This window comes from Sprattus sprattus (genome assembly GCF_963457725.1).
Source record: "Sprattus sprattus genome assembly, chromosome: 12".
NCBI classification, from domain to species: domain Eukaryota; kingdom Metazoa; phylum Chordata; class Actinopteri; order Clupeiformes; family Clupeidae; genus Sprattus; species Sprattus sprattus.
The window spans coordinates 29,111,185-29,183,273 of NC_137910.1; the positions used below are offsets into that span (position 1 = coordinate 29,111,185).

General features: G+C 43.0%; 2 protein-coding genes across 2 annotated transcripts; both read right to left on the reverse strand.

The window, feature by feature from the left end:
• Positions 1-20,584: 20,584 nt before the first annotated feature.
• pparda (peroxisome proliferator-activated receptor delta a) lies at positions 20,585-45,742 on the reverse strand. Its single transcript, XM_080848882.1, has 8 exons — positions 45,410-45,742; positions 34,295-34,696; positions 30,066-30,211; positions 28,445-28,583; positions 26,513-26,715; positions 25,738-25,944; positions 25,201-25,444; positions 20,585-23,641 (listed from the first exon to the last, which is right to left on the reverse strand). Exons 2-8 carry the CDS (start codon positions 34,632-34,634, stop codon positions 23,394-23,396), a joined length of 1,527 nt encoding a protein of 508 aa, XP_080705008.1. The 5' UTR covers positions 34,635-34,696; positions 45,410-45,742; the 3' UTR covers positions 20,585-23,393.
• Positions 45,743-55,079: 9,337 nt separating this feature from the next.
• Positions 55,080-71,262, reverse strand: def6b (DEF6 guanine nucleotide exchange factor b; the record flags this gene model as incomplete). Its single annotated transcript, XM_080848881.1, has 11 exons — positions 55,080-55,297; positions 55,685-55,775; positions 56,131-56,329; positions 58,485-58,651; positions 59,212-59,510; positions 59,901-60,009; positions 60,177-60,323; positions 60,584-60,808; positions 61,184-61,369; positions 69,533-69,673; positions 71,167-71,262. 11 exons carry the CDS (start codon positions 71,260-71,262, stop codon positions 55,080-55,082), a joined length of 1,878 nt encoding a protein of 625 aa, XP_080705007.1.
• Positions 71,263-72,089: the final 827 nt, after the last annotated feature.

A 72,089-nucleotide genomic window follows, 5' to 3' on the forward strand; every position in this document is an offset into this window, starting at 1 on the left:
CATTGTGCCAGAAGAGAGAAGAGTGGCATCTACACACTCATTTCCAGACTATCTGAGCATTAGAAAACGAACTCTTCCGCGTCCTCAAAGGGAAAAGTGAACTGTGGCATAAAAGAGGAGGCTTACCTGTGCTTCCATCATGCTCTGTGGTTACCAGGGGTAACAGGGTGAAGTCCAGCCATTCCCTGGCATGAGAAACCGCATTCTATTCAGTACACCCCACTCCTGCACACACTCGCATAGATGAATAAGAGCACAGCTTGGCCCAATACTGAACAGAGATTAGCATGTATGCATGGAGAAATGTATAGAAGTCAGGCATTAATCACAGCCGTTGAGCAGAGCAGCGGTCTGCTATGCAGCAGAGAAGAGCTCTTTTCTCTGGTGTCCGTCCATGAATAAGTCATACCTTAGTGGGGCGGCATCAGTGGAGACGGCTACTCTGGCAGGCATGGGTGGCTGGGGAGGGGCCACCAGACAAAAGACTCCCTGGCACAAGTTGAAGTATCAACAGTATCCCACCTGCTTAGGACGAGGAGCTCCTGGGTGGCGGGAAAACACAGAAGGGGGCAGAGGAAATGAGTGCAGACTGAGTCTCCATAAACTTTAGATAGGCTACCATTGAGTTACACAGAAAGGCACTAGCTAGCTTTTTATTAAGGTCTTTTAAACTTCATGAATCAATAAATGAATAATAAATGCACAAAATCGAATTCACTAGTTTTAGAAAACTTTACACTACATTACATCTAGGCCTGCAGGATGAACCAGGATTTTCAATGTAAATCCAGCATCCTAAGAACCCCACTGCAGTCAATCCAAGTCTACTCCACCAAGAGACAGAGACAAACTTAGGGGAGAAACAGGGACAGGGTTTAAGTGAGTCTGAGATTGAGGCCAGACAATAGAATGTGGAGTTGTTCTGAGCGAGCCTAAAGAAAACAGAAGCTTGCATGAGGGACTCTGTGTACAGCAGGGAAAAGGTAATACAGAGCAATAATACAGTGGGGAAGTGCCAATTTCGCCTCGCTAGAGATTAAATGTGATGTATTTGTCAATCCCTGACTAAAAGAAAAAAAATTGCCGTAAAAAACAAGTATGTGTTACAAGACTTGAAGGAAACTTTTTCTCTGTTGTGTCTTTGGAACAAGTATGCATTTCCCATGTGGTGTCTAGCAGTATGGCAGAAGAGAGTATGGGAGAGGCACACTCATGCTTTTCTTATATAATCCTCTTGATCTCCTAATTTCCTGCACCCCCTCTTCACAGAACATTTACAAAGCAAAACTGCATAAGGGTTTTATGGGCCGAGACACTTCAACATGCTTGACACGCACACTCTGATATATGTTGTAATTGATATACAATGAAATGAATGCAAAACAAAACAAAAAACAGCACAATGCACATAAAGATAATTTGTACCCACTTATACGGTCCATTAGACCAAAATATTCAGGGAAACAGTTTTTTATCTACAAAATCCAAAGGTTTGGTTCAAAGGCAGATTAAACACATTCAAATCAGAACACCTACAGCATTCAAACTGCAATGAATGTAGGAGAAACACTTACCTACTCGGCTATCATTTACACACTTAAATGGTAAAAACTTCTTCTCTCCTCTACATAAACTTGCTTCTAAGACCCAGTATTTGTGGCTCGGCATCACAGCAGTCTGATACTGTACAGTCATAGCCCCATTTGTGCTCTACAAACAGCTGTCTGATTTCCCACCAGCTGGGTGTTCTCTGAGAGACACCATTACTTATTCTGCAATGGGCAGACGGGCTGCTCTCGAGCGAGAGAACACGGTCCAAGAGCATGTTGATATAGAAAAGGAGTAGGCAGAAGGGTATGAAGTAAAAGAAAAGGAACACAGAAAGTAACCAAGCCCACACACTCTACAGATGGGCGTTTACTTCAAGTAAAAAATACACGTACACACGATCATTAAAAATGCTAGGCCAAGCTGTGGACTGATGCAGTTACAAAGAGAGTCTAAATTGCAGAGCGATAAACAGCAAAGTAAGCCCTGTTCTGTGACCTTTGGGATGCTATCTGATTTCAAAATATGTCGAATATTATGGATGAATGTCCATTATATCATTCACAGGCAAATTAATTGTGAAAGTGTGTAAAGTGATACTCTTTCATTTGAGGCTGACCTGAGCAGTGCAATGCCTTTGAAAGGATTAGTATGTAGTACTCGTATCGATTTATACTCTCAGGTGAAATTAACGCTTCTTCTGTAGGTAATAACATGGACCTCCCTGACAGGAAATAGCTTTAGGCAGAGGCTAACATTTATGCAAGTGAAAGTATGTAAGAAGTAAAAACTCAAGTTCTCCTACCCTTACTTGTGTGGATCCCTGCGCTGCCTGTTCACCCCACAGTAGCGTACTTAAGACGAAGAGTCAGCCATAATCCTATTAGGCTTCATAATCATAGCCCCCACCCAGCTGCCTTCCTGCCTGCTTCTCCAGGGGGATCTCACCAACACAAAACAGGCACAACTGACAGCAATGACCATAGGAATATCCCTGCCAATGTTAAAACAGACACTTCAAGAATTAAATCACTGCAATTTAGACTTTGGCACATTTACTTTGCCTCCTGATTCTATAATAGTACAGTGTCCTGATCTCTTGCCACTAACTGTGGCAAGTCTGTTGTTGGCGCCAAAAGGAAAAGAAACATATCTTAACTTACTGTAACTGACCTATGGCAAGACGGGAAAGATCACTGCAGAGTGATATTTTAAGCCCACATTGTCAGAGTACCATCTTCATGATGCCATTATGCCAGAAAACAGCAGGTCATTTCCATTGTAAAATAATTAATCAAATAATTGTAAAAAAAAAAATAATAAAAATGAAAAACTGCTGGCACAGAGCTGTTGAAGTTAGGCCTAAACCAGTCTGAACAGAGGGTCAGACAAGTAGAAGCAGGCTACTGAGTCAACGTAGCAGTATTTTTTGTCTGAGGCAATGAATGAATTACACAGCCTGAACAAAAGAACTGTGGTGGGGAGACCTGAATGAATAAATGAAATAATGAATGAGCGAAAAAAGGAATTATGTAGCATGCAAGTTTTTCTGCCAGAACTTACACTTAAACGGCTTATATGGGATCCTGACTTGCTGTCGGCTGGCAAGCCCAGTTGTTTCATACTTCCCACAGCAGCAGACTGTTTCTCTATCATCTGAACACCCCTACCTCCTCTTCCTTTGCAGAAAAATAAGGGTGGGGGTGTCTGAGGGCTTTATGAAGAATAAAATATCTAGGTTCCCATTAATCTGTCTCCATCACTGACAATGTGTTGTGTACATTGCATGCATATTGGACCTGGATTCATCATAGACGGCAATCCTTTCCATTGACTGACTTCAGGCTTTTTATTGTGCAGAATAGAATATACTAACACAGAAAGGAAGGAATGACAGACGAGATAACAAAGACACTGACGGTGCACAGATAACTCTATCTAACACAAGGGCTAACACACACACACACACACACACACACACACACACACACACACACACACACACACACACACACACACACACACACACACACACACACACACACACAAACACACACACACACACACACACACACACACACACACACACACACACACACACACACACACACACACACACACACACACACACACACACACACACACACAGCATTTATACCATACCACACACAAAAGGCGGGAAATTCGATTTCAGAAATTAAACCACTATTCCTGAAAGAAAGTGTGCCCGTGACGGCCTTCGCTTTGCCGTCCTAAACTGTGCTGATTTCGCTACAGTGACTCGCTAACCCCAGGAAGCAAAAGGAAACGAGGAAGTAAAATAAGTTTTTTTGTATCAAATGAAAGGTTTTTACAACAAACAGCCCTGTAAATCGACTGGGTTATATAAAAACCTTTTTTTTGGAACGAGTTTTAGTTGTATTTGTTGTAATGATCGGGAAAATAGTTGAAAGCGTGTTTGAAAGTTATTGTAGCCTAATTGTCAGTATAAAGTCTGAGTCTGACTACTTGCTAGATCATTGTTTATAATAGTATTGTGTTATCTGTGCATTATATTACAGTAACTTGTTTTAAAACAAGGTGAGATAGTGAATTACTTTTAAATGTACAGGATACTTGTAGCTGAAAACTATATTAAAAATAATATATTTGATCAGTGCACTTGCAAAACAGGATTACAAAAACATAGGCTATGACCATTGCATATACAGTAGTATTACTGTTTAGAAGTTACTTTAAAATGGTTATAAGATACCATTGACAAGGCAGGCCTATGTATAAGATTGAAAAAAAAAACCTAACCTTTAATAACCAGGACTACATCATGAAAGCACAGGTTTTACTTCACTTTAAATCATATCTTCTGCAGACATGCACCCTCTTAAACTGTCTATATTTAGGTTTCCTCCGGTAGGAGGTAACCTATTGTTATTGTAGGCTTTCCTATTATTATTATTACGTTGCTGCAATGGAAGTCAATGGCAGCCCCTAGAGCCATATGGTAACTTTTTGTGAAATTTGGCACACTCATTAAGGACAGTCCCTTCTTCATTCACACCAAGTTTCATGGCTCTCATTACACCACTCTAGCGCCACCAACAGGACTTTGGACTTTTGTAACACACACAACTTTTGAACCGTATGACCGATTTTCAAAAATGAGGTACCCTTGGATTCCCTGGATCAAGACGAATTTAACCCACCCCATGACGTCCATTTCCGGTTATATAGATTTTCCGCTATTTCTGGTTTTATCAAAAACCTTTGAAAGCCTACTCCTCCTACAATTTTTGGCAAATCTTTTTCAAAATCACCAGAGATGATCTTCAGACCTAGCCTCACAAAAGTTACTTCTTAGAATTTTGATCCTCACAACCGTTTGTCCGGTACAGCCACTCAAATTCAGCAGAAAAGCGGCCAAACAGGAAGTGAGGTCATATGTCAGCAAATATTTGAGTGAAATTTACGCCACATGGTGTGTTTAATTCGTCTTGATCCAGGGAATCCAATGGTACCTCATTTTTGAAACTCGGTGATGCGGTTCAAAAGTTGCGTGTGTTAACACAAGTCCAACTTTGACACGTTGGTGGCGCTAGAGTGGTATAATGAGAGACATGAAACTTTGTATGAATAAAGAAGGGACTGTCCTTAATAATTGTGCCGAATTTCACAAAAAGTTACCATATGGTTTGTCCGGTACAGCCACTCAAATTCAGCAGAAAAGCAGCCAAACAGGAAGTGTCTCAAATCTCAGCTAATCTTTGAGATATCAACACCAAACTGGTATGTCACTTGGAAGACACTACAACATGTTCCCATGTGCAAAGGCAACTTCATATCTTGAAAAATGATTGATATAAAGCAAATTGGATACATTGTTAATGCTAAAATAATGCTTTACACATCTGCAGGTCAAAAAGTTAAACTCTGATTCAATCACAAGTTCATATGAAGACACTTGAGAGTGTTTAGTACACAAATCTGAAAAAAAGTTGACTGTATGATGAAAAGTAGATTTTTGGTGAATATTTGAAACATGCATGCTTGACTACTTGCTAGGGTGGTTCTCTATAGAATGTCTCTCTGTCTCCTCATCCGCGCGGCTCCTAAATCTCACACACTCAGTCTCCCCTTAACACACGCGCAGGCTTTGTTTTACGCACACACATTCTCACAGACACACAGCTTGGTGTCACACACATACATTCTCACAGACACACAGGGTAAGCGCACACACACAACCTCCACTCAGTCTAAACTTCAGGGCAAAAGCATTGTAAATGTTGGATTTGAAATGTAATATCCCATTGGCAAGTCTGCAGCATGGATTTTTCTATACAGTGACAAATTGTCACAAAATTACATTTTTCCCTGGTTCGCAATGTTTGGAGGAGGAAACCGCCATCGCTGCTTGCAGCTATATTTTTTATTGGTCCACTTGTGTTAACAGTGTAGGCTTATATTTTTTATATTCTCCTATTTTTGATTCAGTATAGGTCCAATGTAGTCAAATTATACCTAATTATACCTATTATGAAGTCTCTGTTGAAATTCAAGAGGAAATTATGGATTAATAGTGGTTCCATGTCTTCTATTGACCAGCCTCAGATTATATACCTGATGTGTCTCTGGTGGTGGTTAAATACAATTTAGTGTATGTATACTCTTCACTAACTGTTGTATATCACCCCTATTACATCTCCACATTGTTCTAAGTAGCTTCACACTACGTCTTTGACCTTTGGTCTTTCATAGGGCCAATAAACAGCTTTAGTATACTCAGTCCAAAAATTGGATGTAACACTTTCTTTTACTTTACCCTTTGAGAGAGAATAACTTGCAGTGCTATCCTATTGCAATTAAGGAACTGTTTTTTTTCCTTTATATTTTTTATGTTCAGTGTTCTTGAAAGGAGCAACATTAAGTACATTACGCTCCCCTCTGCCATACAGTTTAGATAGATGGATACTTTATTAATCCCAAGGGAAATTTAGGTCATCCAGTAGTTTATACACAAATTCCCTCCCCTTCCCCTTCTGCGTGGCGTTATAAAGCTGAATGGCCCTGATGACAAAGGACTTCCTCAGCCTGTCCGATGAGCATGACATCGACAGCAGTCTGCCACTGAATATGCTCCTCTGTCCGTTGAGAGTACTGTGTCGTGGTTGGTGGACATTGTCCAAGATGGTCAGCAACCTACTCCTATTCTCCGCCAATGTTGTGAGACAGTCCAGTTCAGTGCCAACAACAGCTCCTGCCTTCCTCACCAGCCTGTCCAGTCGCCCTGCATCCCTCTTCTTTATGCTGCCACCCTAGCATACCACAGCATAAAAAAGGACGCTGGCAACAACAGGCTGGTAAAACATGCGCAGGAGTTTGTTGCAGACATTGAAGGACCTCAACCTCCACAAGAAGTAGAGCCGGCTCTGACCCTTCTTGTAGATTGCATCAGCGTTGGCTGACCAGTCCAGTATTTGTAGGTGTTAGCCACCATCACACTACCCCGCAAACAGGGAACGTCCCCAGGACGTTAACAGGACATTCGCAAGGTCCCCAATCATCCCCAATTGGTCCCCGGCACAACGTTCGCTAGAGGACGTTACCAGAAAGTTTTTGACGTTCGTAGCAAGTCTACGTTTGGTCCTTCTGTGACGTTCGCATGAGTCTTAAATCGGACTTTTAGGGAACATTATAATTTGGTCTCTCAGCACACGTCCCCAGGACGTCCTTCAAAAACGTCCCTGTTACCTTATCCTGCAGGTCCTCTGCGTGACGTTCGCATGAGCCTTAAAACGGACTATTAGGGAACGTTCTTATTTGGTCTCTCAGCATACGTCCCCAGGACATCTTTTAAAAACGTCCCCGTTACCTTTACCTGCAGGTCCCCTGCGTGACGTTCGCATGAGCCTTAAAACGGACTATTAGGGAACCTTATAATTTGGTCAGCACACGTCCCCAGGACGTCCTTTAAAAACGTCCCCGTTACCTTTACCTGCAGGTCCTCTGCGTGACGTTCGCATGAGCCTTAAAACGGACTATTAGGGAACGTTCTTATTTGGTCTCTCAGCATACGTCCCCAGGACATCCTTTAACAACGTCCCTGTAACCTTTACCTGTGGTCCTCTGCGGGACGTTCGCATTCGGTCCTTCCAAAACGTCCCCTTGACGTCCTCTGATGGTCCTCTCTGAACCAGAGGTTCCGCTAGAGAAAAATGTTTTTCATTTTCGAGACATTTTAATGATAAGCCGGCCAAATATCTATTTCTGCTTCTAAATTAGCCTATTGAAGAAAACTGACGGCCTGCATAGCTTAAATAATAACATAATCAGGTAGTTTAGAATGCAACATGTTTATTTTCCTAAGTTTGGGCTACAATGGGAAACAAAAACATTAATGTCTGATGCGCGTCAATAAGTGGCCTTTAATCGCAACCTGCTGTGGCGTTAAAATGAGCGCCGCAGCATGGTCATTGCTCTGTTTAATGAGAGCAGAGATTCTTAAATTATTCAACCCTCTTGTGAATCCTTTGCGTCGCCATTTCGCATTGCTAACAGAACATTTTACTGTGACTATCAATTACCTCGCACCTGAGCCAAGAGAACTTGTCACTCCATAACGACATAAACGCCCGACATTTCAGCTTTTTCTCTGGTGATGCTGTTCGAACATCTAGGGCTTCAGGTATTCAGTGTTTGGAAAGTTCGCTTTCTACATGAAGTAGCTCAGTTCATTGTTCATCAACTAAGTTCACAGCTCCAATTTTCAATATGCTGCGAGTGCGAGCTATAGCCTAATTTTTCCAAGTCTCTGTCTGCAATACCGCTCTCGGATACGCAACTTCGGCGCTAACGCACAGGCATAGACAGTATAATAAAATTAACCCTTTGTTGCCAGCACCTAAAATGACCGATTTAGGGTGCTTTCAATTAAAGCAGTGGTGTAAGAACAGTTTGTAACATATATTAATGTGTGATACATCATTTTAAAGCTAAAAGTATGGAGTACAACACAGCACACAGTTTTTTCATTTTTAAAATATATTTGTTTATTAAAAATAGCATTTATGCAAATGTTGTATTAATTATGCGCATAAATTATGTACAATTTCTCATCTGAAGAGCAAAGTATACATTTTTATTAAAAAATTTCAACGTCAAATCAAAGCATAATCAATCAGCCATATCACTCTAAAATTTCAGCTTGATCTGAGCAAAACCTCAAATGTTACAGCCCAATATCTGGCGTCCTCCACATTATGTACATTTCAAAATTCCAGTATAATTCAGTGTGATCAAATATGGGAGATTGCATCACCCCACACATAGATTTGAACCAGGGTCTACAGGGTGCCAACATGCACTCTGACTGCCATACCAATGAGCCAGGCTCCATAGTGTGGCAGTCAGAGCACTATACTCATCTGTAGTGCAGCACTCCGTCACACTGCCCTCCACTTCGGGAAGTGCACCCTTGCGCTTCATGTACATAGGCATTCCTCGCGCATCCACCAAGAGTACTTCTACCATCAAGAGTGCCCCCCCCACCCCCATACACACACAGACATGTGCTTTACCCATCTACGGGGCCCCTAACACAGGTGTCAACCTACCTGGGGGTCCCTCATACAGTTTTACGGCCACGCCTCAGATGACCTCACGGGAAGCCATCCCACATCTGACATAATTTGTAGCAAACAGAGAGCATAGTCAACTCACCTGGCCTGGCTACAGGGTGCCAAACATTCACCCTCAAAGCCCTTATGGCCATGTTACATGTAGTAGACCCCAGTGCTTAGGATGGAAATGATAAGCTCAGAGAAGTCAGAACTTTCCTTGACCATTTCAAAGAGCGCTGCAAAGCTCTGCATCAGCCCTTTCAAAATGTGTCCATTGTAAGAGAAAGCCCAGATCTGGAATTTGTCAATATATTAAAAGGTCCAACTATCCTGGCTTGTAGGCCTCTTGGCCCTTTCCCTCTTGGTCTCACACCTCTCCCTCTCGCTGGTCTTGGGTTGGCTGGCGGATTTTCAGGAGCACCATCATCGCTTCTCTCCTCGTGGCTAATATTCCATTACCTAAGCTGAAAATCAAGTCAGATCAGAAAAAGGAACAGTTAATTTTTCTATTCTTCATTTACACACACACACACACACACACACACACACATATATATACACAAGTTATTATTAATTATTGTACAGGGCTGAAATAACAAGCACACAAAACCTTGAGGTCTCAAATCAACAACGAAATATTGACAGAACTACACTAAAACCATAAGTAAGTCACATTTTTTTCATGAATTAGGTAAGAAAAACATATTGAAAGGAAAATAAATACTGCTTTATCTTTTCTCCCAAGGGTTAGTCCCTGCTTGCTTATGCCTTTCAAATGCTAAAATGTAAACCCAGTAACATGTTGTTTGCTATTAGTACAAGGTGCGTTTGCGTCAGCGGTACTTTGCGGTAAACGAAACATGTGAATGTTCGCCCTCACAAATGTCTTATAAATCTAGCCAAATTGATAGCCGAACACAATACTAAATACAAAGGTTTGATAAAGTTAATTATTTACTCCGAGAAACAAATGAGGAAAGCTAGCATGCATTTCAGTGACTACCTGTTTGGTGTGTGTATGATGAAACGTACCTTGTGATAGAAACGCAGTCGGAGTACTTTTCTCCGGCGGTTTCTCCTTCCAATTCTCGGTAAAAGTTCAAACTTTTTCTCCACTAGAAATCCATCCAGGACCACTGTGTACATTAGTTTCTTGGCCACTCATCATTCATTAGAAATGCTGCTTCTTCTTGTGCTGAAAATTGCTGTTTCTCTCTGAGGTGTCGCATACTCGCGGATGCCATGTTTGTTTTTTCTAACCTCATTCACGTCACTCGCGTAGCTTGATTTGACGAGCTCTGTGGGACTAGCCAATCAATAAAATGGATTTTAAAAGCATGCAATATGATTGGATGGGTCTTGAGGTTTTGTAAAAAAATTTTTTTTTGCAAAAATATGTTATTTTCCGTTGTCATGGCACCAAAACGTCATCGTTCGAATAAGAACGATATTAACACGGGGCGGCACCAAGGGGTTAAACACGTTGCAACACTGCAGGTATTATAGGTTCATCCTCGTCAGAAGGTTTACCCTCATCAGTTGTGTTTGGCCTCTGAAAAAAAAGCTTTTAAGGCTAGTCTGCTTGGCCATGTTGGATCCTTCTCACTCAGTTCGCTCCTCGTTTGAAACCGAGGGTTTGCGCTTTATTTAAAATGCAGCATATGCGTGTTGTTAAATAACTTTCTAACGGCAGATTAACCTGTTCCTTTAAAACATAATAAGGGCAGTGCACGTTTGCTTTATAGGCCTAAATATTAGGATTGTTGTCAAATCCAGATTGTGTTTGCGAGACGGGATTTGAAAGAAATTCCAATCAGACAATTTGACCAGTGAGCTCACGTTCTGTTGCAGCATCTTTGAAGGCCTGTGGAAAGCTCAATGTTAAAGCTATAGACACTTGATAGACCTTTCTTGTGTATGCATTGTATTGGAATCATGCAGACATTACATTTATAGCACAGATCAGTAGAGAAGCATTCATATTTATTTTATTTCATCATTCTTAGTTTGGCTAGTTATTCTGCCTCCCTGCCATGGATGTTAATTAAAAAAGGAATCATTAAGGAAAACCCTCAATGCGTAGTGACTGAGATCGCTACAATATGCTTTTCCTCAAACCCTCGGAAAAAAAGACTAAGTTTGTTGGCTGTCTCACACTGTGATAAACGTGTTAAAGTGACACAATAGTAATCAGACAGTGTTAGTACAATAGGTAGCGATCTGGTTTAGTAATAGGAAGGTTTACGGTTCAATTCCCATGCCCGCAATCAAGTTTGTAATCGTGTGTGTCTATGCATATCATATAAAATGTGTAATATAAATGAACTTGAACTTGTGTGTGTGTGCGCCCTGTAAGCAAAATTACGGCTCCGCGATCTATTATTATTTTATTTTCTTCATTTAGCTCAGCAAAAATGGTCGTGCCTGCTATGTCCGCGCTGCATCCTTGAATAACGTACCCAGGACCTATAGAAACACGTTCCCCAGACGTAACCACAATGCCCTCGGGAGGTGCTTGCAACGTCCTGCATAACGTCCCCAGGACCTATAGAAAACGTTTCCCAGTTGTCACCGCAACGTCCTCAGGACGGTCTTGGAACGTCGTGCAAAACGTCCTAAAGTTGTCACGGGAACCATACACATTTACGTTTTTAGAACGTTCAGAGAGACCATTACAGGACGTCTAGGGGACGTCATTTTGCTTACAGGGTACTGACCCCCTTGATGGAGACTGGTAGCAGAGGCGCCTGAGACCTCCTAAAGTCCACCACCATCTCCTTGGTGCTTAGTGGTTGTGCCTGCACCACTGCATAAAGTTGTCCACCAGGCTCCTGTACTCATCCTCCTGTCCATCCCTGATACATCCCACAACAGCAGAGTCATCAGAGAACTTCTGGATGTGGCATGACTGTGTTGTAGGTGAAGTCCGATGTGTACAGGGTGCGGGGAGAGCACAGTCCCCTGTGGAGCGCCGGTGCTGCACAGCACAGTCTCAAAAACTGTGGCCTCTCCGTCAGGTAGTCAGAGATCCAGGATACCAGGTGGACGTTCACACCAGTCTGCACAAGCTTGTCACTGAGTCGGAGGGGCTGGATGGTGTTAAAGGCACTGGATATATCAAAGAACATGATTCTCACAGCACCTTTCCCCTTGTCCAGATAAGAGTGTGCCCTGTGCATTAGGTAGGCAAGGCATCCTCCACGCCCACCTTCTCCTGGTAGGCAAACTGCAGCGGGTCAAGGCGTACCTGGGGTCTGAGGATGGGAAGCAGCAGTCATGTGTCATGTAAGAGCGACTGGTCTGATGTTTTCCACAGAGCATGAAGAGATGCTGCAGACTCCATCAGGGCCGGCTGCTTTTCTGGGACGCAGTCTCCTCAGCTGTGACCTCCTCAGCTGGGCCCTGATCTCATGTTGTTCTCCTGCAGCTTCTGCTCCACCTTCCTTCTGTATGACTCCTTTGCCTCTTTCAGCATGATTTTGAGCTCTCCCTGTACGCGCATCCGCTCTTCCTGGTCCCCCTCTTTGAATGCTCTCTTTTTCATGTTGAGGAGATGTTTGACATTGCAGGTAATCCAGGGCTTGTTGTTAGGGAAGCAGCGCACCGTTTTAGTGGGAGCGACAATGTCCATGCAGAAGTTCAGGTAGTCAGTAGTGCAGTTTTTCCCATCTTACTGAATTAAATGTTTTGCCCCCTGCACTCTGTAATAAACTCCACACCTCTCTCCACTCTCCCATCACACTCTATTTCTTTACACATCTCTCTCCTCACAATCTTTAGTTTCCTCAAAGTGTGATATGTGTCATATGGCCCTGCCATTGAAGATAATGCATTTTCGCCCGTCTGATCGCCTATGTTTAGAGTATTGTGGAGCATTCAGGGACGTAAATCTCAACTACTTCACACATTTTATTTAATGTTTGGAATGTCCTGAACATATTCCACCCCCCTTTTATTGAGAACCAATCTTTAGTTTCTTCAGCAAAGTGGAATATGTGCCACAAGGCCCTGCCATTGAAGTTAATGCATTTTCGCCTGTCTGATCGCCTATGATTAGAGTATTGTGGAGCATTCAGGGACGTAAATCTCAACTACTTCACACATTTTATTTAATGTTTAGAGTGTCCTGAACATATTCCACCCCACTTTTATTGAGACACAATCTTTAGTTTCTTCAGCAAATTATGATATGTGTCACATGGCCCTGCCATTGAAAATAATGCATTTTCGCCTATGTGTAGGCCTATGTTTAAAGTTTTTTGGAGCATTCAGGGACGTAAATTTCAACTACTTCACACATTTTATTTAATGTTTAGAGTGTCCTGAACATATTCCATCCCAGCTTTATTGAGACACAATCTTTAGTTTCTTCAGCAAAGTGTGAAACGTGTCACATTGCCCTGCCATTGAAGGTAATGCATTTACGCCTGTCTGATCGCCTATGTTTAAAGCAGGGTGAAGCATTCAGGGACGTGATTCACATCTACATCACACATTTTATTTAATGTTTGGAGTGTCCTGAACATATTCCACCTCACTTTCATTGAGAAACAATCTTTAGTTTCATCAGCATAGTGTGATATGTGTCATATGGTCCTGCAATTGAAAATAATGCATTTACGCCTGTCTGATCGCCTATGTTTAAAGCATGGTGAAGCATTCAAGGACGTAATTCACATCTACATCACACATTTTATTTAATGTTTGGAGTGTTTGAACATAATCCACCCCACTTTCATTGAGACACAATCTATAGTTTCATCAGCATAGTGTGATACGTTTGTCTGGGAATTCCCTGCCCCTTCACTGCATTCCATTTGCTCAGTTAGTCTGGCCAACTACTCATTAGCGATCCACTTCACTCACGTAATTGGACACGCCTTTAACCAATCAGACCAACGATACTATACAACGATACAACGATCGGTAATAAAGCAAACACATATTTTTTCTGTATGAATTGTTCCAGGGCAAGTTTCTGTTCTGTTTTCAAAGAAAACTTGCCTTATCGAAGTTTTGCGGTGCTTCGGCGGCCACCATGTCCAATGTTTAAAAACTCTCCGTGCAGTAGATTTTGTAACGTAGCCGTGGTAAGTTTAAATCCGCCAATGGCGCGCCAGGTAGCCAAAAGCCAGTTTGTGATTGGCTCCAAGGATTCTGGAAATCTTGAAATGAACGGCTATCCGAAGTTGGCCAGACCCACTGCAGAGGCAAAATCAATTTGGCCGGAAGAAGTGGGGCGGGACTTCCCAGACTAGTGATATGTGTCATATGGTCCTGCAATTGAAAATAATGCATTTTCGCCTATGTGTAGGCCTATGTTTAAAGTTTTGTGGAGCATTCAGGGACGTAAATTTCGGGAGACACAATCTTTAGTTTCTTCAGAAAAGTGTGATACGTGTCACATGGCAATACCCTGGCATTGGAGATAATCCTTTTTCACCTTTGTGATCTGTGTGTCAAGTGTTCTTTCACAGTGAATGACCAGAATAATTACTGTTAAACATATGTTACCCTTTCTTTACAGTGTACTGAACATGTTCAACCAACTTTAATGGAGGTATAATCCTTTTATCAGCAGATTGTGGTGTGTTTTACTGTTTCTTACTATAATAATTGCAATATTGCCTGTTTAGTCAGTGTTCCATATATTTAAACAAGAAATTAATATTTTGTAACATCAGTGAATCGTTTTTAACCCATTTTGATGTTCCTATGAAATTAATATTTCTGACAGTTAAAGAAACACGGTGCTAATAAGAGATTATTTTGAAAAATCGTAACCGGAAGTTGCTCGAGCTCATTTGACTATAGCACAAACAGATCACAACAAAAAAACAAATTAAATTACTACTTGTAATTAAGTACCGCAACATCAAATGTGTTTCCTGTTTGCCGAGTGGATGCATGTACGGCCCCGGCAAACAGATCACAACAAAAAACAAATTAAATTACTTTGTAATTTAGTACCGCAACATCAAATGTGTTTCCTGTTTGCCGAGTGGATGCATGTACGGCCCCGGCAAACAGATCACAACAAAAAACTAATTAAATTACTACTTGTAATTTAGTACCGCAACATCAAATGTGTTTCCTGTTTGCCGAGTGGATGCATGTACGGCCCCGGCAAACAGATCACAACAAAAAACAAAATGCTCAATGCCAGAAAAACTAAACATATCTAAGTACCGCAATATGCAACAGGCAAACCGACACACAGGTGACATGTCCCTGGTTGGTGAAATTATTCATCTGTGTGTTTGTTTGTGCTGATTCCCGACTGACAGACCTGCAGACTGATTCGTCATTTCCTGTTTGTTAGATGGATCAGGAGGAGCCTCCTGGGCCTGATCACTCCCCTCCTCAGCCCGCCCCGAAACGCCCCTGCAGACCGGCTCCAGAGCAACACCAGCATCGCCCACGCCGCCCTGCTCCCCATCCTGGGCCCTCAACACAGTCATCATCCCCTCAACGACTTCTCCCGCTGGATGTGACGACCACCACTCTGGTCATCGGCAGCTCCATGGTCCGAGATGTCCACACCCCCCCTTCAACAAGCGGCCCCTGCAAGGTCCACTGCCTCCCCGGAGCCAGGCGTGTTCCAATCGCTGATGGAAGTGGAACTATCCCTCCCCACCCCCACCACTCTGCACGTAGTCTCTTTACCTGGTCTACCTAGAGAAACCCTCGGCCAACCGCACCCACCGCCACTTCATTGCCGTACACCTACTCTACCCAATACCCTATGCTAGCATTTATATACAATATACATTATTGCCTCCACCGAAATGTTTCTCTGTCCCTACATCCCTTACCCCTGTAACAGTAACCCTATTGGCACAGTAATCTGGTCTTGTCTGTATCATGTATTTACCACCAGATGTATGTATACATATGTCCAGTGACCAAATGCTGGCTGTGTATTGCCCCTGTTGCTTCCTTTCCCCTTCTGCCACACAACCCTTCCCCTTCCCCCCTTCCCCCCGTCCCACCTTCCTGTCTCCACCCGGCCGACCTCAAGCAGATGGGTCCCCCCTTATGTGCCGTGGTTCTGCTTAAGGTTTCTTCTTGCCTAACAGGGAGTTTTTCCTTGCCCCTGTTGCCGTGTGCATGCACTAATGGGGTTCAGGCTCTGGGCTCTGTTAAGCGCCGAGAGGCAATTGTATTGTTATGGCGCTATACAAATAAAATCGAATTGAATTGAATTGAATTATAGTTGCTCACAGAACGCTGCTAGCCGCGGCGAAAATCGTCGCGGCCATCTTGGGAGAGCCCTCAGTGACGTCATTTGCGCCTGTCACAAACGCAAGTTGCGGGAGCAGCTGGGTTTTTTTCTGAACAATCTTGGGATAACAGGCAATATTAACGTTAATTTACTGTTTCTTTTTTAATTTACTGTTTATTGTTGAATAACTATAAAAAACTTACTGACTGCCAGTTTCTCACTGTTTGATTTGAAGGCTATTTCTCTCCTCTATGGTCAAAACACAGTAAGAAGCACTATTCCGGTAGTTCAGTTATCCACTCAGTATTTTCAAGATGCACAAGCTGTGGGTGCAAGACTGTAGATTAAGTAGCGATAATTCAAAGTAACATGGAGACAAATCTTTTGGGGGATACTTCACGTAGATAAACCCTTGAATATAGAAATGACTCCGTGAAATCGGTTGCGAAGTGGAAAAGGTTATCGTGATTTTTGTTCAGAAAAAACCCCAGCTGCTCCCGGCAACTTGCGTTTGTGACAGGCGCAAATGACGTCACTGAGGGCTCTGCCAAGACGGACGCGACGATTTTCGTCGCGGCAATGGGCTGAAGGCGTCGACCTATATATGTCTATGTTCGGAAGGGCTTTACCTGGAAAAACATAGCGGTTAAAATTAATTTGAAATTAAAAGTAGAGTGATACATTTTCAAGTAATTTGATTAATTTACAGCCAAGTTGATTAAAACATTTGCGATATAATGAAACATGAGCCATTTCAACGTTTCCATTCATTGGCCATCATTCACAACCCCAAATGGACATTTATCATAAAAGAAAGTAGCCCCGAGGGTTGCAAAAATGAAATGTTAAAAATGGAGGTGGTGAAAATGCATGTGAATTGAAAAATAGAGTGGCGCAAATGGATGTGAATAGAAAAATAGAGTGATAGGCCTACACTGCCAACTGATTTGATATACTAAAGTCTACCATTCACCATGCACAATAAGCTACCCAACTGACATTTATGGTTTACAACAAGACATTTTTAGTTACTTATGCCCCTCAGGGTAAGTGTCGTAATTTTGTAGCCAATCGTGGACTTCTGTGTCAAAGCAAAGCGATTTTCTCTATGGGAGAATAACATAGGGACATAAAACATACCCTACACAATTTTTTAGTCTGATAGGAGTGAATAATGTGATATTCGATGTTGTAAAGAGGGTAAACTAACACTTTTGCTACATGGGAGCAAATCAAAACTATTATGGTGACTGTGGTGACTCACATGATCCATTCAAAGTCAGACGACCAAAGTAACCAAAACGGGAGTGTGTCAGCATGTTGCATGCTTTGTTATGGACAAATAGCTCCCTATGTTATTCTCCCATAGAGAAAATCGCTTTGCTCTGACACAGTCCACGATGGACTACAAAATTACAACACTTCCTCTAAGTGGCGGAAGTAACACAAATTGCTTGCTGTAAGTGTAAACGATAAATGTCAGTTGGGTATTGTGAATGATAAATGCCAGACAGTAGTTTATCATTCTATTTTTCACATCCATTTTTAACCCTCTGATTTTCAATTCACCTGCATTTACATCACCTCAATTTTTATCATTTAATTTTTGTAACTTCAACGCTTGGGGTTAGGCTACTTTCCTTGAATGATAAATAGCCAGTTTGAGTTGTGAAAGATGAACAACCCTACATCAACTCTACATTAATCAAATCACTTGATAATTCAGCACTCTATTTTTGACCTCAATGTGTACCTCAGTTTTTCAATTAACGTGCATTTTCATCAACTCAATTTTTATCAATACATTTTTTGTTACTTTCACCCTTGTGCCAAGAGACGGTTGTGCTCAAAAGTGTTCCGTACCTCAACTGGTAAGGTAAGATGCCAAAGCTATGAGTTCAACACTTTTTAATTCTGAAAAAAATAATCTACTACATTAATAAATGTACACCAAAAAGGGTCTTCTCATGTTATTATTTAAATTAGACAAAGTATGAAATCTATTTGAGAGACAGTACGTAAATGACATAGCCTGACGATGTCATACTCATAATTCTAGTCAGAATATGAGTCTGAGACTGAACCATTGGGCTGTGATTATGGGGTGTGTTTCAACGAACCAGGAAGGAAAATGCCTATTCGCTGAATTGGATACCTAGAACCAATCAGAGCAACGTAGTATTAGGCCTACCATCTGATAGATTAAACTTTTACCTGATCCCTTAGGAAGGACGGCAAAAACATCTTTTCAATCGACAAATGCCTTGATGGCGTTTCTCTGTTCCTCTTTCAAAATGAATGCGCTGTCAATATCTGTTGAGATATCCCTGCTCACGCTACTTAATTAGCACTCAAGGCTAGAAGCTACCATTTGTTTCAATGTTTTTTTTGTCTACGCGTTAGCATAATCAATAATGGTCTAGAGTGCTTCAGTTAAGAGCTACTATCCTCGGCAACATTCGTGTTGCACATACACAACTAACCGAGTCAATGTAGACATAAAAAAGTCGTGTAGATAGCTTAAATCATATCAAATATGTCCCACTAAGCTCCCGAGATGGCGCCATCTTTGTTCGATGTATATTCTATCTATCATCAGGTCATCTGTCCATCAACATATAAAGCCCGCCCTTACAATTTGATTGGTTTAGATTGCTTTCTCAACTTTTTCGAAACGTTTAATCCCTCCCAACTAGCTCGACTCCAGACTGAATCTCCCAGACCAAAAATGTTGTGGGCGGAGTTCAGGCTGGTATTCAGGCTATAAATGACATGGAATTTACACACATTTCTTGATAAAGTTACAATCAAACTTTTAAAGCCTAATTTATTGTCATTTCAAGCAGCTTCCACATAGGCTACAGCAGCCATTTCCTAGATGTCAGATTGATTTGGTTCTACCAGATCAGGGTCACATCCACCCAGTGTGTCAGCTGCAGGCAGGGTTAATGTTTTTCCATAAATTTCTCATGCACACGTGTAAACCTTCCCCTGGACACCGGTACACAGTGTGTCGTCTCATAAACTCAAAAATAGTCTGGTTGAATAACATTTATTGTCCATCCTTGTTGTGAAAGCTAATGACTATTTCCTTTCGGATGTCCTGACTCTTATGTTGACTTCAGGAAGATTGCTGGATAAAATAAAAACATTTGCTTTACCAGTGAAAAAGAAAGGCAAAAATCAGATATTATAAACAGAACATGAACGCATATATTGACGGTTACATATGTAAACTTGGATTATGTTAAAATTAATTTAGCATATTTCAGTACCATTATCAAAAGCAAACAAACAAAAAACACTTGAAACCAAAACTTGATGCTTAGAATCCATGCCAAGACTGGGAAATACTGGCTTTTATCATGCTTTGAGATACATATTTGTGTGTATGCATTTCAGAAGTCTTGTTTGCAGTGAATAGAAAATTAGTTTAATATCCTCCGCCTGCAGCAGGCCAAATGTAAAGAAGGTTATTCCAGGGGGGAAGCCTTGAGAGACCGACTGTTCATGGAGGGGAGGGAAGACTGCGGGAGCGTCGTTCCGGGACACCCTGGTGGAATGGAGACCCCACGTGTCCGGCCCAAAGACAATAGGCAAAAGGTCAACACCGTACCCCTGGGGTCGCATTGTTAGTGTTGAGAGAGAGAGAGAGACATCTGCTTAACACATTTCTGCTGCCCGGCTCCCACAGTTCAAACGCGAAGCAGCACCTCGCTGAGGAAATACCAGGGGAAACAGAGGCCTGCTCAGGGATCCATACATCTCACAACACCACAACACATTCATGCTCTCTCAGACACTGCACTAGAGAAACATCCTAAGCACCATTGTGCAATGCCATTATAACATTTTAGTAAAGTTTCTGCCTTTATTGTGTATCGATGTATTTGTCTATGCAGCTATGTTGAAATGTAACAGGATATTAATGTATCTACCTTTGTATCCATGTATTTATCTATTAATCTTAGGGTGACACACTGATTCAGAGGACAAAGGGATGCAAAATTAAAGAGTTTGTGATATGTGATACACTTCTATGTTGACTCAACTTCTGAAGTTCGACCCTTAATCCAGACAATCTTCAGAGATCACTTTCAGTTTAAAACCCGAGTAATTAAGGGGATTAGCTTTTCGATTCAATGTTACGTTAAAATAAACAGAAATAATGCATGGTAAATAAAACACAAGGCAATGACAGATTGTAAAGTTTTACTCATTTTCCATAAAATGGATACAAATGATACTGCGGTAATCTTCAGTTGTAACTTTGTTCTATTCAGTAACAGAAAAAATAACAAACAACATAAGAGAGCAGCACAGTGTCCACCACTGTGTGTTCACAGCTTGGCCTCTGTACAAAGACAGTGCTCATAGAGGAAATATGTATTTTTCTGCACAGTGGGAGGCCAGGAAGAGTTACCATGTCAGCTAACCTAACACAAACGAAAAAATAGCAGCACCATACCAAGATATCCAGAGGCCCACAATGAGACAATATATGAACTGAATGTACATAGGTTATGTCCATATGTCAATTTAATGTATCCAGAGCTTGGACATAGTGTGCATAGGATTTAAAGAAATATGCATAGGACTGGGAACAAAAAACTGCAACAGGTTCAACAGACTGAGGCTCAGGTCTTAGGGGAAACATGCTAACAATATACTTTTTATGTCAACTTAGGTCCTTTGTGGCTGACTCTTCTACTGCAACTGTGACAAAACATCAGAATCTCAATGAGCCAATCAGGAAAAAGCACCTCAAGATCTGACCTCTTGGAGTCACCATGACTACAATCAATGAGATGTGAAACTGCTTTGATTTCATCTTGATGTGATGACACATTCAGGCACCAAAAGAAAAAATGAATGAAGACATGGAACATAATTACTATTACATGATCAAATGATAAACTGACAACCACAAACACCAGTTTAGACAATAATACATTGAAGGCTACTGATGACGAGGACACACCACTAAAGAGCTGGCTTGAAGAAGACTAAGAGTACAGCATGTGCGATTAGGACTGACGGGACATGAAGATGCCACGTCTTTCGGTCCCACTGAAGTCCCACCCAGAATCTCAGCATGGCTAACATGGCCGCTGGGTTACCTGGGTTACCCGTGCCCCACAGAGTGGGACCATCAGTCGCGGCATATCCCATTCACCCTTATAATTCATGGAAGTGGACAAAGTTTCGCTTGGAAGTTAGTGAAAATAATGGACCAAACCCAAGTAATGTGAAGATATGTGAAATGTTGCTGGTAAATGTGGACCTCTTTTGCTTGCTACGTTTCAGTCACAACTAGTTTTTTACCATATTCTGGAGTCCAAACCCCTTGGAAAAGACACTGGGTATCAGTAGAACAACTTGGATATAGTTCACGTTTAGTATATTCCTCAGATTCCACAACTCCAAAAGGATTTTGCAAACACATATATTTAGTGAATGAGAACTAAGAAGACCTTTGACCTATGAAAGAAAAGGGGTGAACTTCATCAGGAGTCATCATCAAGGCACCATGTGCACAGGGCTTGCCAGAAAGGTCCATGAATGGCGACACATAGGTATGGAGTTGGGCTTTTGAAACTAAGAACGGCAGAGAGTTAAAGGTGCTGTAAATGGTAGCATTTCATGAGTCAACCTTTTTCTATGAATGTGCTGTGCACACACACAATATAATCTTCTGACGGGGTGGCCATCAGGCAAGCCATTCCTGATCTATTAATTCTGCCAGACTGTGTTGAAAATTAAGTTGAATATTAAAGATCCAGGGAGATCCGAAAGGGATCTAATTTTGAGATAAGAATCTTAAATCTAAGATCAGTTTATCTTTAGAATGCCAAACAACCAGTTCCCCCTAACAGCAGCTTCACTCTCAAACCAATGCAACAGCTACTACAAGCTGCCATGGTGGATGCAGAAATAGATTTGGTTACAATTCTGCTGTCCTGAGTAAACAGATAAGTCGGGTAATGATATTTTTTAGCAAGACCCTGTGATCAAGTTTTTTTTCTTCACAGTATTGTCATTAACGATCCCCAGAATTACGGAATAGACCCATAACATGACAAATACAACAAGACAAAGAACAAAACTGAGGTTTGGAGGTTGTATGAAGCAATACTGTCAATGAGGATCTCAGGTCAGCCCTGACCTCAGGGAAGTCCTGTTTTATTCTCACATTTCACCTCCTGGGTGCTCTGTGTGTGTGTGTGTGTGTGTGTGTGTGTGTGTGTGTGTGTGTGTGTGTGTGCTTCAAGGATCTGTCAAGGATGAGACAGAGGGAGGGCGAGAGGTGGTGTGAAAGTGATTGCACACTCTTATGTATTAGGCTACACGAGAGAAATCTTGAAGCTATTGCATTACCTTGGGAAAGTTCTCAATATTAACTAATAGTTTTAGTAAGTCCTTGATTTCAATAACTTTTAAAACACTTGTTTAAACAAAATATGCATAGTCTTATTTCAAATTCTATACAGTAGTAAAACTTGACCAACAGACCAGGACCAATACAAATTGATCAATAGAAAGACCCCCAAAAGAGGAGGAGGCTACAAAAATCCGCAGTATAAAAATAGTGAACCACAATCATCTGTTATGAGAATAGACATCATCTCTTATGACAAAAAAAGAATTGCATTGGTTTGTGGGGTAGGAAGTTGGTGCCTTCTGCTTTTCTTCTTCTTCAACACACTCGTTGACCTTTTCTCTGATGCTTAGTAACCTCAAGAACTTGCACATATCCAGTTCACAAGTACATGCGTGTGTGCGTGTGTGTGTGTGTGTGTGTGTGTGTGTGTGTGTGTGTGTGTGTGTGTGTGTGTGTGTGTGTGTGTGTGTGTGTGTGTGTGTGTGTGTGTGTGTGTGTGTGTGTGTGTGTGTGTGTGTGTGTGTGTGTGTGTGTGTGTGTGTGTGTACACGCGCGTGTGTCTGCACATCCGTCTAGACGGGTGTTTGTGTCTGTTTGGCTCTCTGAGCCCTTGTTTCCTTCTTCAGTACATGTCCCTGTAGATCTCTTGCAGTAGTGGATGCAGCGAGGTCTCAGACTCGGTCTTCTTGATCTTCTGGACCAGCTGGGCGTTCTCGGTGACCAGCTGCCGCAGGTCGGCCATCTTCTGCAGCAGCTTTGGGAAGATGTAGCTGGAGTCTGGGTGGTTGGTGTTTAGGTGGAGGTTCAGAGCCTGCAGGATGTTGTCCTGGATGTCCTCCACCTGCTTGATATTCATCAGCCCAGGTCGGTCTAGAGACACATATATTTGCATTTTATTAGTGTACTCTGGGAATGTGTTTTTAGGAGGTAAAAAATCACTGTTTTGTTCATTTCTGTTTTCTATTTGAAAGTTCGTATTGTAGGTAGTGAACTCATGTAAATGAAATTGAATTTACATTTTGGAATCTTGGGGCCTGATTTACTAACAGGATTGCGCCCATTTCAGGCGTAAAATAGCGGTTGTAAACATAAAACCGTATTAACAAAGGAGGCGCATTTGAGTAGAAGCGACATTTTTACGCTTTGTGAGTGTAAACCAAAACGAGGTGGGCAGGGTATAAGAAACCTGGGCGTGAGGCGCAAATATATGGGAGGAGAGAAGTTAAGTGCGCCTAATGATGTATTGCGTGGTATTTACTAAAACTGCCTGGCGAGCGCACGTCTCTAATTTGCGGGATAATTCTCCGCCTCATAAAAGCACGTCTTAACCAGGAAGCGCATTTCCATTGAGTCTGAAAACGTTGATATGGCAGCAGTTATAAGAGCAAGGCGAAGACATAGACAGAGACAGCGCACAGAAATATTTGTTTCAACTCGTATAACACTTTTTCAGTTAAGCGAACCACAAATCATTAGACGGTACAGGTTAACCAGCCACGCGATACTTGAATTACTGAACCAGATCTGAGACGACATCGAACCCTCCAACCGGCGATCACATTCCATTCCATCAGTTGTTAATCTCCGGACAACATTGCAAATATTGGCATCGGATCATTTCAAACAGTTATAGCATCAGCAGTTGGTATATCTCAGCCTTCACTCAGCCAAATATTCACCCAGGTACTCGACGCATTGCTACGGTGCACTGGTCAATACATTTCCCCACTGCCATAGCTGAAATTAGAGACATCAAACAGGACTTTTTTTTAAATCAAAAACTTTCCGAACGTAATTGGAACCATTGATTGCACCCACGTCCATATATATTGTAGTGAACCCATGTCCCTTGTAGAAATTATTATTCTCGCCATGAACAAAATCTATATTGTTATAATAGACAGTTTATGCATTAATGCCACCAATTTATAATCGTGACTGCGGCAGAACAACAATATAACACCACACATTGAATCAGGTTCAGTGATTGAGCGAACGTGAACCAATATATCTATCTCCTCTTCGCTGAACCTTCATTTTCTCTTCCTCGAATCTCCATGGTGGCAGTAACTTGCAGGCGATTTCTCCCATCTTTTAACTGTGCGCTAAATAATGATTGCCCAGCGCGGATCTGGTTTGATAAATACCACGAAAAATGCGCAAAAACGCAGTGCGTTAATGTGCGACCGCAGATTAAGCTGCAGTCGCAATGTTAGTAAATCAGGCCCTTGGTGTCTTTTCTGTGTTGGACTATTTCTCTTTAATGTGTGTGTGTCTTTAGATAAATACAGAGAGATGTTTGTTTCTGTGTTGGTCTCTGCTCCTCAAGTCCACTCCATCGTGCTAGACTATTTATATCTCAGTTATTTACAACATGGCCAGAATCAGTAATAAACAGGAATGTAAACATCCCACTCATTCTTCCTCACCTCCGCAGAGGATGATGGCTGCCACGTACAGCGCCAGATCGCTGTCGTCCAGCTCGAGTGCATTGAATTTGACGGCAAACTCAAACTTGGGCTCCATGATCTCACTGAAGGGCTTCCGTAAGCTACGCAGGAACTCCCTCGTCACAAAGCCCAGCCCGTTTGCAACCAGCAGGCCATCCTTGTTCATGAGTGACGGTAGCATGGCGAATATGGCCTCATGCACCCCGTACTTGAGTAGCGTCACCTAGTGGACAACAACAATTTGAATAATTTTAATATCATTTTTTTAGTACCAAGGCCTTAATCCCAATCTTCCTAAGGGCAAGTCTATTTTAACAGTGGCATGGAAACACTTGAAAAACTTCACCAGGACATGAAGCAGTCAAGTGTCCAGAGCCAACTAACTCTTCCATTGCCCAAACCAGGGTTTGTACCCAATCTCAACCCTTACCCTGTGGCATGCCATAGTAAAAAATATCATCTCTGATTTTAGTAGACGGTGGTGGGTTGGTTAGATATAGGAATATATGTAACTACCTGGTCGTTAAGGAAGAGGTCCTGGAACCCTGGGATGCTCTTAGCGAACTCGGTGAGCTCACGCACTGTCTCTACGGTGGTACACTGGCAGCGGTAGAACACGTGAACTCCGATCTCCTTGTGTGTGGGCGCCCCGTTCACCAGCTGGTTCCACACCAGGCCATTCTCTGCCTGCCACAGCGTGTCCATGTCGTGGATCACAAACGGCTGTGGATGAAACACATGACTAAATATCCAGAAATAATGGATCATGTGCTGTTGAACACATCATTGTTGTTTTCATTTTTAATGTTATACAAAACACTAGTTTGCTAGTCCTCTATTAAGCCAATGCTGCTGTTTGTATGGGACTGTTTATCACAAGCGTCTTTGGATGAAACTCAACAGCCACTAATGAACCGAATGCAAACTCAATGACACCAGCTCTCACTACAGTATGAAGTAGTCAAATCTAGGCCTTGGGTCGACATCTAGTCCTTATTTTCTGTTTATGGCATAATCTTGGTCAAACTGTATAGAACCAAGATCTCTAAAAGAGTGTCAGAGCCTTGCAAGTTGGCTCACTCTTTAACCTATGACTGAGGAGCACTGAGTGACTTTAACCTATGATTGAGGAGTAATAAGAAAACTCCCCCTAATAAAACATTTTAAATTTACAAGAAATTACAGTGAGTCTAATGTGCTAATAAACATAATTGCATGTTTGATGTACTGTATATGGTTAAATGTGTTTTACATTTTTGTTTCCGATACTGCTGCTGCTGCCGGCTCTTACTGTGGTGGAGCTGGTCTTGCCGGTTAGGATACTGCGGGCCTTCTTCTTGGTCATGTTGAGGTTCTTCTGGTAGGCGTTGTTGACACGCTTGGCCAGTGACTTGAGGTCGGAGGCTCCGGAGTTCTGACTGCACGCTTCTCCAGCCAGCAGCCCTGCCACAAGCTTCCTCTTCTCCGCCTCTGGCATACGGCCATACCGGATCGCTGTGGAGGAGAAAGAGAGAGAGAGAGACAGGCAGAAAGTGTAAAAGAGAGAGAAAGTGAGATAGAAAGACAGTCAAAGAGAGTTCGAAAGATCCAAAAGCAGAGACATTGGGAGAGAGAAAGAAAGAAAAATAAATGTGAGCTTCATCCTCTGTTGTTCTACACAGAGACCTCACACACACACACACACACACACACACACACACACACACACACACACACACACACACACACACACACACACACACACACACACACACACACACACACACACACACACACACACACACACACACACACACACACACTGGCTTTTCTGTGTGGTCAGACAGAAATAAATGTAACTAAATGAAAACAAAAGTGCTTGCTCTTGTGACCTCTCGGCCTCTCAACGTCACACACCCTCTGTTGCCTCTCCTGCCCTGTAACCTTTCCCCTCTTTCTCTTTTATTCTCATCCTCTCTCGTTTTCCAATGTTATCCTTCCACTCTCCTCTCCGTCTGCTTTCTCCATATTCTCAGTCTCTGAGCTTCCTCTCCTCTCTTTATCGCCTTCCACTCTCCTTTTCATTTGACCTTACTGGTGTATTTTTAGATAAAAGGAAGGAGAGAGAGATGGGAGTGGGATCAGGAAATGACGGCCAGTCGGAACTAGACCAGTATCTGGTTGGGATGCCACTACTTGCGCCACAGCTCCCACACCCGTACTGTTTTAAAGCTGCAGCGGATAACCCATTTACAAATCACTTTTTGTCATATGTGCTTAAACTGTCACTATGACCCGACAGTATATGAGACAGATAATAACTTTCTTCGTCACCTTTACCATGATGTCTATACAGAGAATACTGCGCTAACCTCCTCTTATAGCTAGCAGAAGGGTCTAGTTGTTGTTGTGTCATAGGTGCCATTACGTTTTAGGTAGCTTGAGCGAGAAGTGCAGCGCAATGTCCACCAAAGTTACACAGTGCTATACCAGGTGCACCATGCGTATTTTGGCACAGACGCCATTCTCCGTATTACAAGTCAGTGTGCCATCAAAATAATAATTTTAAAGTCAAATTGTTACATAATGTTGCTGAAGGTCCTGAATAGTGACACCATGGTTGCTGTATTTCTGTTGGACAGGTTGATCTGTATTTCTGTTGGACAGGTTGATCTGGTTTGGTTAGGACGGAGTCATTTTGCTGTTTTATGTAGCCAATGTAGCTTGCTACTGTAGCTTATGTGTTATCCTAGCACTAACCCTAGTAGACTGTAGCTATGTGTACTTGTACCTTTTATGTAGTCTATCTGTGTATATGTTTGCAGGTGTCTGCATTGTAGTTGTGACCAAGAGTCATTTGAAGGTATTTTATCTTAAGTCAGTCTATATAGGCTTTGAACAGAATGTTTTACATTTGTAGTGATGTAGCTAATTTGTGTGTTTTCGTAGTTGTGAGACAGGTGAATGAGACATGAATTCTCATGTTGGATACGTTAGCGATGACAACAATTCTTCGGCTCGATTCCAACACTGTTTTGGGGACTTCTGCTCCGACAGTAGGCAGTGTCTGTTTTGGGGCTCTGATTCCGGTTACAATCTTACTCTTGCTAGGTTCTCCAGGATCGCCTACCCTAGCTTTAACACTGCAATTCCTTCTTCCCATCTCTTTCCCCTTTACCCATTCATCCTTCTCCCTTCACCCCCTCTCTTGCTCACCTCCCCTTTTTCATTCTCCTCCCCTTACCATCATGGGACATGCCCAGCATCAGGCACTTCTGGAAGCGGCAGTACTGGCACTTGTTGCGGCTCTTCTTCTGGATTTTACAGCTTCGGTCACAGCGCTCATACTCCAGCTTCATCCTGATGGTCCGCCGGAAGAAGCCCTGCACAAGGACAAGAGGAAGAGGAGGAGGAAGAGCAGAGGAGGAAGAGGAACAAAGGAATGAGAAAGAAGAATAACAAGGAAGGAAAGGAAGAGAGTGAATGACCAAATGTGGGAGGATAAAAGAGAGAAAATAATAGTTTGAATGAGGTAGTGGTCTTCCGAGAATACTATTACATGAGTAATCATATGTTTACCAATGAGGACTTAAGTTAACATTTCTTTTTAAACAAGTTAATTCCACGTTCAATTAGATTCACCTATTAGATCCAGCAAATGCACTTTACATGGGGATTAGTGAGGCCTCCATTGCCCGCCTACAATTAGTTCAAAATGCCGCAGCTCGTCTCTTGACTAACACTAGAAAGTACGACCACATTACACCTATTCTGACTTCATTGCACTGGCTACCTGTACGTTTTAGGATTCATTTTAAAATACTTTTATTTGCGTTTAAAGCCTTAAATGGCCTTGCCCCACCATACCTCGCCGAGCTGCTCAAACCCTAAACTCCTAGCCGTTCGCTTAGGTCAGCTGACCAGCTGTTTCTGGCCACACCCCGTACCAGGCAAAATCACAGAGGAGAACGTGCCTTTGCGGTAGCAGCCCCAAAATTGTGGAACACTTTGCCACTCCATATTAGACAAACTACATCCCTGTGTCTTTTTAAAACCTTGGTAAAAACGCACCTTTTTTATTTGGCCTTTGGACACTAGATGGCGTGTTGATGTGATGTAGAAGTGTTGGGTGGGTCATGTGTTTTTATTATTTTATACTTATTTTATCTCTTTTTCTGTGTGCAGCACTTTGGAAACCCATGTGTTTGTTTAAACTGTGCTATATAAATAAAGTGGATTGGATTGGATTGGAGCAAAGTTAGCAGTAGCCAGCCCAGTAGCCAACCCAGCCAATGTAGACTGAGCCTCGACCTGATATTTTCCTCTCATACCAAATAAGTCTGTTTCCTGCTGAGGCATGGTATGCCAAATTTGCGGGAAAGTTGCGAAGATGTGTTAAATTTGCTACGTCGCGCTGAAGTCGCGTGTAATCGTTGAATCGCGTGAATTGGTGCGACCGCGACATTGCGAAATCCTGGAGGGTCTGGAATACACACCAAGGCCAGTGTACCCAGTAGCCTGGGGCTTCTGCCCACCAGGGGACCCAGGATGCCTCTGCCCCTGGGGGACCATCTATTAGCGTGTAGCATTTACGTGGGGAGACAGGCACTGCTAATGTGAATAATAAGATGGTATATAACCAAACCGTCTCTCAGTGCACTCTAAACCTCAGTGCCCCACAGCCAACCTAGAGGCGCGGGGACTAGCAAATACTGGAAGTATATACTGGTCTGGCAAGTAGATGCCAGGCAGGAATTCTCCATGATTCACTCATTAGAGGTAGTATATACTGTGTACATATATACTGTAAGTGTATATTGGGTGTGTTTGACACACCATGACAGTTTTGACAGCCCAGGCCTCACCTTGCAGCCCTCGCAGGCATGAACACCATAGTGAAAGCCGGAGGCCCTGTCGCCACAGATACGGCACTCCACGTTGATCCCAGATCTGTCGTCCCGACCCAGCAGCAGCTGGTCTGACAGCGACGGAGGAGACGTCTGAGACAGCTCTGCCAAGGACACACCATACAGAGTTTACCTCCTTTTTTACATAAGATAGATATTTCTACAACTGTACTCAACAAGATGGACATAGAGAAAAAGAAGAAGAAGAAGAAGAAGAAGAGGGGGGGGGGAGACGCAGTGCGTCAACATTTTCTTTATCAAAATATATGCAGTGCTACCTGACGTGGTTAAAAACCTGAACAATAGATTCTGTAAGATCGTAAAATTAGATAAATGAACTGCTAAGGAGAGAAAATGTAAGGCAATGGATTAAAAAAGATGTTGATGTGTTCTTAACTGTCGTAAATTACACTATTAAGTATTTACAAGACAATGGTACAATGGGAAAAATGAAATAACATTTGATTTAAAATAAGGATTAGTAAACTAGTAAGGGTTTAAAATGAAGGGCTGATGCAGCATTGTTCAGGCAAACAGAAGGCCAAAAAACCCCTCTAAAAGGTGGGTCTTATAATGAGCCTCAGAAAAAGTACCCAAGAACCAAGACAGAACCATCAGTTCCTGCATTAGCCAATAAATAAGCACAATGAAACACACAGACACACACACACATAATTATTCAGAGGAGACAACCCCAAGCCCCAGTCAGTGGACACACCCAAGTTCATACCCTTCATAATTAAGTAACGACTGAATGGGTTCAAAGATGTCAACGCTACCAAGCAACAATGCTGAGCTAGTAATGTTTATAGGATATCCTAAGTGCTAAGCTATGATATCCTAATGCTAGACTTTATTTTTCAGGGAATATACAAGTCATCTTAGATCAAGCCATCATAGGATGTGAGAAAACACCTCAAGGTCTCATGCTGCTGGTCAAGTTCGAGATTACAGGGTTTGAAAGTAACTTTAAAATGATCACTTTCACATCATCACTATACTCTAGGTGCTTTCACTATCCCACCCAAACATTTGTATTGTGTCTCCAGTGGAATTACGACAGCAATACAATTAGAAGGAGTCGTAAAAACAGCACTGGAGCTGTGTAAATTTACTGGGTGAGTGGGAGTATTTGGCAGGGAGGAGTCATTAAATAGGTTCTGTCAGTTACTGCCGAGACCAGGATGAAAACCTCCTCGCCCAGGAGACTCCCCACGGACCCCAAGGCACGCAGAGAATGTGTGTGTGTGTGTGTGTGTGTGTAAGAATGTGAATGCATGTGTGTTTATACAGACAGTCCACTATGTGTTTAAATGTGTTATGTATTCATCTATTTACAGTATATGCATGCGATAACATTTGTGAAATTGTGATGTGTGTTTGTGATTGTGTGAGTATGATTACATATTTGTGCATTGCAAGTGCCTGTGAAGTTGTGTTTATAAATATGGTTGTGTATATTCTTTAGTACTCCACACTCTCTCCTTGTCTCAGACCTAAGACGTGGGAAAGTGCTCCGTGTCCTCCGGACCTCAGCTTCAGACGCAGTAGCAGGAGCAGAGGCTTTGAGTCTCAGCGTACAGCGCCAGGGTGACGGGACTGACCTGTCACATGAGCTTGGGGTCGGCATGGGGTCAGGCTCTGGGGAGGCCCCCACTGAGTGGCTCAGTGACTACCTGAAACCCTCCCATAGCCTCTCCACGCCAGAGAACATGAACCCAGGTTCTCACACAGACATGCAAACCTGCCCACCCAGAGAGCTCCGTTAGACAGTGGAGGTGTGTACTGTTCATTATTATCTTCGTGTCCTTTTGCTTTCAAGAACAAAACGTTGATTTGAGGTCCCTCATCACATCTGGCATGTTCCCTTGGATGAATGTTCCAGTGTTTTCTATCCTCTTCTGGACAACCCTGCAGATGAAATCCCAGTTCCAGGGCCCAGGTAAACCCTCTCACCCTCCAGCTGGCCAGCCAGCCTGGTGTGCTCCCCCCCCCTCACGGTGTTTGTGAGAAAGCTGATCCTCTCCTCTGGTGAACCCTCTGTGTTAGCTCAGTGTCTTGGCACCACTGGGCTGCTGATGAGGGGGGGCCTTTCTCAGGCCAGCCAAAACAAACATCTACAGCCGCAGCTCCGCGCCGGAACTTTCCAGCTAGTGAGCTTAGAAGGAGACGTACTAACCTGAAGTGTGAGTGTGTGTGTGTGTGTGTGTGTGTGTGTGTGTGTGTGTGTGTGTGTGTGTGTGTGTGTGTGTGTGTGTGAGTGAGTGTGGTGGGGATCCTCTACAGGGGGTGCCACAGTATTATATGCACATTCACTCACACTCTCACCTCTACATCTACGTATATCGCTAGATGCCATAGAGAAATTGGACTCTGGTTTTGAACAGCATCAAAGCGCTGGGTGTTGGCAGCTCAAAGGGGTGGAGAAACAAACAAACACAGACAGGGACAAATGAAATCATTACACATAACGATTCTCTGAGGACGTCAACAACGCTTTTCATGGCCACTGTAGAGGTGGAGCTTGAAAAATAAAGAGAATTGCCAGGCGCTATCCACCATGTTTCTAAATAAACAGAAACAGAGGGTTTTCAATGGAACCTCTGTCACCAGTTCAAAGTGCGTTCATAGTTTACGCAAAGGAGGCCATTGGCTTCGGCAACATTTGTATAAGCTGTACAAAACACAAACAGGAAGTCACAATGATGCATTCAGGACATGTAACATGAGCACTCTTTACACTGACCTTTGGAACAAAAGGAAAAAACAAACAAAGTAGTATTTATTTTGAAAGAACGCCGTTTTCTTTTAGTCCCAGAAACTGCTGCTCATAATAGACTCTTTACCTACTGCCCTTTGTATCTATTCATGCCTATGCCAGTGAAATCAATTTGAGTTTTATTGTAGGTACATGCATTGGTGACAATGTGTTTGTTGTACATAGGAACACAAGGCAGAACGGTCCTACATACTGCATACAGTATTCTCTGACAGATAATCGTTTTTGCCCTGAGCAGCACTTCATCCTCACAGAACAGTGTTTTTACATTCATTACTTACATTGCAAACCCCAACCTTTGCTTAAGACAGCACCAAAAACATAGGGGCGAAATACTAAATAGTAATTACGAGGTATTATGGATACTGTGAAACCATCTAGGACGAGTGCAATAACGTCAGAAGTATTAGACGTATTATATTAGTTGATAAGTCACATAAGGCACCGGCCAAAAGCTCTACTATTGAGGTGTGCGTCCTCTCCCTGCTAGCCTGTGGCAGGGACTAAAGGAGCAGTCATCTTGACAGGCCCACTGTAGGCGAAAGGTTAAGGAGAGGGTTCTTATTTCAGTCAGCAAGCATAGCACCCTGACGCAGGAGCTCGAGCAGCCAGAGGTTTAATATGACATGACACGACAAACAGTAACGTCTGCCCCTTACAACAACAGAGGAGCTAATAAGTCATGGCATTAGACATTAGCTGACATCTTCTGAGTTGTGGTGTAAAGAGGGTTAAAGGTTATGACTCAAATAATAATAGTAATACTTAATTTATCATGATTATTATTAGCTATAACTTATTTTTCAACTACAATTTGTAAGTGGGTTACACCCGGTCACATGAGCTTGATATATGACATGACAAGCAGCAGCCTGTGTCCCATAGAACCACAGCAGAGGTAATGAGTTAAGTCAACACTTGTTTTCACGCCAATGCAGTCCTGCCATTAGTCATTCTCGCTGGTATTGTCGGATATGCTGATGTGTGGTGTGAAGAGGGTGAAGGGTTATGGCTGGTAGAGAGAAGGTTATGGGTAAGGCCTGCAGCCATGTCTGCTGTTGATGAGAGCAGGTTAAGACTTATGCTTGTACACGTTCCTACAGATCTTTGAGTGCTGAACTGGAGATTCTAGTTTATGACTGGGTGGGACCACATGATGTGTGTATGGTATTGGTGCCCCTGTGGCTCAACATTGAGAAAAGGCTCATGGGTCATGGGTTTGATATCCAGTGTACTGTACATCTGCAAGGTGCTGTAGGTTGATTTGGATAGAAGTATCTGCTGAATGAATATATATTATGTTACCCGTCTGACCACTAGGATTATTTAGGGCTAGATTTTAAGGTAGCGGTCGTGGCTGATGGGAGTTGTTTCCACGAGATGGGCTGAGATGGGAGGGATGTCTCACCTGTGCCACTGCTGGAGGGGGCAGGGCTACCCGTGCTGCAGCTGGCACTGTTGCTGGAGCTGCCTTTTTCCAGTGGCTCCTCCTCACCCGCGTGCCCATTCTGCGACCCACTGTCCCAGGACTGCTCCTCCGGAGAGGCCTCCAGCCAGCTGCTCTCCTCCCCGGCACTCCCCAGCTCCATCTTGTCATCCAGCCCCGTCTCCTCGTCCGGGTGCACGGGGGATGAATGTCGACTGGAGGGAGAGAGCTTTCCTTTGGGCCTCTTCTTGTCGCTCTTACCCCGCACCTTGGGGTCTTTGTTCTGGTTGGCCGTCAACATTGACGTCCTGGACTGTTCCATGGCTCTGCCGTCGCTATGTGGTCGCGAACTCCCCCCCTCATGCCAACGCCATCGCCGTCCTCCTGGAAACAACAGGGAACACATGTCAATGCACTCTCAAGTATTTACTCAGTCAAGTCCACTTTTTGTTTACTTTCCTCTCCCCCATGAAACAAAGCCCTGCTGTTATCTCACAAAGTGGCCGCTTTCTCAGAGTTACCATCTCTGAAGGCTTCCAAGCATTACTGTTGGAGAAACAACAAAGCAGCGTAGCTACAGATACGCGATCTCTCTCTCTTAGTAGCCTGCAGCTGTGCAAGCTTTGTCCCACATGGTGCTCCCCAGCAAGGGGCCGCCAACTGAAACTCTCAAGTTATTGTCACACATGGGGCCATTCAGAGAGATGTGTGAGGCTAGGGAGGCTTATGGGGGGAGGATCCAGAGGCCTGCCGAGGAGAGGAAAGAGAGGAGAGGAGAGGAGGGGGGAGTCTGGGGAAGGGAAAGTGGACCACCAGTAGGGGTCTGAGAGTGGGCAAGGGAAAGATTAGGCCCCTGGAGCCTGCAGCACGTGTGTACACAGAAGAGTATGTTGGTCTGAGCTGAAAGGAAAGGAAAAAAAACAAGACCAAGAATGCAAAGAGTGGATGACAAAAAGAGCAGTAGGGGGCAAGAAAACGAGGGTAAATGAAGAAAAGAAATCCAGGGGATAGAAGACAGAGTAGAAGAAGAAGAAGAAGAAGAAGAAAGAAGAAGAAGTAGAAGAAGAAGTGGAAAAATCAGAAGAAAAGAAAGAAGGAAATGAAGAAAGATCAGAAGAAGGGGAAAAAAGAAAGAAGGAGTAGAAGTAAAAGTAGAGGAAAAGTCAAAGGAAGAGGGGAAAAATGGAAAGAGCTGAGAGGCACCTGTTTCCCAGGGCCGAGGTCTAGCGTGTCTGGTTTTGTCTGAGCACATCCCGCAGTCGGATCGACTATCAGATGTGACCTCTCCCACACAGGGCTGGTTCCTGCTTCGCTGCAGCAGTCATAGCAGCACACACACACACACACACACAAACTGAGCTGTGATTGGGGATGAGGAATAGAGGCATGTGGAGAGGGGAGGCCTTAGGAAACAAAGCCCACACTTGCAAGTGAGTGCAGGGGAAGAGGGTTCGTGCGAGCAGGGGGCTGAGACTATTTTCTGGGAGCGAGGGCAATAGGCTCAAGTTTGTTTCCTGATAGTAACAACGACAAGTACAAAAAGCTTCCTAATGGGAGGGCTGTCTTGTGAGTTGAAAGCCCCCTTAATGTACAACAAGAAACATAATAATACCTAATACTAACAATAAGAATAATAATATTTATCATAATTATCATTATTATTTATATTCTATTTCTCAATAATATTTTTTAGGTGGCTTTGGATGAAAGCCTCTGCCAAATACCATAAACATACAAAATAAACATAAACTTTAAGACAGTTTTTTGTGGCAGAAATATGGTGAAAAGTGCCTTTGCTGCCAGGGTGAGTAATCTTAACTCCAGAGATAAATCAAATATTCTACTGAGGCGTGGCTTTTGGCTATAGGCATGACGATCATTTTCTTTTCTGACAATGACAAATTTGCACATGCCAATCACAAACCATTACTGCCCAATTCTGATGTATCTGTCTGGCAAATAAATATCACGTTTTAGAAAGGTAGCAAGGATGCAGCACCACCTGTGTTATGGTTTAATTTAATTAATCTATCTCGAATGTGTGTGTGTGAGTTTTAAAATGTTTAGCCCTTTAAAAACTCTCATTTCTAATTTGTTCAACTTGAATTAAATGCTCATCTAGCAAAAGACATTTTCTTTAAATGTCTTCATTAATATCTTCTTCCAAACTTGTTCTTAGCTGCGTTCGAAAATGAGGCCCAATGACATTTCCTTACTAATGATACTAAAGCAGAAAAAGAAAGAGTGCATCTTCCAACGAGATTGCTTTTATGTTGACCCAGGTGTTCTCAATCATCTAAACATTGCTCGCAACCTCCCATATCTTATGCATTCCCCATTCATAGGTTAACGGTCACTGCTGCATTTAACGCATCAGGTTCTTTTCAGCCCTGCATACTGTCTTAGTCAATGCCAAACAGGCTCCCTCTCCCCTGTTTAGTTGTGCTGTAATTCTGGATGCATCGCCTACACCTAATAGCCTACAGTTTGTTCTCAGAATAATTCTATGTTCAAATGTTCAATCTAATTGTTAGGTGAAAATTCACTCAAGTTATCTCAGGACTCCGGAGTTTTAGATCAGTATATTTATTCAGTAACAACTTGCAATCGGTCTCACTCACAGCACAAGGATGAAAGTGAAGCAACTTCAATAACATCGCACAGGGTTTATATACTTAAGATTTATCTCATTCTGACGTCATAAATGTTTCTAATGTCAGCAAGAATAGCCACGCTCAACTGCGCTTTCTGAAATGCAAGGATGTCAGTTTTACACAGGGGACAAGCACAGTTCGACCCTTCTTATCACCTCTGAGCTCAGCCAAACATATGCAGAAGGTCCCTCTCCTTACGCATATAACTCTTACTCATATGCAGACAACATGGCGTCAGCACCTAATAATCTAAGTTACACACACACAGAATTACAGAAAAGCCATGATCCTGCTAACATAATCACATGATTCATACAAGGTAATTATTAACAAGGCACTTGATTAATACATTCTTAAGTCATGAACAGTGTTTTCTAAATTAATTCTATCACTAATTAACGTGGAAGATCATAGTTACCAGGAAAGAACCGAATATGCTGTTGCAGTAAACGCTTAAGGCCTTTCTTTCGCATCACCTCACTATACATATCCTACTGGGAAAAGGAGTCATTAAGAAAATATAAGGTATTCAGCATATTAAGAAAAGCCGGGATTTCTTTTCGAAAGTTATATTTTGCAAAATCACATAGCCTGATTAACCAAAGAACACTCAGTTCTTTGGTATGTGGCTTGGGCAGTTACATTGGAATATAGTCTGAGGCATTCCGTTTAAAAGGGATTTCTTGGCAATGTTATTGGTCGACTTTTACCAAACCTATAACTGATTCAGTCTGACCACACCTTTCTGAATGGTTTTCTTTTCTGTAACAGTATGCACGCGTCTCTAGTTTCCACCTGTTTTTGCTTTCAAACTAGGGGCCTGTTTGTTTTTTAATGTGTTTGCTTTTTATGCCAAAGTTCAACCATGGAGAACCTTGTGCCAGCAGGTCAGGAGTTAATTTACAATGGAGCGCAAGCATTGATAAAAGGGACCCTAGTGAAAGTTGTGTCACCCCAATAACTTAAAGTGGAACTGAGACCAGGTCCACCCCCTTGCATTCTTTTGAGAAATGCTAAAAAGTGGGCATGTGGCTGAGGAGTTGGGCATAAACTCCTGTAAATTATGAGTCTCGATCAGCAGATGAAGATGGGACCCACACTCACAGGTGGGGGCTCGGGAGGTGGGCCATCAACATCAGGATGTACAGACGTACTGACTGGTTGCCTCTACATGAGCATGGTGTGTTGGCTTGGCTATTTTCAACCCATACAAATGTTGTCAACACCAACATTAATTTGTTTAATCACGGTACAGTCATATAATTAAGTTCACAGCTTAAGAAGCATATCTAAGTGTACAATACATCTTTAATGTCCTCTGAATTGCAATTGTTATGTCTTCTTTGTCTTATGTTTCACACCTCACAAAACCCTGATCCTTCCAGCACTTTCCTCAATCATTTAAAAATGGCAGCCAGGCATTGTAGCTTTCCTGCTAAATATGCAGCACCACTCTACAATTTGACTTGGCTGACTGCACTCTTTACTATATGAGCCTGCCTGTCATGAGGTTAAGCCTGGGCCCTGGCTAGAGTCAGCCTTTAGTATGCAAGGCCTCAGTTTAGGCTGCCACATTTGGCAGCAGACAACTTTCACTGGGTGGTCATATCGGATCTCTCTGCTCTGTCAACATCTCAGATGCTTAAGCTCCTGAGATTGTGTTGGAATCCAGAGGTTTCCTGGGGTGTGGCAGGGATTCCTGGAAGTCTCGTCCGAAGGGAGGACACGGGCCAATGGACGGGTCATACAAGCTCTAATGGAAGGCTGCGTGGAGACTTAACTGGCTGCAGCTTCCTCACAGATCTAGTTTCCACAGAACCCTGCGTGCGAAGCTGACAGCCTTCTTCCTGGTGGAAAAACAGCTGGGAAAAGTTGTACTTCAGAAGTGTCTGGTGTGTTTACTGAAACAGGTTTTCTTTCACTGATGCTGTATCGTTTTATATTGATGGTTCAACTTTGAGAAGTGGGTAAAAACTACTGTTGGTTGGTAATGGACCACGGCGGAGGGGGATGTGGGTGATGTGGGATGAGGGGAGCCATGACGTCAACTGCCCCAAGCACTAGTAAGCTACTCCATATCCTGTAGATGGCGATCTTTATGGAAAAAAAAACACACTAAACCTTCCCTAATCTGCAGCTTTATCGTGATTAGCGGAGGAGAGAACCAAAGAATGCATTCATGTTCCCTGTTAAATAAGAGCAGATTACGAGTGAATGGGAGCAGCTAGTCAGTCATGGAAAATCTATGGGGAGACATCCACTATCAAGACTGACGGGAAGTGGTGAAAATGCACAGGAAAGAAGGTCTTTCCAGGTCAGAGGGTGCACAGAGGTGCTGCTGCCTTTGGTATGGCTCACCTCTAACACACACACACACACACACACACACACACACACACACACACACACACACACACACACACACACACACACACACACACACACACACACACACACACACACACACACACACACACACACACACACACACACACAACCCCCCACTTAATCTATCTATTAAGACGAGATGGTTTCAGAGACAGAGAAAGGCATTTTACCTAGGAGTGCATAAAAAGTGTTGCTGCTGTGGCAAAACCTCACTCAAATTCATAATGAAAGTTTCATGACAAAAGTATTCTTGACTGAAAGCTTGAAGACTTCTATCTTAGTGCAACAACATACCATTATATGAATAGGTAAAATAACTCTTGTAGCTATTGAGGAACTTTAAAACATATAGTTTGAATAAGGCAATCTGTAATTAAGCTAAGATAACATTTTATACAAAATCAATAATTAATAGCATTCAAATACTATCAATCACTTAAAAAACAATACCTGGCCAGCAGATTATAAAACTAATCCTAAATGAGTACACTTATTTCCCAGTCGTACACTACTGTAAACTATATTTTAAATTGATCAAGTAAACTAGGAAAAACTTCAAATGGTAACCTTTTTAACCAAAGATGGTCTTGTTTTTGGATGCATCATCATAAAACTATACTCTGGGTACTAACCTAAAAGGGTATCCTTGCACAAAGGCAATCTGGCATTGACAGTTTCAATGTATACTACTAGATTTTGACTGGATGTGTTAAATTCTGAATTAGGTAAAAGTATATAAGTTATAACTACTCAATGCTGTTTTAATGCTCAAGCAAAGTCCCTCATCCCTCCGGATACAACTTAACTACAAAATGGATAAAAACCCTATAGAATTCCTGGAAGGCACTTACAATAAACACTGTTACTAATGGCACGTTATTCTCACTTTCCAGAGCTGTCGTAGGGGATGTTTTTTGTGACCATCTAAGAACTGAAACACCCACAAAGAATATCACGCCACCCTTGCAACACACTTGGCTGAGTCACTACAATCAGTTAATAGGAAAAAAACACAAGAAAACAAGCCTTTTGTTCCTCAACAGACATTAACCATCTTGAAACTGAAACCGGACTGGCGGTACTGTGTGTCGAATGGTTCCATACTCCTGCTATTCAGACTCCTCTCTGAGATCGTACTGTGTATGTGCCAGGTCACATAAGGTGCTTTAAATGTGCAGAATGCTCTCTGCAAAACCTGTCAGCTGGACTAAGCCAGTGATCCCATTCAGAAAGATTTAAGATAAGCAATGTGTTTCTGTGGCTCAACTGGTAGGTTATGGATTGGATAGCCAGAGAGCTCACTCCCTGATGGAAATGTAGAACTGTTCAATACTGTAAGATGCTTAGGATGAAAGTGTCTAAATGAAAAGCCAGTACATCAACTCAGAACATGTTTTCATGACTACAGCAGGAGAAGTTGCTTTGCATTCTCATCAAGATCTCATCAGAAGACTATTTTCATGAGCACTGATTAAGGAAATAGGCTCCTCCATGGTGGCAACAACAAAACGACACACTGATATCACTTTCAGTTGTAACAATGAGCCCCATCAATGCATTTAGCTAAATAAAGCCTGTGAACTCTTTATGCATGAAGTGGTGTCGAGTGCTGCATATGGAACATGAACTTTGAGTATGCAAAAATCACCACCACAGCTTGGCCTCAATGACGTAGGTTGCTGCTGCAAGATGGAAAGAGGGACACTGGTCATCGAACTAGATGTACTGCATAGTGTACTGCAGTAAGACCACCGCATAAAGTGAGAGAATGAGTAAGAATTAAGTGAAATTAGGAAGATGAAAACAGCTTTGAAAATATATATAAGAGAGAATAATATATATTTATATATACATGTAATTTAACCCTGTAAAGACTGACACATTCCATGTTAGTCAGAATGTTTTTTTTTTTAAGTTGTGGTGTTTATTGGACCTTTTGACATAATACAAAAACATAAAATGTTGTCATTTACACTTGATTTATTTTGGTACCATATTTGATATATGTGGCCTTTCTGGCAATTTATTGATCACAAAAAAATATTTGTATTGCGTGTTCTTTTTTTTTTCAAACAGGAACCCTTTTACAACCTTTTTATTTTGCCTTGTCATCGGGCACACAAAAAACAATAATAATTTTTCACAGTGCCCCCCCAGTTGTCAAATGATGCAACCTTTTAGCACCACCTCCATATCCAAAGTTTCTTGTCTTCAACGAGTTCCTGAGATATGACCTTCTGGGTTAGGGTTAAGAGGCCAGAAGTGGCTGCTATTTCCAAAAACTGAAATAACATACAGCCTCTAGTACCAAGAACTGAAAAATACTCTGACCTTTAAGGGAAACTTTGGGATTTTTCAGCTTGGACTCTTTTTTAGATCTTGGAACAATTAACGATCGAAATTGGTCCAGTGTTAAGACTGCTAAAACACATGCTAAAATCAGCAACCGCAAAATGGCTATAAAATGGAATGCTATGAGGCAAGCCAGCACGGCAGATGACTTGTTTGTTTATTGGGGTAAATAGCTTCTATATAGCATTCTTAACAAGACTACAGAATTCCGTGAATTGCCATTCATACAAGCATGTATTAGTTGCTGAATTTTGATTGGCCAAAGGTAACGATTTTGTTAAGCAAGCCAAATGGAACTTAAGGAGACAAATGTAGCCAAGTGTAAGCACACCAAATTTCCAAAAAATGTTCTTACTTCTTATGCATTTCTTGAGATATTGAAATGTGTCAGTTGCAGACCCCCCCCCCCCCCCCCATGGACAAAATGTAACAGAATTTGGCACACATCCACTGAATGTAGCCAAGTATAAGCATACCAAATCTTAAACATTTACCTTTGGTCATTCTTGAGATATTGAAATTTGCCAGTTGCAGCACCCACTATGGACAAAATTCACAAAATGATTGACATATGTCAGTTGCACTGCCCGCGTTAAACAAACATTTTATAATCTTAAACAAAGGAACACCCCCACCTATGGAGACAACCCTTCCTACAATTATGCCAAGTTTCATGTGGATTGGTGAAGTCTAAGTATATGATATAGTCAACCAAAAATCTGTGTAGAAAAAAAACGAAAGAAATAAAATTAACTCTGATGATACAAATCCTCACTTGTGGGTTCTGAGAACCTGGTTTCCATTTGTAAAAACAATGACCATGTTAGGCTCATCTGGGCTTGGGATAAAGGCTTACACTCTTTCATAACAGAAATATAAACACTACGATGCACTGATTAATGTGGATCTATATACTAAACATAAACTGATTCTGACTCATCTCCCTTTCGTAGGCCTAAAAAAAAAAACATTTGTGTGACACAAAACCCCTTAGCGCCACACATAAAATAGATGAAACAAACAGGTGTGACACGCAGTTTAGCGCAAATTCAGCAGGTCTGAGGTCAGTCCGCAAGCCACAGGCAGGGAAGAGGGAGGGGGGCAGCACCCTCTCTGCCAGAATGGTGTGAACCTCCACATGTGAGTGCGCCAGACAGAAGGAAGGAAGCTACAGCCCCAACCTCTTGATAGACAGACAGACACACAGGCAAACAGGCCTTAAGCTAGACAATGAGACACAAGCAAAAGGCAAATATAGCCCAGAGAGGAAGAGGCAAAGAGTTAAGTGGCACAAACTGTGTCTGGCTCTGCGTCTACGACAGTTACTCTAAACAGATGTGGTAAGTTTGACGACTAAGGAGCAACGATGCATGCAAAAGCTTTATTAGCAACCAAATGAGTACCGTCAAAGCCATGGAAATGTAATTTTTTTTTAGTTACATTAATAACCACATTGCATTGATATGTAAACTACAAGACAAAAATGAATATTGGATTTTATACATAACCACAAACAAAAAGATGCAAATTAACTATAAAATATTTTATAACACACATTGCAACAATAATGTGTTATGGATGTGATATAAAAAAGCATATAAGCCTGAACCTGCCAAGGACCTGCCACTTGCCTAACACCTTCATGTACCACAGTTGGGTCAATGTGACACTGGGAAATTCAGAGGCACCTCTAGATGACAGATATGGAGAAGCCTGGGAGGGCCCTATTTAAAATACCCATGGCTGAAATCTGAATAGCAGAGGTGCATCGAAGAGGCCCTGGTAATCCCTCCTCCTACGAAGGGAGTGCTTAGCTTTGATGACGCAGCAGCCCCAAGACCTTTGTGGCATGTTGATGACTGTGAAAGCCACTTATGTACTTTTGGATGACTAGCTGCGCTATTTCACAACTCAAACATCCAGATGAGTTTTGAAAGTAGCGAAAAAACTGCTGATGTACCGGCTATGTTTTCATTCTATCCTTTCAGTAAAAAAGTATTTTAACAGGTTCTTTGAAAAGCTACAAGTTCAGCCCTCAACCTTCTCAAAAAGAAGAAAACCTTTGTACATCTAGCAGCTTCACCCCAGTAAGCGGCTATGAAGATATCAGCATATAATGTTACAGTGTTACATCGTTACACAGTGATTCGCCAGCCAGGTTGTGTTACACCCTTGCTTTTCATTCATGAACCCTGTTCTTCTGTTGGGTGCTTCCCTTGGCGGTATCACTTGTAAAACATACAACCATGACAATGTGACTACAGTGCCCTACTTTGGTCTTTTAACTAAATGTTCTTTTGTCCAAAATGTCCAGAAAGTCCTTTGTACGTCTAGCAAATTCACTTCAGCCAACGATTATGAACATGACAGCAGAGACAGGGAACAAATAATGGAGACTTTCTCTATTCAAATCACAAAACCTTTCAATGTCCTACACTGCATTTCTGAGTAGAGACTGCAGCTTTAACTAGATATTTTGCTCCATTTCGATAAAAAAAAAAATCATGAATCCTTTTTCAATGACAACAGAATCAGAATCAGAAATCAGAATCAGAAAGTGTGAATGATGTGTAAGCTTACTGTAAACATTTAACCACAGGATTTCCCAATGGAAGGGATACACCAACACAACTAGGTGTCGAAAAATAACTACTCAGTTAGCAGTGAAATGATGAAAAATCCATTGCTCACAGACAGGAGGTTATGGCTCAGTGTAAAAATACTAAAAATCACCCAGCCAACAACAGCGCTCTTTTACCCAGTAACAGGCGGACGTAAACAGTAAAAGGGACGTTTTGGGAATGTTAGTGTGTGACACAAAAAAAATGTCTAAAGTTCAGGAGGTGACAGAATATATATATAGTATCTAAGTTCCAAGTTCAGAGACCATCCTGTGTTTGGTTTCCCCCAGCAATCAACTGAAATCTGAAAAGATTAACCAATACGACTGTTATAAGGTTACTCTAGCGATAGAGAAGCACACTTACTAATGCGTACTAAACGATATATAGGCTAAACATTTCCTTAAAGTGTTTCACGAAGGTCAAAAGCGCGAGTGCTGACGTCTAGCCTACAAAGTCAGGGTTGTAATATGAATCATAGACTGATGCTGGTTTACTCTGGAACAATAATACGATATCAGCTGTTATTGCTTTTAAAGTAATGGTTTATACCTCTGGAACAAACAAGAGATAGAGCACGTTTATTTGCGCACTACCTGGTTTACTACTAAGTGCCTTGCTAGGATGCTGAACAGTGATTTATGATACCTAATGTAATGACCCTAATCTATTCCTGATCAACATGGAAGCTAACGTAGCTTGCTACAGTAGCCATCTGGTTTGCTAATCCCTCACGTGATACAAGCCCCAGCTATCCACAATAAGCAAAAACAACATGTCTTTGTCTGATTCATCTCATCATAAATAAGACAAACTATGGTAACAAACCTAACGCAGGAGTGGGCTGTTTCCTGATTTCATCCCGAAATTCGCTGACTGGCTGAACAGTTGAGTGTTAAAGAATGTATAACCCCAAATTCCTGTCCTCTTTAGGGGGGCCCTACTCCAATATTTAAAACACGCGCACACGTAGCCTTCACACGCGCGCACACAATCTCGAACTTAAACCATCATCAACATTATGCTGTACTCATTGATGCTGGAACTATACTGACTCTAGTCTAAATGAGAATTCAACTTACCTTATCTAAAGACAGACTCCTGGTAGTCCAACGTAATCTGGTCTAGCTGTGTTCAAGTCGCGTGGAGAAGGGTTCGCTTAAAATAATGACATTTCAACTACTTCTTTTGGTTCATAAACACAGCTACTTTCCCGTTTCTCGGTCCTGTGATTCCCTCTTTCGCAATAATGTGACTTCGTGTGCCTCTTCTCTTCAAAGTAAGTCCACCAAATATCAAGCATATCCTGACAAGTCGCTGGTCCCTGTTACAAACACATACGCGTTATGTTTTAGAACAGTTTATTCCATTACTTCTTCATTACTTCTCCCTCGTCCTAAAATAGCCATCGTAAACTATGCCAGTAGTCCGTACTGTCAGAAATCTGTCCCTGTTTGTCATCCGACACGCACGCACAGCGTACCGTAAAGTTACGTAGACTACGTTATTGAGGGTGTCGTCCTACGGTGTCGTCACTAAAACAGCCAAAATGTACTAAAGCTGCAATTTTTTTCTTTTTCTAATTCTAATTTAATCTTTCTAATCCAATGAATCGCTCATATTGAACAAATTCCAACGTTTTTCTGCCCATGCCTAAATTCATAGAATAATAATCTTTGAAAAGGCTATCTAACCAAGACCCTCATGCAATGGGATGTTTTGTGCAGCGCCACAAGATGTCACTCTCTCTACTCGGTGTATTGTGTTTACTGTGAACCCAGAAACAAATGCACAAGGGACCAACTTGAACATGGGCACAGGCAAAGATGGGCAAAAATACATCAAAATGTATTTTGATACAAAATACCCCTCAAATAAATGTATCAAAATAATAGCCTATACATACTGTTGCCAGAAAATGTAACGAAATACAATACATGTATTTTGTATTTTTAAAATACAGGAAATACTTTTTCTGAATTTTCAGTTTTCTCACAATTTGGTATAGCAGAACATTCAGGTTTGGGCTATTCAGTGGCGTCACGTAGTAACCACGGGGCCAGGTGCATATGGAGTTAGATTAGTTTCATAATTCACAAACCAGCGAAACGCGTTTCAAACCAACGAAACGCGCGTCACAAACCAAGAAACGCGTTTCAAACCAAGAAACGCACGAAACGCAATTCACAAATGTATTTCATGTTTCACAAATGTATTTTGTGATTCACAAATAAATGACCCCATGACATTTGTTTGAAACCTGACGAACACGAGTTACAAATCCCTGCATTCGTTTGTTTGGATTTTTGACACTTTCCTAACGCACACAGTTTCACAAATGCATTTTTTCTAAAAGATATTCTCTGCAGCCTATCAGAAAAAAAGAGCTAGCTAGCCAATGTCTAACATAACCGTGGCCTTGCTAACATGGATAAAGCTACGCTTGACTCATTAGTTTTCTCTCTAGCCAGGTAACGTCTTACATGGGACTTTAGTGAACAAACCATTAAAACGATTTTTTTTTTTGTGGCATGACAAAATAATAAAATTGTGTGGCAGTAGCTTGGTAGTTAAGCATTGGTAGCTAGAAATTGGTCATTTCATGCCCAATGTAAAGTATAGCAGACATCTGCATGTTGGGATGGTCCATTCAGTTGAATTCTGAAGCACCTTATGTGTGTCTGTGCACTGTGTATTTATGTGTTTGTCTAGGGTTAGGGTCTGCCTTTATATATCATTGCCAGACTTCTGGGTGTGTCTAGAACAACAGTTTACAGGCGGATGAAAGAACATAATCTATCGTTAAGGGCCTTGTACAGTAGTTGTATCATGAGACCTATGCTGTTGGAAATGTTGTGTGTTATATGGCTATTATGACGGGCCCATGTCAGTGGTTCCGTATCCTTTTTTTCATGTTTGTAACCATAGACATCATATAGATATATGATGTTTACGTTTGTAACCGCCGCCAAAGGGCTCTCATTGCAATCTCTATGGCTTCCGGGAGGGCTATCCCCACCGTGCTTTCGTCATACGTAATTGCCAGGTAAGGACTAGGACGCGATCTGGCACTCCGCGCCTGGGCGAGACTCTCCACTTTGTGAATGAGGCGCGCTTCACCTAGGACGCGGGTCTGGCACTCCGCGCCTGGGCGAGACGCTCCACTTTGTGAATGAGGCGCGCTTCACCGGTAGCATGCCATTATTCCGACGCCCCTTTGGTCCGACCCGTCAATATTCCGAAAATTTCCCATTTATCCTACAGCCCACTAATTCGAAATGATTAACATAAACCCATTGCTCCGACAGCTCAATGTTCCGACCAATGGCTGTTTGGGGTCGGTCAACATAATTCCCCAGGTCGTATATTCCTCGCCCCTCTTTTACCGGGTGCCAAGTAGACTGCCGCTGTAACGACTGCAGACGCACGTTGTTGCTTCTCTACTTTGCGCCCAGACACCAGAGACGCAATGGAGACAGACACGGACAAGTTATTTCGATTTTTGGTCGAGCTAGTGAAGTCTAGGCCAGCAGCGTCTTTGCAAATGTAAAATAAACAAAACAAACCAACTACGGATGGGCTAACAGCAGCATAGGTCTACTGCAGCCACGCACAGTTCGAGGACGGGAGGATAGCTTAATGGAAAGAACCCTGTTTGCGCTGCTTTTCGAGAGCTGTCATGGAAAGATGATTCCGCTTTGGTTTTGAGATTCACAGTTTTCTATCGATTTAGTCTATATAATTATAGTAACAATAATAATAATAATAATAATACTATAGGCCTGTAGGCATGCATTATTTTATCATGAGGTGACGGTGATCTAAAGCAGCTTTTGGTCGGAACATTGAACTGTCGGGACAAAGGGTTTCAATTTATCGGTGAAAATCTATCTAAGACTAAGGGCTGTAGGATCAATGGGACATTTTCGGAATATTGACGCATCGGACCAATGGGGCGTCGGAAAAATGAGCTGACCCCGCTTCACCTAGGACGCGATCTGGCACTCCGCACCGATGAGACTCTTTTTAAAGCCTTCTATAAACGTTGTTGAGACTCTTACTAAATATCTTACTCATTCTCACAGAGACAAAACAATACACGTAGCCTACTTTAAACGTTGTTGAGATTTTTATTAAGTTGAAAGTCGGTAACAATACAGAGACAAATAGCTACACGTCAAGCAATGTCATTTATTTCCTAAAATACGTTTTACGAATCCAACTTACATTACCACTGCACACTCACAACCTTACAAATAACATATAGAAGTTGTACTAGCATTTGTATTCAAAGTTTATATTTTAATCTACCAAAGTACTCACCGTTTAACAATACAACTTCCACAAGTTACAGATTATCTTTGACAACATTGGCGCCCACATGTGATTGACAACACTGGCGCACACATGTGACATCACACAGATAAATGACAGTGTAGGTATTTGTTTTGTCTCTGTGAGAATGAGTTAGATCTTTAGTGAGTCTCAACAACGTTTATAGTAGGCTAAGGCTATGCAATGCGGCGCGGAGTGCCAGATCGCGTCCTAGGTGAGGCGTGCCTCATTCACAAAGTGGAGCGTCTTGCCCAGGCGCGGAGTGCCAGATCGCGTCCTAGGTGAGGTGCGCCTCATTCACAAAGTGGAGCGTCTCGCCCAGGCGCGGAGTGCCAGATCGCGTCCTAGGTGAGGTGCGCCTCATTCACAAAGTGGAGAGTCTCTCCCAGGCGCGGAGTGCCAGATCGCGTCCCGGACCTTAGCTCTAATTGCGTATAAGGACATCACACGGCTTTCATCAAGTCACATTGTGTCAAGATGGCTAACGTTCAGTGCAACAACTCGATTCGCTCTTTTCAAGAACCTTCTTTAAGTCGGTGTACTAATGAAGATAAATTGACAAGGATCAAGACAGCTTTCTAAGTTTTCGACCACAGCCCTGTTTTTGAAATTGATTTAACATGAGAGTCAATGAGATCTGGGGTGATTTCCTTTTCGCCCCAAAAAGGGGCGGGCCATAAGAAGCAACACTTTTGGCAAATTGACTGATTCGACAATGACATTCAGAGGCAGATCAGATGGTCTCGTGGTAGAATCCGACAGAAAAAATTTGAGTATTTTAAATACAAAATTACTCCACTCTAAAGTATTTTGTTACAAATTAACTAGTATTTCAAATACAAGTAATTGAAATACTGCCCATCTCTGGGCACAGGCTTTGATGGCACAACACAGTAGACCAATCAATTCATTATTAGATATTTACACAGTGTAACACGTGGTTTAATATACATTACTTTATTCTTAGCCTACATATTTCAATATCTTCAGCTATTGGTATGATAGGAGTTGCAGGTAAACTGGGGTTGCATCCAAGATTATGACTGATTTGAATATGTTTATAGAATGTTTCAAAATATATAAATGATACCTGGGCCAATACATCTTCAAAGAAAACTAAGTGGTTTACAATTCAAGGTTACTAAACTAAGAGGATGTGTACTGTGAATATATTGAGGAAACATGGCAAGGATAATACATTTTAGATAATTGTAAGGTCTGTGCTCTGTCCCTGTATTGTTTCCCTATGTATCCCTTGTGTTCTCACGTGTGTCTTCATTTGTGTTGGTTAACCCTTGTCCCCTCGTGTCTGTCTCCTCAAGCCCTCCCCTTGTTGTTCTGCTTGTGCTGATTATTAGTTTGTCTCCCTTGTGTGTCATGTGATCTTTGTTGTCTAGTCTTTGTGCTTCCTTGTTCCCACCATGTGCTTTCCACCATGTTTGCTTGTGTTTGCCATGTGCCCTCGTTGCTGTCATTGTCTCCCCCGCCTTGATTGTTCTCACCTGTCCCTCGTTATCTGTTCCTGTTAATTCCCTTGTTTAGTCCACCTGTGTCTCATTGTCTGCCCCGCCTTGATTGTCTTCACCTGTCCCTTGTTATGTGTTCTGTGTGTGTATATATACTCCTTGTGTTCTTGTCTCTCGTTGCTGGTTCGTCATAAATGTTGCGTGTTTGTTCCCTAGTGTTCTCAGTGTTCTCAGTGTTCTCAGTGTTCTCAGTGTTCTCAGTGTTCTCAGTGTTCTCAGTGTTCTCAGTGTTTTCAGTGTTTTCAGTGTTTTTCAAGTGTTCCGCCGTGTTCCGCCGTGTTCACAGTTATTGAAGTTTCTCGTGTTGCCAACCTGGATTGTATTTGACCTCTTTCTTGCCTTTGCCCTTTTGGATTGTTTGCCTTCTTCCTGGACTGTCTAACCGTGTACCGAACCCTGGACAGTAAAAGTTTATTCTTCTATCTACCCCTTGTGTCTGAGTCGTGCATTCAACACCCCAACCTCAATTCGTAACAGTACGAACCAGTCAAGATGAACTCGGCCAACTCAGACCCAAACCTGATGGATGACCCATATAGTACGTTTTTTGATTTTGACAATAACAAGGCCATACATCTGCCCCCCTGGGAGATCTTTTGGGATGGTGATTCAGCGAGTGAGGAGGACTGGGTCAATGTTGACGAGCTCTCAGCGGGTGAGTGGTCTGAGAGAGAAGTCGTCGAACCAGTTCCCCCACCCGGTCCCAGCCGAGATGCTCGGTTTATGGGTAGTCGGTTGGCCATCCGGCGAACCCCATTCAGAACACCACCTCTGGTCTCGTCCCCTCCGCTTCCAACACCCCCGTGTGTTATTGAGGAGGATGATGTCAGCGGCTGGATTGATGGGGGTTTTATCTTAGGGGATCATTTTTTTGAGAAGCCAACCTGTGCTGATGACTGGGAGGATTATGACTCTGAGGATGATTCGGATGAGGAGGAAGAGATGGACACAACTCCCGTCCCTGCTCAGATGACCGCCGCTGCCTCCGTTGCTCCAGCATCTAGGACTCCATCTCCAGCACCTCCTGCACCTCCCACACCAGTACCAGTGCCAGCTCCCCGGCTGGCTCCTGCACCTCGTCGAGCCCCAGCTCCCCAGCTGACTCCTGCGCATCGTCAGGCTCCAACTCCAGCCCCTGAGCCATTCCACCCTCCTGCAGCTCCTGCTGCTGCTGCCCCCACAGCTGCTCCTCCTGCATCCACTGCAGCTACTCCTGCTGCTGCTCCTCCTGCAACCGCTGCAGCCACTCCTGCTGCTACTCCTCCTGCAGCTCCTGCTGCTCCTCCTGCAGTTGCCCCTCCTGCTTCGTGCAGGGCGGCTGCCTCCGTACCTGCTCTGCAGATCACTGCCGACTCAGACACCGTGCTTGCTGCACGGTTGGTAATGCTGAGTCAACAATCCACCTCCATCTGCCGTGTTATGAGGGGAATGGCGGAGCGAGAGGAAAAGGCCCGGATTTTCTTCAGCCTACTGTCGGCAGAATTCCAGCAGCTCCTGGCTTGTTGGGATTCCCTCGTTGCACCCCCTTCCTCTCCAGCTCCAGGTCAATATCACCTGGATTCCGTCCCCAGGGTTTCAGCTCCACTCACCGCTACTGCTCTGGCTTCAGCACCAGTTTTATGTCTCCTCGCCCCTGCCTTCACAATCGCCTCGGCTACCCTCGAAGCAGCCTCTGCCGCTGTCACCCTCGAGGCAACCTCTACCGCTGCCACCATGAAGGCAGTGTCTGCCGCCCTCGAAGCAGCCTCTGCGGCTGCCATCATCGAAGCAGTCTCTGCCGCCTGGATACTGCCTCTGCAGCTCTAGAAGCAGCTTCTACCGCCCCCGAAGCAGCCTCTGGCGCTGCTGCCCTCGATGCGGCCGCTGCTGCAGTCTCGGTCGCCATCAAAGCAGCCTCTTACGCTGCCTATGATGTCCACGATGTAGCCTCCATCGCTACTGCCTCAGAAGCATCCTCTGACTCTGCCGCCTCCGAAGCAGCCACTGATGCACCTGACGTAGCCACCGCTGCTACCGCTCCTGAGGCAGCCTCTGACGCTGCCGCACCAAACGTAGCCTCCGTTGCTACCGCCCCTGAAGCTGCCTCTGACGCTACCGCCCCCGAGGCCATCTCTAATGTCTCCTCCGTAGCCTCCGTAGCTACCGCCCCGGAAGCAACCTCTGACGAATTCGCTGATGGTGACGCCACTGAGGCCTACGCCACAGCAGATCCAGCCGTTGCTGACCCGGACCCCGCAGGCACCGCTGCGGACCCGGACCCTGCAGCCGCCGCTGCCAACCCAGACCCCGCCGCCGTCGCTGTCGACCCAGACCCCGCCGCCGTCGCTGTCGACCCAGACCCAGACCCCGCCGCCGTCGCTGTCGACCCAGACCCAGACCCCGCCGCCGTCGCTGTCGACCCAGACCCAGACCCCGCCGCCGTCGCTGTCGACCCAGACCCCGCCGCCGTCGCTGTCGACCCAGACCCAGCAGCCGTCGCTGTCGACCCAGACCCAGCAGCCACCGCTGCCGACCCCGCAGCCGCCACTGCTGTCGACCCGGACCTCGCAGTGTTCCGTTCCGCTGCAGGACCAGCAGAACCCTCTGCCGACACCGGTCCAGCAGCACCTCCTGAAGGCGTCGCTGCTGTTAATTCTGCTGCCCAGTACCAGTGCCAGCTCCCCGGCTGGCTCCTGCACCTCGTCGAGCCCCAGCTCCCCAGCTGACTCCTGTGCATCGTCAGGCTCCAACTCCAGCCCCTGAGCCATTCCACCCTCCTGCTCCTGTCCCAGTTTCCACTGTCCCAGGCTCTCATTCCCCTGTCCAGAGTGCCCCTGCCCAGAGTGCCCCTCTCCCGAGCCCCCCAGGCGCCCCTATCCCAGGTGTACCTGCCCTGGTCGAGGAGGCGTGTCGTGATCTCCTCGCCCCCAACAAGGCTCCTAGTCGCCTGCTTCACTCTCCTAGTCGCCTGCCTCATTCCACCCGGCCTGCCGCCAGAGACTCCGTCCCTGTTCGGCTGTTCCCCTGGTCGACCACCAGAGACTCTGCCCCTGTTTGGCCACCCGACAGCCCAGCCACTAGACATTCTGCCCGTGCTTGGCCGTCCACCCAGCCAGCCACTAGACATTCTGCCCGTGCTTGGCCGTCCACCCAGCCAGCCACCAAACTCTTCAACCGTCCGCTTAACCCTTGGTCTAGATCCCGCCTGCCTTGCTCTTGGCCCCCTTCACCCACCCTATGTGGACTTGTTAGGTTCGTTTTGGGCCGTCTGGCATCCGGCCCTTAGAGGGGGGGTACTGTAAGGTCTGTGCTCTGTCCCTGTATTGTTTCCCTATGTATCCCTTGTGTTCTCACGTGTTTCTTCATTTGTGTTTGTTTACCCTTGTCCGATCGTGTCTGTCTCCTCACGCCCTCCCCTTGTTGTTCTGCTTGTGCTGTTTATTAGTTTGTCTCCCTTGTGTGTCATGTGATCTTTGTTGTCTAATCTTTGTGCTTCCTTGTTCCCACCATGTGCTTTCCACCATGTACTTCCCTGTGTTTGTTTGTGTTTGCCATGTGCCCTCGTTGCTGTCATTGTCTCCCCTGCCTTGATTGTTCTCACCTGTCCCTTGTTATCTGTTCTGTGTGTGTATATATACTCCTTGTGTTCTTGTCTCTCGTTGCTGGTTCGTCATAAATGTTGCGTGTTTGTTTCCTAGTGTTCTCAGTGTTTTTCAAGTGTTCCTCAGTGTTCACAGTTATTGAAGTTTCTCGTGTTGCCAACCTGGATTGTATTTGACCTCTCTTGCCTTTGCCCTTTTGGATTGTTTGCCTTCTTCCTGGACTGTCTAACCGTGTACCGAACCCTGGACAGTAAAAGTTTATTCTTCTATCTACCCCTTTGTGTCTGAGTCGTGCATTTGAGTTCAACACCCCAACCTCAATTCGTACCAAAAACATTGGCTATTGATGTTGGATCATATATGGTTTATCCTTAGGGATCTGTTTATTAGTTGTTTTATTTGAATTTGCTGTGTGTCACTGACAAATGTTTTTACAAGCATGACTTTACAGTGCTTTGTCATTTCACCTTGTGGAATAGGCTGAAGTTTAGGTTGCTAATATATACATGCTAACATAAAGTTGCATAAACCCTAGTTTTTCTTCCTCCTCTTCACACATACTATGCAGTCTAACCAACGTAAAAGTTATATATATAAAAAAGAATTAAGATCTAAATTAACATTCAAGACAGATGATAAAAATGTCAGTGGAATTTAATTGGTCTTTAATTCAAATAAGGCACATCGAGGTTTAAAGCCAGGATGACAAGGTAATTCAACAAATCCTGGACATGATCATTTTAAAGATACATAGATGTATGCAAAATAGGATTTACATGCTAGCATTTACACTACATACTAGATTAACACTCTACACACTCTGATCAGATTAACACTCCAGAATGCATTAATGATTTTTAATTCAGCTCTTCCATTTGGTCACACAACTCACATCTACCCCTTCATCATTCACGTCTGTGTATATTGCTTACGGTGATCATACACCATGTTTTTGAAGACTTTGCTGAAGTGCACACTCTCAATCTAAATGAGACTGGCATGTATGTCTGCATTTTCTGTGTTTTTTCATCGAACAGGAAATGAAACAGGAAATGTATCTGCAAGAAGTGACATTAAGACGTGTCTTCCTTCTTTGTGTAGTCTGAGAAGTAGATTTTTTTCTTCTGTACATGTCAATGGCATGTTAATTAATTCAAACTTCATGTTACATACCCTTTAGTTTACCATGTAAATAAACACCACTTCATGTAACATACCCTTTAGTTTACCATGTAAATAAACATCACTTCATGACTGTTCACAAAAAAATGACAACAGAAAAAAGGCACTGTACATATAGGACAATCTGGTTAGTCGGCAGACTCTGAGCTCCCATTTGAGGTTTCCACAGGGAGTCCTGTGTCCTTGCTAGAGGCACCACTGCCCTCCACAGGTCTGCTGTCACTCTCAGACTCTCCTCCGTCCTTCTCCTCCTCTGTGCGCTTCTGAGACAGTCCCAGCCCAGAGTCTCTGAGGGATGGCACGCGTGTTGCAGGGGTGGGGGTTCCCCCGATCGAGGATCTTCTCTCTGAGAACGGAGAGGAGGTCGTACTTAGAAAATATTCCTTAAACGTAACTTTGTGTGTACGTCACTCATTAACATTAAATCAACAGTGTACTGGAATGTGTTATTTTCATGCATGCTCCCTGAGAGCAAACAAAGGGGGGACGAGAACCCATAACCTTTTGACTCTTTAGGTTCCGTCTGTTCCAGGGACACACTGTATCACACACACACACACCTCCAGGTCCATTATCACCACAGTATCACACACACTCACACCTCCAGGTCCATTATCACCACAGTATCACACACACACACACACACACACACACACACACACACACACACACACACACACACACACACACACACACACACACATCATCAGCACAGTATCACACAGACACACACCTCCAGGCCCAATGGGATGCATGAGTCTGTTCATCTGGATGTTCCAGTGTTTGACACTTGTGCTGGCCTGACGTAGCTTTCTCTGGGCAGCCTGCGGGAGAAGATGTCATAAAATCAAAGTTTCAGATCCTCATTTCAGCTTTGCACAGCAATTCAATCAACTACAACCAAGGCACTTGGAAAAAATTAATTCAATGCAGATACCTTATTTTGTACTTTGGACACATAAAGAAACACTTTCTAGATCTGAGGTTGCTTCTGCTGTCAACAGAAACAACACTTGCAGCAGTCAACAAAATAAAATATAGAGCGTAAACTTTTTCATCTCTGTCGAAATATGATAATTAAATATCAGGAACTCATCAATACAATACAATACAATACAATAAAGCGATCACAATGTTACATTTATTGAACTACAAGAATGCATCTACAGATCAGCTTACTGCAATATCCTGGTCTACTCTGTGGCGGCTGGCCCTGACTTTTTCCAGCTGCTGCTGAGCCTCTTCCAGAGATATGGACTTGCTCTCCATCTCCTGCCTAAGCTCCTGCTTCTCTCGCTGGGTACGGAGGATGTAGTCCTCCTGCTCCTCCTGTAGGGTCAGCAAGGCCTTCATCTTCTCCTCCTCCTCAGCCAGAAGTCTTGGAAAATAAGAGTCATGGTGAAAAGGTCAGTGGTTAGTCAGTAAATGTGTGTGTGTGTGTGTGTGTGTGTGTGTACATATATGTGTGTGTGTGAACATATATATATATATATATGTGTGTGTGTGTGTGTGTGTGTGTGTGTACATATATGTCTGTGTGTTTGTGTGTGTGTACATATATGTGTGTGTGTGTGTGTGTGTGTTAACATGAATCTGTGCTTCCTCTGTATGAGCTTGCACCCATGAGCTGAAAGAATTGTGCTGTGGGTTTTGATCTTTGACTATTTCAGGCTAGAACTGTCTTTGAAATAAATCTATTCTTCTCATATCATATCTTACTATTGAAATACGTATTTTTAAAAGATGTGCACACAAATACAAAATATCTGATTAAACATGAAAACAAATTTTCAATGTTTATGTTTGAGCAATTTGTTCTTCTTTTGAGCGTTTTCTTGCTGTGAGTCACACAGATCAATGTCATGTGCATCTCCGGAGAGCCCACACAAACCACAAACAGAGCGTGACAGGAAGCCCAGTCTGTCCCTCACCTAGAGACTGAGAGAGCAAAAGACAACATTTCCTGAGAGACAGACCCAGAGGCCACTGTAATGTTGCTGTGACACCTTTCACTGGGCTTCATACCAACAGCTTCAGTCACAATACAGATTGACGCGAGAGAGAAACGCATGCATTCATACAGTGATGTGGATGCTGTGATGTGGATGCATAGTGATCTACTGTGATGTGGATGCATAGCGATCTACTGTGATGTGGATGCATAGCGATCTACTGTGATTTGGATACATAGCGATCTACTGTGATGTGGATGCATAGCAATCTACTGTGATGTGGATGCATAGCGATCTACTGTGAAGTTGGTGCAAAGTGATCTACTGTCATGTGGATGCATAGCGATCTACTGTGATGTGGATGCATAGCGATCTACTGTCATGTGGATGCATGGTGATCTACTGCCACGTGGATGCATAGTGATCTACTGTGATTTGGATGCATAGTGATCTACTGTGATTTGGATGCATAGTGATCTACTGTCATGTGGATGCATAGTGATCTACTGTGATTTGGATGCATAGTGATCTACTGTGATGTGGATGCATAGTGATCTACTGTGATTTGGATGCATAATGATCTACTGTCATGTGGATGCATAGTGATCTACTGTGATTTGGATGCATAGTGATCTACTGTCATGTGGATGCATAGTGATCGACTGTCATGTGGATGCATAGTGATCTACTGTGATTTGGATGCATAGTGATCTACTCTGATTTGGATGCATAGTGATCTACTGTGATTTGGATGCATAGTGATCTACTGTCATGTGGATGCATAGTGATCTACTGTGATTTGGATGCATAGTGATCTACTGTGATTTGGATGCATAGTGATCTACTGTCATGTGGATGCATAGTGATCTACTGTCATGTGGATGCATAGTGATCTACTGTCATGTGGATGCATAGTGATCTACTGTCATGTGGATTCATGGTGATCTACTGTGATTTGGATACATAGTGATCTACTGTCATGTGGATGCATAGTGATCTACTGTTATTTGGATGCATAGTGATCTACTGTCATGTGGATGCATAGTGATCTACTGTCATGTGGATGCATAGTGATCTACTGTCATGTGGATGCATAGTGATCTACTGTCATGTGGATGCATGGTAATGCTTAGGTTTCACCTGGGCTACAAGAGGAGTTCCATATTGCTTTGTTGCTGTGCAAGCATGTCTTGTTGCACGTTGCATACTTATGGACTACACGGACAGGAAATAGATCACTGTGTTGCGTATGCGTTACGTCCTGTGAGCTCGCTGAAGCATGACTTGGTAGTATGTGTACGTTCATGCTCGTGAAAAAAGTCTGTATGCTGTTTGTGTGTCCAAATCATGTTTGTGCACAGCTGTGTATGCATATGTTTGCCTGTCGGACTGTTTACACATGTGTTCGTGTGCATGTATATATGTGTGCTTTTCTATGCATTGGTACACATCACCTTCACCTTCACTAATCAACACAGCAGCACACCTCATGGCTTTATGGCTTGAGTGTGTTTGTATGTATAAAAGTCTGTGTGTGTGCATATGCATATATCCGTGTGGGTTTGTATCTGTGCTCCATACCTGGCCTGTGTCTTGCGGCAAGCCTCCTCGTCCAGCCTGGCTCTGATCTCCAGCTGCAGAGCCTCCTCCAGCTGCAGCTGCATGGCCTCCAGCTCCCGGATCCTCCGCCTCTGGCGCTCCGTCTCGGCCTCCTTCAATGCCATCTCCACCTGCATGTTCGCCCGCGCCTGACACACACACACACGCACACACACACACACACACACACACACACACACACACACACACGCACGCATGCACGCATGCACGCACACACACACACGCACACACAAACAACAATGCCCTCAAACTGTGCCCTGTGCCCATGTAAGCAGAGATCTCATTGTCCTCCTTATTATACCCTACATATGAATTCCATAGCTACTGTAATCTGTACATCTGAGGTGAAAACATTACGGAGGACGAGGTGTGATTTGGAAACACCTTGCTAGGGTATATAAAATGTACTTTTTTGGATGACCATCAATTCATCTTGCTTGACATAAACACATACCCAAGGCTGCCTCTACTCTTTTTCTCTATTTTCCTTTCCTTCCCCCTTTCCTCCTCTGATCCCCACCTCCTCTCTTCCCCCTTTCCTCCTCTGATCCCCACCTCCTCTCTTCCCATTCCTCTCTCACCCCTTTCCTCCTCTGATCCCCACCTCCTCTCTCCCCATTTTCCTCCTCTGATCCCCACTTCCTCTCTTCCCATTCCTCTCTCCCCCCTTTCCTCCTCTGATCCCCACCTCCTCTGCCTCCTGCAGCTGCTCCTGCAGGGCTCTGTGCATCTGCTCGTGCTGCTGTCGCCTCCTCTGCTCCTCCTGCTCCAGTGTAGCCTGGGATTCCCTCTGCGCCTCCTGCAGGAGCTCCAGCTCAGCCAGCCGCTGCTCCCGCTCGTCCTGAAGGAGGCGCAGGCGATGCAGCTCCTCCTCCTTAGCCATGCGCCTCCTCTCCCTCTCCTCGCGCTGGTCGCGACGACGCAGCTTCAGCTCCTGGTGCAGGGAGGTCTTCCCTTCCACACGCAGACGGATGGCTGTCTGGATGGCTGGGAGGAGGACAGAGAAGGACAGGCAGAAAAGTGTGTGACAGAAACAAAAGAATGAGATAGAGGAAAAGACAAAAAGTAAGGAGAGACAGAAAATGAAAAAAGAGAAAAGAGAGAGAGAGCATGATAATGAGACTACATTAAGAAAAGACTACAGGAAAGAGAGATGTTAATAGTTAGAAAAAGGCCGGTTAAGGTGCAAACATAAAGTCATAAGGTGTAGAAACAAAGGTTTGTATTGCTTCGAGTTTCAGTGGAATCAAAAATTGACTGAAAACATCTATTGTACATGTGTGTGGCAACATTCAGTGCGATACCCATTTCTGCAGATGTGTGATAGAAAACTGCAACGACCCATTGTTATGGGATTTGTAGGCATGTGGTTTTCACCTGTGGTCCACTCTTGCCTCTGTTTGGTGTCAGGGGCACTCATCTCATAGGTTTTGGAGAGTGTCTTGACACAGAACATACACCTCTTTCCCTCTCTGTCTGGTAGCACCTGCCAATCACGAGAAATGACAGACATAGACCTATAGTTATATTCTACACACACTAGAAACGTTTAGAGAGGGGGAAAAAAATGTACTGACTCAAATATCAATGTAAGCTTCTAACAAATCCCCAGAGGGACATGAATGATCCAAGTATGATGTCAAGAGAAAGCACCTCTACACAGCAGTTCTGGTCCAGCTCGATGACGCCTTTACACTCTCTGCGGTCCTCGCTGATGTAATACGCCAGCGTGCTCACCTTCAGCGAGAACCATCGCTCTGTCCAGTTTCTACGCAGATGGCCCTTCTTCCACAGGTATCCCTGTGTTACAGAAACACACACACACACACACACACGTGCAAGCACATACACAGGACGATATTCATACACATACAGATGCATTCACACAGTCAGGCCCATGCACTATACTGCATGCATCTACTGTATGTGCAGATAGAATATCATGCACTTCAACAGAATGGTTGAGAAATCTGAAATCTAGGATCTCAAAAAAAAAACAGTTAATGAACCCACAACAAAGCCTCAGAACACACAGGATTGCGTGATTTACAATGAAGTACCTCTTTCAACGTGTTGCCCACTATCTCGCCATAGACTTCCTCAATTGCCATGGAAATGGTTTCTCTATCCACGCCTCTTATGACAATTCCAGAATTCATCAGGTCCAGGAAGGCCCATACGTTGACGCCACTCTGCATGTCATTCTGGGATATGAAGTCCTCAATGTCGACACAGTTCAGCTCCATGGTCGTGGCCGAGCAGATCTTCTTTATCAGGTACTCCACCTGGATATAACCAGTCATATTTTACCATGCCATCGTTCTTCTAATTATTATTTGTCATTTGACCATTGAACATTATGGTTTTTAAAACATATAACTGTATTATCGTATTATCTTCACAGCTTGTGTTTGATAATAATTTCAACCTGAATATTTAAATTACTAAATTAAGTATTACTAAATGACTTTAAATGTTCCCCATCTTGCACATACTTTCCCAGAGTTGCCATGAAAACATAACAATCCCATGACATTACATGACATACCTGAACTATACTAAACACAATGGTACAATGCCCCTGTTGTCCATTTGTTCCTTATAGAGAGCCAACATTGTGCTGGACCTTTGTTTCCCTTTGGTTGTCCTAGCTCACTAACCTCCTCAGGGACCAACACCAGCGGGTATCTGTCCTCAGACAGCAAGTTAAATAGACACCAGAGGTGGAAGGCATCGTTCTTTGATACGGCGTTGGAACCGTGCCTCTCAGGACGGTAGTTCTTTGTGGAGCAAAGTGTCCAGCAGAGCCTGTCAACCTCTTCTTTTTTGAAAGTCCCTTCCACGGCCTGACACCAAACACAGTGATCCGTTATATGGCGAACATAAAACAAATGTTCAGTGGTGCTGAAAAGTTTGTGAGCCCCTAAGTTTCTAATATTCAGATATAAGTGTTATTAGACCTGCATTACACAGGGTTCCTACAGGTTTCTTCAAGTCAAATTCAAGTCTTTTTAAGACCTTTTTAAGACCATTTAAATAAAAACTTAATACCTATTTCACGGCCTATTTCACAGACCTACCTGCAAAGAAAATTTTTTTTTTTTTTTTTTTTTTTTTAACATTTCATCATTTATTTATCAAACAAATGTGAAAATGTGGACTGTACTTACGCTACAACACCACAGCACAGACACAGACCACAGACAACAAGCCAAACAGAGGCGTGAAAAATCAACCACAAAAAGTTTGACTAACGCCGTTATGTTATTTTCTATCTTTTTTAAGTTAGCTAGCTACCCATTTTATGCTGGGGTTATGGGGAGTATAAATAATAAACAATTAACTCAACAATGAACAATGAACTCTACTCAACTGTGAACCCCCTAGGAGGGTCTGGGGCATGATCCACGGGGAGTATATTTAATATACAGTATTAGAAAATGTTTCACATTTTGAAGTGCAATGCATCAATCTGGTGAACTTTGACAGCAAAATGATGAGGCTAGATCTATGAAGAATGTCGTGCTGTTGTAAACAATTTTGTGCTCTGGTAACAGTTTAATCATAAACATTCCTGTGTTAAATGTTGCACGGGCACAGGCCAACCCAACCATCACTGAAATTTTGTAGACACTATCATTTTACGTCGTTTGTATCCATAGAATATATAATGTATTTCACGTATGTGTAGAAGCTATTTAGTCTTGCTGATCTGTCATAAAACCACAGTGAAAAAGCAGATAGGGGAGACAAACGTAGACTTTGCCTCACTGAAGGGGGCGTGCGAGAGCCTGGAAAGTGGACTTCCAATCCAGTGAAGTGATAAATACATTTGGCGACCAGTGCCAGAGTTAAAAGGATTGCATCAAAAGATGGGGGAGATGATAACTCTATCAACTACTCACATTCAAGGTCAAATTGCTTCGAAAATGTTTGGAACCTGGATTTTTTAATGTGAATTTAAAACCACACAAGCCAAAGACTGCTTTTTATTGGTGAGCTGATTTTGAGAAATTAAACTTAAAAGTGCAGCTAAAGTAGTGTTTTCTGGTTGCTAAATAGAAGAGTTAAATTTGCATTAAATTATAGCTAGTGATCTATGTTAATATAGTCTCTGCAATTTAACTCATAAAACTATAATGGGAAAAGTTAGAAACCCCTCAGGGTGCTGTCAACAATGTGCAAGCTGCCAGTTTAATGATTATTTAAGATACTGCATTTATAGCGTTTTGGAACCAAACTCTTCATCTGTAACTTATTAGCAACTAAACTCCACTGACGACCGTGTCTTTTATGTACATTTTTTGGCATTTTAGCGCTTAGATTTTACCAAAGTGACCGAGAAATAGACACTGTACTACACCGTTATTGTAACCACTAACCAGCAAAAATGGTTAATGTGATTTGCGAGGTGTCTGTCAGAGAACTGTCTGACATTAGCAGGAAAGCCTACCTTACATAGCCAAACGTTCTTGCAGCGTACCAATGTTTAATATCATATTAAAACGTTTTAAAACGTTTTTTGAAAATGCCTTCACCTGAATGACAGCTTGCGTTCGCGGATTACTTGGATTTCCATTGTAGGACTGGTGTTTGGCGATGGTGTTATAGGCCGGATGGTAAACCCTGTTATCGTTTCATCCCGCTCCGCAGACGGCGAACTACACAATCTTTAGCTCATAAAGAAGAACGAGTCGTGCTGAGCTACCAAAAAAAAGTTCGCCGCTGACTTTCCAGGCGATTGTCGATACGTCTATGTTTTATGCAGAACTAGAGCCTTCACAGCGTAATAAGATTTTGATCACGAGTGGTGGCACGGTTCGACATGTGATCGTTCTACACCAATGAAGTAGCTGCTTTTTGACAACAGACTGGCAAGATGGCGACCACCATGGTTTGAATTTACGTTACAGATAAAGAGGAAATCAGCCGAACATCCTCAAAATCGGGCCAAAGGGATTCTAAACAGTGGTGTATACCTAGCCACGTCCAAAAAGAACAATGAGGCAAATATGCGATAATGTTATGTTTATGTTAAGTCATTTAAATCAAGTTTGAAATACATGAGAATACGCCTGACAGAGGATCTAACATGGACTGTGAACACCCAGCAAACAGTGGGGTGTACTACGAATCTCGTTACAGTTAGCCGGGCTATCTAGACATAGTGAGGCTTGCTAAAACCTTAACTGGGGCTATAAGTTAAGTGGTAGCCTACTACGACCGCAGCTATGTGATATATTTGTCAAACTGGGTTTGGATAGGTGGAGCTTCCCCAGTAACATATGACAGAAACTTACACGTGAGATCGCTTGTTCAGTAGGCGGTGTTTTCACACGATTTTAGTTTTACTTAGCACAAAATCTCCTCCCGACCAGGTTTACTTGCTAGCATAAGATACCATGGTGATGTAGCGACGCAAAAGAGAACAACGTTCGTGGTACTGCATACCTATCTCTCTAATCGAGTTTCGTAGTACACCCCACAGCTGTGGATAGTGTCCTGACGGCATCATCACTGGCCATTGACTTTTCAAAACACTGAGGTCAGGCAAAAAGCTTAACACCAAACAAAATGTCACTACATGCTTTACGTTAGTATTTCTATGTAGGTGACAAATAAACCTCCTTCCTTGTATCAATAAAAGGCAGCATTGTACTTAAACCAATGACCATTTGTTCATTCAGTCATTCATTCATTCATTCTTCCACAAATTAATACAACACTGATCAACCATATAAACAATCTTTATGAAAAATATGAAAACAGTACAAAACAGAATTAAAGAATAACAGATTAAGGACACTCAGTCCTCACTGTCAGTGTCAGGACAGCTATCAAGTTCCTCACTTTCTTTCGAATTGGCACAATAACTAAAATGACATAAATCTGTGCAACACAGTCCTGCAGAAAAGCAAAGACCAGTTCAGAAGTGTTGCGTTTGGCGGGGATGTGGAACACTAGCTGTGGAAAATCACGTCTGAGTCTCTTCTTCAATACATCCTGTCTGCAACACAACAAATCAACAACAAAAAAAGAGTCATATGAGTACCAGCAAAGGGGGGCTTCATGTTGTGGCTGATATACAATAGCCACCTTCACAAATTAACTCAGAGTGAATAAAATAATATTGGTGGAGTTTACTTGCTATGCAACAGATATATAATACCAAGTATTCCCAAGAGAAGCACATACTGTAACAAACATCACACTATCAAGAACACTGCCATCCTCCTTATTGCAAAACAATACATGTACAGTATGTGCATATGACAAGCAGAGCAGATTCCCTTGGATTTGACAAATAATAAACTGCCTTGCAATTAATTACCTGTAGGTTGAAGCATCAACACCTTCACTTGACTGCACAAGGTCAATAAATGCCTTCCTCAGTTGGCTCATCCTCAGCACCTCTTGGTTGATCAGCAGCCTTTGACGGATTACCCTTTCGCAGAATAATTTATAGCTCAGATCAAATCTTGACCCGATCCTTACAAAAAATATAGAAGAAGATATGTGTTGTGAGAGCTTTCGTTGTGAGATCCGTGTTGTGAGAACAAACTGTCTCAATCATAGGACACACATTGTACTGTATGTGTTTTCATAAAATTAAGATATGACTTGCTGTTCTTTCTCTGCTCTGGCAGGCTCACTCAAAAACCTTGTATATTCTCTGGAGCAACTTTTGTGGTACTGCACCTCCAGAGCCACAGTGTCTGTCCTTGATGTGAATGAGGATGCTCTGGTCATCCTTTACTTCAGCTGCTTCCTGCAACTTGCCTTGTACAAAAGAAAAGAAAAAATAATTTATAGGGGTATTTTAGGCATGGGAATGTTATGTATTGGATTGTAATTTCACTCTCTCTCACTCACACACACACACACACACACACACACACACACACACACACAGGACATTACGGCAATTCACACATACATTCATATTAGAATTAGACAAATACAGGGATTGTACAGCAGTGTAGGCTAGATAGTAAAAAGAGTGCTAGGTGGTGCACCCAAAAAAAGAGTCCTTAAGCACACATATGTGCAGCACAGGCAGGATACACCTCTAGAGATGGAGTAAGGTTACTGGGACCGTCCAGCAACACACAGGGACAGAAACGGAAAATCCCCCAAGTGTACAAGTGAGAGAGGGGGGGGGGGGGGGGTTATGGGGGAATGGGCTTACTCAGAAGCGGTGTGCTAACCAGACAGGGCATCAGGCTGAGGAGCCACATTTCTGAACAGGTATTCAGTGTCATATTAACATCAGGCATGCTTTGATCCATATAAACATACACACTACCCTTTTAAAGTCAAATTGTGATTCAGTCAATATCAAAAACCTAAAACACTGGGGGGGAGGGGTGTAATGTAATTTCACACCCAGACACATGCACAACACATTATGGCAATTCACACATGCATTCATATTAGAATTGGACAAATACAATGATTGTGCAGCAGTGTAGGCCAGATAGTCATTCAACTTCTCCAAACATCTGTGTGTGTGTGTGTGTGTGTGTGTGTGTGTGTGTGTGTGTTTTGGGGTTAGGGATGCATTCACATAGACTACCTACTGTTAGTGTGTGTTGGGGGTGAGGGTGAAACAGTCTTACCTGCTGTTAAAGTCTGTGTTTTTGACAAAGCTTCTTTTTGACGTCTGCCACTCGCGACGATGAATTTGTTGTCTTTCTTGCAAATTATACAGATGGCACCTTGCGTTGGTGAAATTCTGTGTTTCCTCATGCTTAACAGAAGATATATGCATGTAACACATCTTGCGTTTCGAAGATATCTTTTGTTTTACATTTTCTGTCGAGATTTCTTCTTCTTCGGCTAATACTTTATCTGTAACGTAAATTCAAACCATGGTGGTCGCCATCTTGCCAGTCTGTTGTCAAAAAGCAGCTACCTCATTGGTGTAGAACGATCACATGTCGAACCGTGCCACCACTCGTGATCAAAATCTTATTACGCTGTGAAGGCTCTAGTTCTGCATAAAACATAGACGTATCGACAATCGCCTGGAAAGTCAGCGGCGAACTTTTTTTTGGTAGCTCAGCATGACTCGTTCTTTTTTATGAACTGAAGTTCGCTTAGTTCGGAGCCTGAGGAGCGAAGTTAGGTTTCTAAAGCACTTTTCGAGGGTCACCTTACGGCCTATTAAGGGTCCACAACACCTCTGCTTTCATAGTTGGTGTGGACCCAAAAGATGAGCGCAGATCCACCTTAGCGGTCGTAACTGGAAGAGCTGCACTAGTGCTAGCAGCTAGCTGGTTATCTCAACCAGTGGCAAAATGCTTGCTTATCCTTCCACGCTTCATTAAACTTACACTTCCCCATAACCCCAGCATAAAATGGGTAGCAAGCTAACGTAAAAAAGTTAGAAAATAACATTACGTCGTTAGTGAAACTTTATTGTGTTCTTTCTTTGATTTTTCGCGCTTCTGCTTGGCTTGTTGCTTGCGGTCTGTGTCTGCGTTGCACTGCTATAGCAAAGTGACGTGTTGGGACTGTCGCTGCCAAATGTGAGTTCGCTGCCTGTATGAGTCCGCCGCTGCCTGATGTGAGTCCGCATGCGCAAACACAAACGGTTTACGGCAGAAGGCTCAGGAGCAAACTATCCAAGACGTGCATGCTCATACATGGTTTAATATCAACGTATCTGGCTTCTCTTAACGCATAATGTAGGTTTATTTAACGTAGTGTTTTATAATTTTGTCAACGGTTTACAGCATAAGGCTCAGTGTCAACATATGGGGCTATGTTGTATTACTGTTACTAGTAGGCTAATGAATGCACTGCTGAACTAATAATTCAATAAACATGAAGCTTAACATCATAAACCTTGGTGGATTTCAAACGTTAACAAATGCGCTTGTCATTCCGCTTCATGCTGTAGCCTACACCACCAGCATTACCTGGCTCGTTGTACTACAATAGTGTCGCAAAGTTTGCGCATGCGGACTCACATCAGGCGAGTCCTCACATTTGGCAGCGACAGGGACCATTGACGTAGAAAAGGTTGCTACCCGGGAAGCGTTGCGCTCTCAATTATGAGTTCCGCCACTCTTTATTTAGGCTACGTTATTTAATCAAAATAACAGTGGTTGACAAATGAAACTTTTGAGGAGAATGCAATACGGAGAAATTATACAGCAGACTTAGATATCAAAATTCAAGACTTTTTCAAGTCTTTTTAAGGTATTATTTCCAAATTCATAAATGCAATGCTTTTAAGACCCCGCGGGAACCCTGATTAAAGCCATCAAATCAGATAAAGCATGATGGGGCCTCATTTATAAAACGTTGCGTAGAAACCATCCTACATTTTGTCTAAGACATTTCCTGAAATGAGCGTAAGTGAGATCCACAGAAAACAGACGTACACACAAAAAACACGTGTACGCCAATCCTTCGGTTATAAATCACAAATGGTCGTGAAATTGTGCGCAACTGAATCTCCGCCCTCAAAACGCCCCTATTTAATCTAATCAGCATATTTTCAATGCACAAACAGAGCGCATCCTCAATCCACAAACTCTCTGTGACAGTGGCAAGAAAGAAAGAAACATGTAAACAGAAGAATTAAAGTGAGGTTGACATCAACGTTCTGCTGATGGAACAGCAGATGCGGGCCAAAACATCGTTAGAAAGCCTGTCTGGTGGCGTAATGGCAAAAGCAAAGTATTTGACATGTAGTAGACACGTCTCCGAAGCACGAGCAGCACCAGAAGCCGCATCTGCGGCAGCAGCACCAAGGCTTTGGTGCGCTCCACTACCGACCTGTGCTGTATTGAAGTGGGCTTCCTAGGCTTTCTGAGTGTGCGAAATCTGGATGAGAATACATTGGGAACCCTGTTTTACGCAGGAAATCCTCTTTCACATTTAGCTGGGCACTGTATGGAAATCTAATAAATTGCGGGCATATGGGATAGTAGGCTATACTACGAAGAACATCGGGCAAAATTCTGCTTAATGATGACGGGGATTGCTCGACTGGTCTCCAATTTCTCATCGGAACGTTCCTGTAGCCAGGAATCCAAGAACGGACAATACCTGAACGTGTATGGCCTGGTTGCCTCTGGTGCGCCTCTCTAGACGAGAGGCCATTTGGGCACAACGCTCTCGGCAAGCGGTACCTGCTTATCAGACATACATCATCCTGTGTCAAAAAGTCTGCACGATCACAAAAAAAACCTCTCTCTCCTTATTGCGCAGTTGGCAATATCCTCTAACAACAGCAATGCAGCCATATCTCCTACTGAAAACTAAGCCACTATTAGTCTTTTTATAGGTTATAAGTTTGAGCGAAATGTTTTACACTTGTGAAATTAAAACGGAATACCTATAAGATGTGAATCTCATTCATGTGCAAATTATTCTAATAGTTTATTTGATTTTATTGAGCGAAACATTAATTTGGCCTTTCACCATTAGCCCAAATGGTGACGGTGGTGCATGATGATGAAACTGCGTGTCGGCTGCCTGTCGGCGCTCGGAGAGTCCTGAATTCCTGCAGTACTCCAGTATTGCCGCAAGGAAATGTACTTACACGAACTGAAACCAGACGTAGAGATACGTCCTTTTTCTACGTCTAAGACGGTTTTTATAAATCTGTACTTAGACGTGGATTTGATCGCACGCACAGTCTAAGATCAGTTCTGTGCGTAAGTACGTTTTATAAATGAGGCCCATGGTCTGATCAACAGGGTATCAGAAACGTTTTTTTTTTTTTTTTAAGTCGTTCTTGCTAACAGGGTTCACACCTGTTAGTTAAAGGATGAGTTCACACTTTTTCACAGAAAGGCATTTAAATTATCAAACAGAGAACCAAGTTTAATTTGACTCAAGGCTTCAATTGAAAGGCTTCAATAAAATGTTTTTTTTTTGTTTTGTTTTCTGTAGAATTAAACGCAGCATCAACAAGGCCAAAATGTACTTGCTTATATTTCTATGCTAGATATAAGTGTATACTTTGTATACTGTGTAGTCTGTGAGCGCACCTTATCTAGGATGAACATGTTAAGGTAGGGCATGTAGCCTTGACTTGAGACAGGCCCATCGTCGTCATCTCTGAAGTGCAGTTCCAGAGCCTGCTTGTCATGGGTGATGCACAGAGCAGTGCACAGGTTGTGGGAGAGGACCTGAAAGAACACAGGTGAACACAAAAATGCAGATAAAACAACATGGTACAAACAAGCCCATACAAATATAGTAGTAGTAGTAGTTATATAAGAAAATATTACACAATACCAAATCATTAAGCAACATCAAGTTGGAAATTAAATACACAATAATGAAACAAACTAATGTTTTGTTAAAGGTGTTAGCTAGTATTGCTCCAGTATTTCTGAAACAAGCTCACTGGTAAATAAGGGCGGTTGGATGGGTGGTTGCAAACTGTAGCAAAAGCACAGCCCCATAGCCTGCTACCAACTCCTGGTGACCCCGTTTGCAGCTCATGAAAGGTTAGATGCAGAACAAGGCCTCTTTGATGGAAGGTTCAGACCTGGCCGAATCACAAGCCCTACAGTGTGACAGGGATAAGCCTCTCAGTCACTGGCCCAGATCTGTGTGAGCCCCTAGTTACCCTTGACCAACACACACACACACACACACACACACACACACACACACACACACACACACACACACACACACACACACACACACACACTGACATAAATACACACACACTGACAAAAACATACACACACACACTCACACACAAACACACACACACACAGACACTGACATACATACACACATGCATGTATCCTGAAACATTCTGTGCAGTATGTGCCTACTCCGACGAATACACAAATAAATGGCTTTTACACGTAGGCACAGCATTCACATTTACACAGACATGCAAATACATAAAAAAATGTATTATTAATCTTTTACTCTATTAACAGATTATTTTATGGATCATAAAGTGCTTACAATGTGAACTTACATAAGACCTTAACTTGAGCAAAGGCTTTCTAACCTAAACTTACATAAGAGAACAAGTCTGGCAACATGATTTCTGCCATATATTTCCGTTATATATTTCTATGTACAAGTACGTTTACTGTCCAAAACCTGCCATATGAATGTTTAATGTTCTTGTGATATGCACTCCAAGTTTCAGTTTCATGTCTTACTTTAAGACCTGGTTTTGCATCCTGTCATATCGCAGATCGCATCAACATGTTACAACAGCAGTGCACCACAACTTTCAAATGAAAACAAGACCAAAAAAGCTAGCAAAACGAGCTGGATGAGAAGGACATTGCCAGGAATATGTAGCCAAGACTGGTAATATGAATATCTATATCCATCCAATTTCAAATAATTTCAACAATGGAACAGGATGAAATATTTCAAATTTAAATATTGCAATAACCTATCTGCACTTAAGGATATTTAGGCTATTTCAAGCTCTCATATCACTCCAAGGTGTAGTCTCTTCTTACAGTCACACACAACTTACAAGCCTACAGAGCAGAGATATCTAGGCTACATACCCAACTGACACACCCCTGACTGCTTACACTAGACCTGAATAAATACCATACTCCTCCAGTGCCCTCTGTGGGCCAGATCCACGTTTCCCTTGACCACTACCTACCACTGTCGATGACCCCCTCACCTTTAGCTGGGATTTGGACACTTTGCCGCTCTCTCCCACGTCTAGCGACGTGAAGGCATGCCAAATTGACTTAAGTAGTTCCGCGCGAAGCTCCATAACGGTCGAAAAGAACCTTCAGTTCATGTTGGTGTGAAAGATTTGTTTTTCTTTTCTTCGTCTTCCTCGCCTTCTCAACCACAGTGAGGTTTTTTTTCTCTCCAACCTGTCTCTTGGTAAGCCTCCACGGGTCCTATCACCTGCCAAGGGGCTCCAGCGCCTCCCATCGTAAGCATCACAAATAGCTTTCAACCTCAACCTATTTCAGCCCTAGGTAAGGCTATTACAAACGCATTACACTAGAGGGTGCTGTCTGCATTATTTTCTACACGAATCTCGATGTTACGAAAGACAAAGTAACAGTATCTCATCATTCGAATATAATGGAATAGAAAAGCCTTTATGTTTATTGTATTTGCACACAACAAAATTCCGAGCGCTGCTCCTGTTGGTGCGACGGGGGACAACGTATAACACAACGCACAAATAGCTAAAAAATAAGTATGTTACAGTTTTTTCCTATCGTTTTAGGTCATGTACCCATACCATCGTCACTTTTCCCTATCACTTAACACAGTCGGCTTTAGAGACACACACCTCTGCATATCTGTTAACCTTTGGTGCAAAATGCACTACAACAACCACACCACAACCAATGCTGCCATAACTTACTGTTACACATGTTTCCTCTCAGAACACAATGACCTAAAAAACACTAACATCTTGAAGCATTGCCAATTGCATATATAAAATGTTGCTGTGTCCTCCAGTTTGGCATAGATTTCCTGTAGTGTTGCATTGAAAAAAGAGAAAAAACACAGACAAAAACTTCTTTGGACTACAGTAATAAAGTTTGTAATATGACAGTAAACAAATTATTCTAAAAT

Excerpts from the sequence above, each read along its gene's own strand:
- pparda (XM_080848882.1), bottom strand. The coding sequence starts at position 34,634 with ATGGAACAGTCCAGGACGTCAATGTTGACGGCCAACCAGAACAAAGAC. Across the intron at positions 30,212-34,294 it reads CCCCTCCAGCAGTGGCACAG|AGCTGTCTCAGACGTCTCCT; the intron begins GTGAGACATCCC and ends TGTCCTTGGCAG. Across the intron at positions 25,945-26,512 it reads GCAAGACCAGCTCCACCACA|CCGTTTGTGATCCACGACAT; the intron begins GTAAGAGCCGGC and ends TTTCATCCACAG.